This window comes from Oryctolagus cuniculus, chromosome 7, assembly GCF_964237555.1.
Source record: "Oryctolagus cuniculus chromosome 7, mOryCun1.1, whole genome shotgun sequence".
NCBI classification, from domain to species: domain Eukaryota; kingdom Metazoa; phylum Chordata; class Mammalia; order Lagomorpha; family Leporidae; genus Oryctolagus; species Oryctolagus cuniculus.
This window is the reverse complement of record NC_091438.1, coordinates 140,776,737-140,844,991: the sequence shown is the minus strand read 5'-3', so window position 1 is coordinate 140,844,991 and position 68,255 is coordinate 140,776,737. Positions and strand designations below refer to the sequence as shown.

The 68,255-nt window shown below is 55.1% G+C and overlaps 3 protein-coding genes across 6 annotated transcripts in view; 2 read left to right on the top strand and 1 right to left on the bottom strand.

The window, feature by feature from the left end:
• Positions 1-6,621, top strand: part of TINAGL1 (tubulointerstitial nephritis antigen like 1) — a 9,674-nt gene extending 3,053 nt beyond the window's left edge. For all 3 annotated transcript variants that reach the window (XM_002720641.5, XM_051832043.2, XM_070078865.1), the window contains 9 exons: positions 2,286-2,378; positions 2,580-2,694; positions 3,765-3,888; positions 3,974-4,124; positions 4,234-4,423; positions 4,536-4,581; positions 4,776-4,899; positions 5,639-5,684; positions 5,772-6,621. In XM_002720641.5, coding sequence (XP_002720687.3) covers positions 2,286-2,378; positions 2,580-2,694; positions 3,765-3,888; positions 3,974-4,124; positions 4,234-4,423; positions 4,536-4,581; positions 4,776-4,899; positions 5,639-5,684; positions 5,772-5,912 — 1,030 coding nt within the window. In that variant the 3' untranslated portion in view covers positions 5,913-6,621. The remainder of the gene's footprint in view (positions 1-2,285; positions 2,379-2,579; positions 2,695-3,764; positions 3,889-3,973; positions 4,125-4,233; positions 4,424-4,535; positions 4,582-4,775; positions 4,900-5,638; positions 5,685-5,771) is intronic.
• Positions 6,622-40,337: 33,716 nt separating this feature from the next.
• Positions 40,338-48,524, top strand: HCRTR1 (hypocretin receptor 1). Its single transcript, XM_017350268.3, has 8 exons — positions 40,338-40,528; positions 41,678-41,915; positions 42,082-42,260; positions 43,595-43,838; positions 44,154-44,269; positions 45,674-45,900; positions 46,706-46,827; positions 48,262-48,524. Exons 2-8 carry the CDS (start codon positions 41,717-41,719, stop codon positions 48,423-48,425), a joined length of 1,251 nt encoding a protein of 416 aa, XP_017205757.1. The 5' UTR covers positions 40,338-40,528; positions 41,678-41,716; the 3' UTR covers positions 48,426-48,524.
• Positions 48,525-51,333: 2,809 nt separating this feature from the next.
• Positions 51,334-68,053, bottom strand: PEF1 (penta-EF-hand domain containing 1). 2 transcript variants are annotated; one of them, XM_070078864.1, is made up of 7 exons: positions 67,884-67,924; positions 60,857-60,924; positions 60,082-60,170; positions 56,408-56,687; positions 54,379-54,534; positions 53,734-53,877; positions 51,334-52,288 (listed from the first exon to the last, which is right to left on the bottom strand). In XM_070078864.1, the coding sequence occupies exons 3-7, from the start codon at positions 60,082-60,084 to the stop codon at positions 52,059-52,061; spliced, it is 813 nt and encodes a 270-aa protein (XP_069934965.1). In that variant the 5' UTR covers positions 60,085-60,170; positions 60,857-60,924; positions 67,884-67,924; the 3' UTR covers positions 51,334-52,058. The 2 variants fall into 2 exon arrangements, with proteins under 2 accessions (XP_069934965.1, XP_008272008.2); XM_008273786.4 differs by lacking the exons at positions 60,082-60,170; positions 60,857-60,924 and having other exon boundaries at positions 67,884-68,053.
• Between the last annotated feature and the right edge of the window lie 202 nt (positions 68,054-68,255).

Below are 68,255 nucleotides of genomic sequence, written 5' to 3'. Positions count from 1 at the left end.
CCCCTCGAGACTCCTTAAAAGGCCACACTGGAGGCGGGAGCCCCTGGCCGGGCTGGAAGGAGGCAGCTTAGCGGATTGTAATTGCAGTTAGGAGCTTGTAAAAGTATCACAGGACCCCTTCGGTCACACCTAGCTGTTAAAGATCTATTGGACACCAGTACAGGCACCAAGCTTGGGGGAGGAGGAGGTGCAGGGAGAATTTAACAGACACAGCCCTTGTCCCACTGGGCACAGGACTGGAAGGGGGAAAGCAATGGATTGATCATTACAGGGGTAGGAGGGGAAGGGACCATCATGGGCTGAGGGAGACACATCCCTGAGAGCCAAGGGAGATGAGTAGAACCAAGGCCTGGGTGGGGAGGGGATGGCCAGGAAGGCCCAGCGGGAGGTGGGATCCATCCATTTCAGCAGGAGCTGGGCGAGGGGTGAGAGGTCCTGTGGGGTCAGCCTAGGGTTTTGTATTTTGTTCAGAGTGACCTGGGATGCCACTCAGGGACTTCCACTGTTCAAAGATCTCTCTGGCTTTAGAGGAGGTGGGCCATGGATTGGGTGGTCGGGCACACAGAGGTAGGGGCTTGATTAGGAAGCCATTGTCCTGGGCCAGGTGGGAGGTGAAGAGGGACTGGCACCGGGTGAGCAGTGGAGGGAGGGAGACAGATGGACAGGTGGGCAGTGGAAGGTGGGAGGCAGACGGGCAGGTGGGCAGTGGAGAGTGGGAGGAAGATGGACAGGTGGGCAGTGGAGGGTGGGAGGGAGGTGGACAGGTGGGCAGTGGAGGGTGGGAGGCAGATGGGCAGGTGGGCAGTGGAGGGAGGGAGGCAGGTGGGCAGTGGAGGGAGGGAAGCAGGTGGATGCACCGTCCCCAGGAGCTGCTGATGCCGGGGAGGGGGAGGAAGCATCACACCACTGTTCTGATTTGATTGTGGGTGGCTCTTAGGGGGAGCAGCCTGGAGGAAGGCAGCCTGGCACATTTTAAGTTTGAGGCAACTTTGCACTTCCAGGGTGTCCAAAGATCAACTGGACTTGAGTCCGAAGCTCAAGAGAAGGGGGTGGGCCTGGGGTTCCTGCAAGGAGAGCTCACAGCGGATTCCAGGACTCTGAGCGCCTCCAGTGGCCCAGACTCCTTGCTGCATGGGTCACGTCTTCTCCGCCCTGGAAAGTGGTGCTGTTACTCCCACCCCATTTGACAGACAAGGACACTGGGCAGGAGAAAATTCAAATCCCTTTCCCAAGGTGACTGTGGGCAGGACTGGAACCCAGGATTCGAATTCCAGAACCAATAGTCACCACTTCCTTGCACTGCCTCCGTCAGGGCTTGAAAGTATCAAAGGACACCTGCCCTTGAGGCACTGGAAGTCCTGGAGGGAACACGTCAGACTGGGGGATGACAGCTGGGAAAAAAATACAACGGGGATGCGGGACAGGAAGTATGGAAGACGTTGAATTTTAAGACAGGGCAGCCAGAGGCGGCCTGCCTCGGCAGGTGACGTTTGAAGGACTTGGAAGAAAGGAGAGAGCCGTGAGCATGTGGGAGGAACAGCAGCTCCGAGGCCCTGGGATAGGCGAAAGGAGTGCAAGGCTGGTGGGGTCAGTCCAAAGGACAGTCCAGCTGCAGGAGGGGTCAGCGGGGCGGCAGGAACTGTTGCTGTCACCCTGCGAGGGGAAGCCAGGGGGAACGGTGATATGACTGAAGTGCAGCAGGTGACCCTGCCAGCTGCATTAAAAATATTCCAAGGGGTGGGGAGTGACGCAGGCCAGTCAGGCCAGACGCAGGCAGAACAATAAGGAGGTGGCCTCCGTCATCCGGGGGAAAGGTGAGTGCGCCACAGCGGCTGGCGAATGAGAGGCAGGGAAGTCTTTAAGGCCAGCCGGATCTGCAAAAGAGACAGGGGTGGCCCCGAGCTTTGAGCCTGAGCTCCGGGAAAGGTGAGTTGGCATTTTTTGAGGACCAGGAGTAAGGGACATCAGGCATTCATTCTGTTTTGGGGTGTAAATTTGGCCTGTTGTTGGGCACCCAGAACTGATATTGGGTAGCAGTGAGATCCATGGCAGAGATCAGGATGACGCAGAGCCAAACTTGAGAAGGGTGAACTTGAACTTGACATTTAAAGCCACTGGTCTGGATGAGATCCTTTAGGGATCCTCCCGTGGTCACTGGTACAGAGTCCCAGGCTCATGTCGACCTCCAAGGCTCTATCCCTTCAAAGGGTCCCTATCCCACCCACTCCACTACTCACCCTTTCCTTCCCTCTTTTTTTTTTTTTTTTTTTTTTTTTTTTTGCCAGCACCTGCCAGGAGAAGGGGCGGTGGGAGTGTGACCAGGAGCCGTGCCTGGTAGACCCAGACATGATCAATGCCATCAACCAGGGCAACTACGGGTAAGAGGCCCTGGAATCACCCTAGCAAGTGCACACACGTGCATGTACACACATACATGTACACACGTGCACACACGCACGCCCTGCCACTCTGATTCTTGAGCGCACTTAGCCACTGCACAGCTCTCCCCCCGACATGCGCATGCCCCCAGAGCCCCAGCCCAGAAGGGGGTGTAAGTCCTTCCCATGCCCCTCCTTCAGGTGGCAGGCTGGGAACCACAGCGCCTTCTGGGGCATGACCTTGGAGGAGGGCATTCGCTACCGCCTGGGCACCAACCGCCCCCCTTCGTCCGTCATGAACATGAATGAGATTTATGTAAGTCCATCTTTGCCCACAACCCTGCCACATGCCCCCGAGAACACAGGTTCCCAGGGACACTAGCACCCTGCGTCCTGCTCCTCTGAGGGCCTGGACATACCACCTATCAGTAGGCTGTGTGTCCCTGGGAAAGTCACTCCCCTGTTCTGGGCTTTTGCTTCCTGCCTGTAATAGGATGTGCTGTGCTGGCAGAACTCAGATTCTGAGTTTTGTGGCTCCAACAGCGGCCCTTTCTGGCCCCTTTAGCCTGGGAAAAATGCTGTTGGTCCCAGTACAGCTGGGTCAGGGCCCAAGGGGCCGAGGGGTCACCTTGGTATTTTGGGAAGGGAGGCACAGACACTCTTCCAGCTCTGGCTGGACAGCAACAATTCAAAGAAGCAAATGCTGGCTCAGGGGGATCCCAAGGGAGGAGGGGGCTTGTCTCTTCCCAGGGATCCTCTGGGGGGAGTGGGGAAGAAACGGGAACCAGACCCAAAGAGAAAGGGTACGGAAGGGGGCTTCACTGAGCAGGCCTGGACTGGGGCGTGCGCCAGGGGACCTGCCTGTCAGCCACAGGCAGGGGGAGCAGAGTTGCCAGGAGGGGTCATCCCACAGAGGGACATCAGCCCAAGGCGAGGGGGACCAGGCCCTGCCCCTGCCCTCGCTATCCCGGGCCTCTGGCTATTTTCTACCTCCTGCTGTTTGCCTTGGCAGCCTGCCCAGTCACGGGACCCTGCCGCTCCTTCCCTCCCTGTCCTTTGCGGCCTGAAGGCCATAGCCCTGGTGGGAAGAAGGGTGTGGCAGATCAGAAGGTGCGGAAGAAAGACGCAGGGTTGAGAGCCGGGGAAGCTGGTCTGGCTACTTCCTGCTTCCTGGCCTCATGTGCTCCATCCATACAATGGGACTAGTCACCCACAACCTGATACCTGGGGCGGGCACTAAATGGGGCTTGGCTCTTCCACTCAAGTCCATGTTGGAGGGTGCTAGGGCCCTGATCCAACTGCAGAAGGCTCTGGACTCTCAGTGGCCCTCCAAGGGCAGCAGTCCCTGAGAGGCAGGGGGCACGGAGGGCAATCTTTGTCTTGCAGACGGGGCTGGGCTCTGGCGAGGTGCTGCCCACGGCCTTCGAGGCCTCTGAGAAGTGGCCCAACCTGATCCACGAGCCTCTGGACCAGGGCAACTGTGCGGGCTCCTGGGCCTTCTCCACGGCAGGTAAGGCGAAGGGCAGGAGCTGGCCTGGTGGGAGACGGACACCTGGCCTGAGCCCGCTCACGGCGCCTCTGCCTCCTCCCACCAGCCGTGGCGTCTGATCGCGTCTCAATCCATTCGCTGGGACACATGACACCTGTCCTGTCACCCCAGAACCTGCTGTCCTGTGACACGCACCACCAGCAGGGCTGCCGCGGTGGGCGTCTCGACGGTGCCTGGTGGTTCCTGCGACGCCGAGGGTACGCACTCTGGGGGTGTGGGCAGAGAAGTGGGCAGGGCGCCCTGTGGGCGGGGCCTGGGCCATGCTGCCCCGCATCATGACCCTGTGCCCTCCTGCTGCCTCCCCAGGGTTGTGTCTGACCACTGCTACCCGTTCTCGGGCCACGAGCAGGACGAGGCTGGCCCTGCCCCGCCCTGCATGATGCACAGCCGGGCTATGGGTCGGGGCAAGCGCCAGGCCACTGCCCGCTGCCCCAATAGCCATGTCCACGCCAATGACATCTACCAAGTCACTCCTGCCTACCGCCTCGGCTCCAACGTAAGTGCGCACGCTGGTGAGGGGGCAGAGGCAGGAGAGGGAGTTGGGGGTTAGCCCAAGGCTGGAGCCGCCCCCTGATGGATGCCCTCCTTCCCCAACCCCTGGCTTCCAGGAGAAAGAGATCATGAAAGAGCTTCTGGAGAACGGCCCTGTGCAAGGTAGAGGCCCCTCATCCAGCCCTGGCTCCGGAAGCAGCCAGGTGTCTGTAAAGCACCAAGCCGAGTGTCCACTGGGGCTGGGAGCAGTGAGGCTACGTCCACTCCCCTTGGCAGCACCTGGAGGGGGCACCTGGCAGGGGCACCTGTGCCTGCACTGGGGGCTGAAGGGGTCCTGCTTTGCCCTCTGCCTACAGCCCTCATGGAGGTGCACGAGGACTTCTTCCTGTACCAGGGCGGCATCTACAGCCACACGCCCGTGAGCCTTGAGAGGCCGGAGCGCTATCGCCGGCATGGGACCCACTCGGTCAAGATCACAGGGTGAGGGGCTCGTGCGCAGAGTGGGGCTGGGGGCTCTGGAGTCTGCTTGAATCCTTTGCAAAGCCAGGAATGCTCCCTACCACCCCCACCCCACCCCACCCCACCCCTGTTTAAAAAGGAAGAAACTGAGAGGTTTCTCGGAGGTCATCAAAGAATGGTTCCTTCCTGGCACGCTGGGGTGAAATGACCCCAGTGAGACACAGCTCAGCAGTCTAGAATCGCTCAGCCCCCAGCACCAGCCCTGCTGACTCCGAGTGACCACTGGGGCCTGTGATGTTGGAGTCCCTGGTTTCAGCGACATTGGTGAAACGTCCAGCCAAGGACGTGGACTCAGCAGTGGGCATCTGGGACCTCCGCGGTCCCCACACATCCGCTGAGTCCCTCCCTTCCCGTCCCCAGCACCCGCCCCTCCCCGGTCCCCAGGTGAGGGAGCACAGGCAGATGGGTGAGGTCCTACGGACCCTTCCCACGATGGGGGTCCCTGGACGACGCAGGCCCAAGCTCCCTCCTCCCCTCGCTCTCCCTTTGTCCCCTCCGTGCCTTCACCCCACGCCACTCTTGGGGCTGCACTCAGAGCTGTGGAAAGGGAGGGAGGTGCAGACAGATACAGAGACCAAGTCACAGCCAAGCTTGGGGTGCATCCAAGCTTCCAAAGGCAGAAGGGGCCCGAGTTGGGTGGCACCAGGGATGCAGCCCCTGGGAGCAGGTGGATCAGTGCCCGGCCCTGCTCTGCCCACAGGTGGGGCGAGGAGACCCTGCCTGACGGAAGGACCCTCAAGTACTGGGTGAGTCCCTCAGGGCAGTGTGCCCGAGCCCCTGTCTCCCACCCCCGCCCCCCTTTCCCCTCCTCATAGGCTCCTCCTCTTTCCCAGACGGCGGCCAACTCCTGGGGCCCCGCCTGGGGCGAGCGAGGCCACTTCCGCATCCTGCGGGGCACCAACGAGTGTGACATCGAGAGCTTCGTGCTGGGCGTCTGGGGCCGCGTGGGCATGGAGGACATGGGTCATCACTGAGGCTGTGGGCACTAGGCCAGGCCTGGCCCCAGGGTCCCAGGCAAGAGCAGCCAGTGGGGGAGCCCCCCAGGGCAGGGGACAGCCGCTCCCCGCCCCCACCCCGTGCCCGATGGAGCCAGGGGCGCAGGCGGGCGCCAGGGCTTTAATCCCCACGGGTTCCGCTGACGCAGCGCCCAGCCTGGGAGCCGCGGGCAGGCAAGGCTGGCGGAGCCCCCAGACCTCCCAGTGGGGACGGGGCAGGACCTGGCTGGGGAGCAGCTGGGCCTGCAGATCCCAGGGCCCTGGCTTCCTCACCCAAGACCACCCAAGCCAGGACACCCACCCCCAAGTCTTCAGCCCCACTACCCCACTCCACCCTGTATTCTTATTCTTCAAAGATATTTATTTTTCTTTTCACTGTTTTAAAGTAAAACCAAAGTGTTGGGGCTGGCGATGTGGCACAGTGGGTTAACACACTGCCTGCAACTCATATGAGTGCCGGTTCAAGTCCCAGCTGTTCCACTTCCGGTCCCGCTCCTTGCTTATGTGCAGGGACAGCAACAGAGGATAACCCAGGTGCTTGGGCCCCTGCCATCTACGTGGGGGACCCTGATGGAGTTCTAGACTCCTGGCTTCAGTCTGGCCCAGCCCTGGCCATTGCAGCCACTTTGGGGGTCTCTCTCTGTAACTCTGCCTTTCAAATAAATAAATAAATCTTTTTTTAAAAAAACCCAAGTGTTGGTAACTACAGTGCCTTGGAACCTCCGAGAGTGGTAGGCTGGGCCAGCAGCGGGGTGGCACAGGGTTAGACAGCAGAAAGGACTGCCCGAGGCGCTGCTGGCTGGCAGGGTGGGTGGCCGAGAAATCGCAGCCTCCACTGAGCCTGAACTGTCTGCCTGGGGCATTGACCCACTTGGAGGTGGGGCCTGAGTGGCATGGCTTTTGGCCTCTTGAGAATAGGAGCCGTGGGAACCGCCTCTCAGACGCTGAGTCAGCGCTGCCTGGAGGAGCAGCCCAGCCCACCAATCAGCAGAACGGGAGCCAGTGCCCAGCAGGCAAGGGGGCCAGCTCCACAGTCCGGAGCCTCTGTCTCTGCACATCAGCCTCTCCAAGCCACCCAGGCACGGGGCCCCCTGTGCTTCCCCTGCCCTGAATCAACCCTCCGGCTCTCCCCACCCCTCCACGCCCCCAGCTCAGCAAAATAGCATAGACTTCAGCCTGGCCGTGAAGCCATTGCAGCCGGCCCAGCCAGCCTCCTCCCCAGCGTCCTCCCGCAGTGCCCAGGCAACCCCAACATCCTCACTGCGCCTCACCTGTCCAGGACACAGTCAGGCGCAATTTCATGCTGTTCCCCTGCCCCGTGCCCTTCCATGCAATCTCCTCTATTTCAGTGTGTGGCTTAGTACCTGTGGAGGGCAGCGATGCGCCAGGATTCACCCTTCCGTCAGAACCCACGCTCCCCAACACCACCCAAACCCCACCCACCACTTGTCCCAACCCATCTGCCTACTGCCCTTTCACCCAGTGCGTCACCTCCCCCACTGTGCTGGGCAGCGCTGGGTCTGACTCATTCGAGGGTCCTGGGACCCACGCAGGCCGTGGATCGCCTGGGTGGACGCGACCCGTTCCTCCACCTCCACGTCCCTCCAAGCCCCCCGCCGGAACCCTGTCTTCCCGCCTCGGGGCCCCAGAGGGAGGGAGGGGGATGCCCGCCAGCACCGAGGCGGGGCAGCCGGGTCTGCTCCAGGGCTGCGCGGCCCCCGCACGCGCAGAACCTGAAAGGAATGCGGGCGGCGCGATAAGCGGCCGCCATTGTCTGGCTTCCTGTTTGCCAGGACGTCCCGAGCCTGCTCCTCCGGCCGGCCCACCCGTCCCCAAGGAGCCAGGGCCAGCCAGCGGCCTCGGGACGAGCGCAGCCCCGGCCCGGGACGCGCCCCGCTGGAAAAAACCCCGCGCAGGGGCCACGGGGCAGGGCCAGGCTGGAATTTTCTACAAGGACCTTGGGCGGAAGCTGCGGGGGGCGGGGCAGGGAGGGGAGCCGGGGCGCGGCCGGGCTGGGCTTCTGGGCTCCCTACGGGCCCGGGCCGTGTGGGCTCGGTCCAGCCAGTCCTGAGTCTGGTTCTCGGGCCCAGGAGCCGCGCCCTGCAGTGGGAGAGGGTGCGAATGGAGCCCTGGAGGCCCAGCAGGTGCATGGCCTCCTCCCGCAGCCATGCCGTTCTCTGCCGCTCCTAGTGGATGTGTGAGAAAGAACCAGGCGAACCCGGAGCGCCCCCAGCCAGATGACTGCCCTTGGGTGGCCATCAAGAAACGAATATTCGGCCTAGGGGCCAAAATGCCCTCCTCCCATGCGCAACGACCGGGGTTCGAGTCCAACTCCAGATCTGGCTCGGGGTTTCAGCTTCCTGCAGACTCCCACCCTGGGGGGTGGCAGGTGCTAGCCCAAGTACTTGGGTATCTGCCCTCCACGTGGGAGACCTGGAGTGAGTTCCTGGCTTTGCCTTGCCGGGCCCTAGCTGTTGTAGACATTTGGGGGGTGAACCAGAGGATAGGAGATCTCTCTCCCCCACACACAAATAAAAATTAAAAAAAATAAGAACCCCTGCACCCCAACCCCTTGTGGGATGTCCTGGGGCTCATCCATTCCTCTCTCTGGGCCAGGTTTGGGGGCTAAGACAAACCTAGGTTGGAAGCCCTCCTCGGCCGGCCCAACGCTGGCTGTGTGGGAGACGGGGCTGCCTCCCCATCTGTAACAGGGATGATGGCGTGCACCTGCCTCCTGGGGTTGGTGGGAAAATTGGAAGCGACAGGCATGCCATGCATTTAGCTCAGTGTTTGAGATTTGATAAGCGCGCAATGCATGGGAACAGCTGTGATCATTTGAAGGCCTTGGACTTCATCATGGGAAGGCTTTTCAACATGAGCTCAATGTTTACTGAGCGCTTAACCACGGGTTTGTGCTGGCACATTGCTCTGCATGCTTTATGTACATTTATCTTATTTAAGCCTAAATAAAAACCCTGTTTCCCTATTTCGCAGATGAGGGAACGTGCATAGAGAGAATGCGGTGCCTGAAGGTCATATAATTGAGACAGGATTCAAACCCCAGGGCGTCCAAATCCTTACACCCATAAACAGTGCACTTAGAATAGTGGTTAAGACTGGAAGTGGGAGCCAGCGCTGTGGCGTAGTGGGTTCAAGTCCTGGCTGTTCCACTTTTTTTTTTTTTTTAAAGATTTATTTATTTACTTGAAAGTCAGACTTACACAGACAGAGAAGGAGAGATAAGAGAGAGGGGGGGAAGTCTTGCATCCGATGGTTCACTCCCCAATTGGCCACAATGGCTGGAGCTGCACCGGTCTGAAGCCAGGAGCCAGGAGCTTCCTTCGGGTCTCCCCCGCAGGTGCAGGGGTCCAAGGACTTGGGCCATCTTCTACTGCTTTCTCAAGCCATAGCAGAGAGCTGGATCAGAAGTGGAGCAGCCGGGTCTCAAACCGGTGCCCAAATGGCGCTGCAGCACTGCAGGTGGCAGCTTTACCTGCTAAAGCGCTGGCCCCAGGCTGCTCCACTTCCAATCCAGCTCTCTGCTATGGCCTAGGAAAGCAGTGGAAGATGACTCTAGTCCTTGGGCCCTTGCACCCGCGTGGAAGACCCAGAAGCAGCTCCTGGCTCCTGGTTTTGGATCGGCCCAGTTCTGGCCATTGCGGTCATTGGGGGAGAATACCAGTGGATGGAAGACCTCTCTGTAACTCTGCTTTTCAAATAAATCTTAAAAAAAAAAAAAAAAAAAAAAAAAACCAGAAGCGATAGCCCAGTGTCCTTCCCCAAGCACTTCCTCTGTCTGGCAAACTTTTATTCATCCTTCAAAACCCAGATCAAATGATCAAATGCCACAAATCTTCTGAAAGCCTTTCTGGCATCCATCTTCTGGATCCCAGGAACCCAGCACCGAGGGAATGCCTGCTGACAACTTCTCCTCCCACAAAGGGGGGTGGGGCAGGAATATTTCTTTCTCAGCTTCATCCTTTCCTAACTACCAAATGTTCTGTTTGGCCGTCCATTCTGGTCTCCCGTGGTGCTCCGTGGGGTCCCAGGGCACCTGACTCTAATCTCCCAGGGGCTGCTAAGTTGCATCACTCCGCGGGTGCTGATGCCTCACATCTTCCTGACGTCTTGCCAAACCTCCGTCCCTGCCTGGTGCCCATTAAGGGAAAGGAATTCATGCCCACTGAGCTTGCAGTAGAACCGGCCTGGGGCCGAGTGCTGTGTCCACTTCAGCTTGTTCGCTGCTATCTGTGGCCCTGGGAGGAAGTGGAGCCCTGCGAAGCCCCTACCAAGCAGGGTGAGGCTCCAGACTGTGAGGAGGCTGGCAGGCCCCGGCACAGCTGGAACCTGGGCCAGACACCGCCAGGATCCAGGAGCCTCACGCACTTGTTCGCTCTCTGCCTTCTTTTCTAGACTCACAATGCCTCAAGGAAGAGCAGGTAGCTGAGTGTCTCAGAGCAAACTGCTTTCTCAGTTCGGCTTCAAAACACGGACACCTCCTGATAAGCCTGTCTGGTCAGCTGTCCACCTGTGAGCATGTCAGCCCTGGCCAAGAGACAGGGTCATGGCGGCTATGGCAGCCCTTGCTGAGCCACTGTTGAAGGAGGAAGGAGAGGCTCGCTGACCCTGGGAAAGGAGGAGCCCTGAACAGGCAACAGTAACGTGTCCACAGCCACCGGGGCAACCGCCGCCTTCCGTTCACAGGTGACGGGAGACCCAGGGAGACCCCCACAGCGGCGTGGTGGCCGAGCCAGACGCAGACCACGCTGCTTTCTCCTGAACTTGAAGATCAAGCCAAGCACAGGGGTGAGGGATTCCTCCCCCTGCCTCTCTCCAATGACTCACTCCTGGGCCCTGAGAAATGCATATTTTAGCTCGAATTCCACTCATTTCACGAGAATCCTGTGGCTCTGACGCGCACACCCGAGGCAGCGTCTTCCCAAAGCCAAGGCCAAGCGGGCCTCTCAGGGGAGCGCCCTGCTTCCTGCTCCGGGGGCTGCAGCGTGGTTCCCCCACGGGCCAGGATGACGTAGGTAGAACAATAAGGCAGCTTCCAGGCCCGGGGGAGAGGGCCCGGGTGAGCCCACTGGAGATCAGGGCCTGTTGTTGAAGGTAGGGAGGACAGTGGGGCTGGGGCTGGGGCTGGGCAGCAACCTTCCCAGGATGCTCTACTGGGAAGTGCTGGGAGCCCAAGCTTTCCCTAAGTCATGTCCAGGTGTCCACACAGCCCCTTGGCACAGACAGCTGGAGTGCAACTCACGGAAGCAGGGGAGCCAGGAGGATGGTGATGGCTGTGCAGCCCTCAGGTGGGCGTGCCCTGGGCCGCCAGCAGGTGTCCGGGTCTGCAGAATGGGAGCTGACTCACTGCTCGTCCTGGGGAGTCAAGGTCAAAAGCCTCATGCTTGGAGTCCCCTGATGGTCACCACCCACGCTGACCCCAGTTCCTCCATCACGGTAAGGCCGGGCATGTCCACACCCTTCCTGACGAAGGCCTCTCCAGAACAGGGCTGCGCCTCGCCCTGCCCTCTCTGCTCTCTCAGTGTTATTCAAAACAGCACTAGGTGTGGAAAAGAGTAGATGGTTGGGAGAGTGAAGGAAACAGCTCAGCATGTGCAGAGGCAGGGTTTAGTGGCTGTGGCAACCTTGGCTGCAGTGCCCCCTGGTGGACGATCCACTCCTTCTCTGCGGCAGAGAGAAGCTCAGGTGCTTAGCTTCTGAGGCCTGAGCCCCTACTGTGCCTATTACATACCTGCCCTGATGGAGTCAGACCTGCTCCAGGAGGCCTGGGTGCAGGGAAAAAGCAGGAAGGGGCAGTGCTCTGCCTTCCAAGGCCACTCATTGTTATTCCACGCCACTCCCGAAAACTCACCTTTCACCCAGCATCCAGCCTGGCCAGGAGAGGGTCCAAGTCTGGCTTCAAGGTTCTGTCACCTCTGACATCATCCTCCATTTGGGGTCCCGGTCTCCCCCCAGCCCACACACATCCGTCAGAAGTCTTCTCACTTGGAGCCAGGCAGACCCAGGTTCAAGTTCAAGTCCACCCTTGCTGGACTCCCTGAAGATCACTTTCCACTCTCAACCTAGGTTTCCCAATCTATAACATTCAAACAAGGATTCTGTTATCTCCACGGGGCAGCAGAGGGAGGAAGTCCCTAAAAGTGAGGAGGTGGGAGCAGAAACCACGCCCACTGAGTCCGACTGAGGTAATCTAGTGAATGAGAGCAGCCATGTGCAAGGTCACCCTGAAGGGCCAGGCTTACGCTGGGCCCTGCAGACACTGGCAGGCACCAGGGTGAAAGTGTGGCCCCATCTACAAGTGGGACAGCATCCATGGACAAAGCTGAGTGTCACCCGGGAAGCAGCAGCCCTGGCTGTCAGACTGTGGCCAGCAGAGCCTTGTGTTGAGATGAACACACGGGGTGACCACTGGACTTTGAGAAGCCCGTTTCCCCATGGCAGGATGGTGCTCTGGAGAGCTGGTGTGGTGGGCTCTTGTGGCCGAGGGCCATGAAGCCAGGGGCTCCGCCTCAAACACCCGTGGGACTGGCCGGGGTCAGAGCGGGCAGCAGCAGGGTCAGCGTCCGGCACATATTGGAGAGCACACGCTTGCCAAAGGGTGTTCAGGATCAGTGACTTTTGAAACCATGATGCCAGCCTGCATCGTTCAGGGTCTCAACAGGAAACAGATGGTGAACTCTAATTAGGAGAACTTGGGCAGAGTTTCTTTGCAAAAGGACTAGTGTCAGGGCAGGGTGCAGCGGGTCACAAGAGCTGGCAGCTGTGGGGCTGGCACTTACCTGGGGAGGGAGAGGCCCCCAGGACCGGGGAGTGAAGTGACTCACACTTGCCCCATCTCCCCCTGGGCTCAGGGTTAGCAAACCCCAGGGCATGCTGGGGGTGGGGGGTGCACACGCCTATGCACTTTCACATGAATGAGAAGTAAACACCGAGCTTTTATAAAGATTTCATTTACTCACGTATGTTTATGTGTGTACCTTAAAGGCAGCAGGACAGAAAAGGGGAGAGATCTTCATTTGCTGGGTCACTCGGGTGCTGAGGGACTGGCCCAGCCCTGGCTGCTGCTGCCTAGTGGGGTGTGAACCAGTGCATGGAAGATCTGTCTGTTGCTGCGCCTTTCAAATAAATAAATAAATCTTTTTAAAAAGCAGGAAAGAAATGCAGACTACTGAATTAGAACCTTCCTTTGAATACAAAGGAGACCTCTGCCAAAAGTTCACGGAAAATGTGCATTAAGGGAAAACCACATATGGATTTCAGAATGTGCTTGTACCAAAATGAACTCATCTTTACATTTTTGAATTTTTGTTTATTTAGTTGAAAGACAGAGCCAGGGCTGAGCCAGGCTGAAGCCAGGAGCTGGGAACTCGGCCCAGGTCTCCCACATGGCGGGCAGGGACGCAGGTACCTGAGCTTCACCTGCTGCCTCCCACGATGCGCATTAGCAGGAAGCTGGATTGGAAGTGGAGGAGCCAGGACTTGACGCAGGTTCTCCGATACGGAATGCGGGAGTCCCCAAGGACATCCTAAATGCTTTGCCAAAGTCCACCCCAAACCCACCTATTAATTGCATTTTCCAAGAACTTTCTGAAGTGCCCCTCATGTACTTCAGTGAAACCTAAAAGGCAAATCTGGCAGAATTGTAAGAGGAAACTCAGGAATCTATACACAAAGTGGAACATTACAGTTAATTCAATGAATGAGGTAGCAAAATACTAGTAAGGATACAGATGTTTAAATAATGTAATTAGGAGGCTTGCTCTACTGCATAAACATAGACTTTATACCCCAATGCCCATTGTATTCAAGCTCACACAGAACATTAAAATATAAAAGGCTGCATGCTTGGCAATCAAAGAAGTCTAAAGTGTTTCAAAGAATCAATACTGGGGCTGGTGTTGTGGCACAGTGGGTCCAGCCACAGCCTACAATGCCTGCTTCCCATACAGGCATTGGTTTCAGTCCAGGCTGTCCCACTTCTGATCCAGCTCCCTCTAGCGTTCCTAGGAAAGCAGCAAGAAGATGGCCCACGTGACTGGGCCCTTGTCACCTACATGGATTGACCAGATGGAATTCCTGGCACCTGGCTTCCACCAGACCTGGCCCTGGCTATTGTGGCCATTTGGGGAGTGAACCAGGGGATGGAAGATATTTCTGTCTCTCCCTCAACCCCCACCCCATGTGTGTGCGTGTGTGTAGGGGTGTGTGTGTGTCTGTCTGTCTGTCTGTCTCCTTCTCTCTCTGTAACTTTGCCTTCCAAACAAAAATAAAGCTTAAAAAAATCAATATTGTTTAGTCACATTCTCTAATCTCAATGTAATAGAATTAGAAATCAACAATAAGAAGCTGACCAAGGAAATCCAATAGATTAGGTAATTTAAAAGCTCATTTCTGAATAAATCATAGGGAAAGGAGAACATTATAAAGGAAATTACAAGATGTTTAAGATTGAGTAATAATAAGTTAAAGTGGAACTTGGAGGAAAAAATTATAGCCTTAAATGCATTTATTAAAAATAGGAACAGGCAACAAATGAATTCAGCATCCAACTGAAGATTCTAGAAACGGACAGTCAGAACGCCCAGAGGGAGCGAAGTGAGGAAACCAGCCATGGAAAGCAGAAAGTAACGACGTCGTGGGAGACAATGAGAAGCTGAGTTGATCTTTTAAAAAAGCCTGAGTAAACAAATCACTAGCACAAAAGACACAATATTGGGAACAAAACAAAGGACATGACTGGAGATGCAATCAAGGTTATAAAAAAAAATCACTAGAAAACACCATGGGGACTTCTGGTTCTGGCAAGATACCAGGCTAAGGGAATTTGAAAAGCCCAGGAAGTAAACTGGGAAGGAAGAATTAGCTTGCAAGGACACGTGGAGGGGCCCGCGCTGTGGTGGAGGGGCCGGCGCTGTTCTGACGTGGAGCGCCTATCTGGATTTCCTGTTTGCACGCACCTCCAAACAGTGAGATTTATATTTTTCATGCTCATCAGTGTTTTAACGTTTATTTCCACCATCTCGCTTCGTGTTTCCCATTTACCATGCAGATTAACAATATGCAGGGTTAAAGCAGGTTAAAGCCCTGTCCTGAAGCTCCAGCATCCTATATGGGCGCCGGGTCTAGTCCCGGCTGCTCCTCTTCTGATCCAGCTCTCTGCTATGGCCTGGGAAAGCAGTAGAAGCTGGCCCAAGTCCTTGGGCCCCTGCACCCACATGGGAGACCTGGAAGAAGCTCCTGGCTTCGGGTCGGCGCAGCTCCAGCCGTTGCGGCCATCTGGGGAGTGAACCAGTGGATGGAAGACCTCTCTCTCTCTCTCTCTGCCTCTCCTCTCTCTGTGTAACTCTGACTTTCAAATAAATAAAATAAATCTTAAAAAAAAAAAAAAGGGACACTTGGAGAGCAAAGACCTTACTCAACACAGGAAATTCAAGCAGCGCAGACTGTTAGAAGAAAACGCTAGGGTCAGATTTCCAAGGGGAGACACAGAAGCTGTGGCACCACGGTATGGAGGCAGCAGGGAGCTCTGAGTTCCAGAGGACCGAGCAGCACCAGGCGTGGCCACCTGCAGCAGGTGAGCCGGTTAAGGGTGACTCGCCCGGTCGGAAGTTGGAGTCCTCACGAAGTTCAGGCAAAAGGCATCTCACGAAAGAGCTGCGCGTGGATTTCAGTATTTTTTACACCGGCCTAAACTTACCTTTTATTTCTGCTTTTCTGTGACCTTTTTCAAATGTCCTCCTAGAAAGCATCCCACACCTGCCGAGAGGAAGCCAAAGGGAACGAAGGAAATTCTGGCGACTCTGCCGCCAGGCAGGAAATGAGGCAAAGAAGCAAAGGAACACTTGCTGGGTGCCAGCCCCCCAGATGGCTCCAGGGGTCCCTGTGTCCTGGGACCCGCGTCCTCCTGCAGGGACTGTTTATGTTGAGTAGGGTTAGGCAGAGGCAATGGGATGTGCTTCCTGGGCCCCATTGTCAGAAGGGCCCTGTGCCGGGGCCAGCATTGCGGTGCAGTGGGTTAAGCCAGCATCCCACATCGGGCTCCTCGGCTTCTGACCCAGCTCCCTGCTAACGAGCCCGGGAAAGCAGCAGAAGATGGCCCAAGTGCTTGGGATCCTGCCACCCATGTGAGGGACCTGGAGGGAGTTCCAGGCTCCTGGCCTCAGCCTGGCCCAGCCTCAGCAGGGAGTGAACCTGCAGATGGAAGATCACTGTCTCTCCCTCTCTCTGTCACTCTGTCACAGGGCTCTGTGTCACGCTCTGCTCTCATCAACTTGAAATTCTGAATTCCATTTTAATCAGGGAGTTCGCCGCACCAATCATGCAGACAGGGCTGTGCCCAAGATTAAGTTATAAATAGGGTTACCAGGCGAGACACACAAAGCCCAGCCAAATTTGAATTCTAAATGAGCAATGAATCATTTTTTAGTGTGTTTCCTGTGTAAATATTGAAACTTGGTGGGCTGCTGTTGTAGTCTAGTGGGTTAAGCTGCAGCCTACAACTCTGCCATGCCACGTGGGTGCCAGTTTGAGTCCCAGCTGCTCCACCCATGATCAAACTCCCTGCTAATCCACCTAGGAAAGCAGCAGAAGATGGCCCAAGTGTTTGGGCCCTTATCACTCACATGGGAGACTTGGATGAAGTTCCTGGCTTCGGCTTGGCTCAGCCCTAGCCATTGCAGCCATCTGGGGGGTGAATCAATGAAAGATCTCTCTCTTTCTCTCTTTTCCCCACCCCCATAACTCTGACTTTCAAATAAATAAATAAAGCTTTAAAAATTTTTAAAAATAGGGGCTGGCACTGTGATATAGTAGATAAAGCCACCGCCTGCAATGCTGGCATCCTATAAGGGTGCCAGTTCAAGTCCCAGCTGCTCCACTTCCCATCTAGCTCTCTGCTATGACCTGCGAAAGTGGTGGAAGATGGCCCAAGTGCTTGGGCCCCTGCACTTGTGTTGGAGACCTGAAAGAAGCTCCTAGCTCCTGGCTCCTGGCTTCAGATTGGCACAGCTCCAGCCATTGTGGCCATTTGAGGAATGAACGAGTGGATGGAAGACCTCTCTCTCTCTCTCTGTGCCTTTGTATTAACTCCACCTTTCAAATAGATCTTTAAAAAAATTAGAAAATAAAAGCAGATTGCTGTATAAATCAGAATGTCATTTATATCAAAATCTGAAGGCCCTTGGCTTCCATGGTGGTTGCGTGCTCTCCTCTCTCTGTCTTGGATCACTCATTACGGGGACGCCATGTGCTGAGCGGCCCTACAGAGAGGTTCATACGCTGAGGAACTTAATCCTCCTCCTCCCGGCCACGTGAGTGAACTTGATGCAGATCTGAGCGGACCCTCGTGATGGCTGCAGCCCTGGCCAGCAGCTTGGTTGAAACCCTCAAGACCTGCACCAGGACTGTGGAGCCACACGGCTCCTAGATCCTCAACCCGAGGGACTGTGTAAACAGACAAATATTTGCTGTTTTGATCTGTTTTGTGTTAGGGTAATTTGTTACCCAGTAGTAGATAACTGCAAGTTGTAAATCTCACTCTTTGGAGGTGTGTGACAACACGCAATCCAGATAGGTACTCCATATAAGAGACGCATCTAAAACAGAAATACACACACAGTGAACGCGAAGACGTGAAAAAGACACCCCAGATGTGGGGGATCCCATCCGGTGCTTGACCAACCGTGGGCTGTACGCCTCCTGCGCTCTGCTGCAGGGTCCTGGTTTTTGTCAGTTAACAGGCAGAAATGTGTTGGGCCCAAGAAGGTGTCTTTGTTTATATCTCAAAAAATACAAGTACCAGTCCCAAGGAATGAGCATGAGCTGGTTGAAGCCAGTCACGGAATCTCCTGTCTCTTGGTCAGTGATTCGGGAAAAGGTGTGTATGGGGCCCAGTTCTGCACACCGAGATGTAGCAGGGAATCTTCCGGAAAGTGTTGCCTCCTTGTCTCCTTGCTCCACCTTGATCCAGGAACTCAATGCCTGACAGTACAGTGCCCTTTTTACAATCTCCATTTTGCAAGCAAATGCATAAAGGCCCATTAGCTAATGGTTCAGCTGGAGCTGAGACACAGCATGCCTGCTCACCGACGGCAGTGCCAGGCAGTTAAAATAACGGCAGTGGTGCTCACTAGTTAAAATGATCAGTTCAAGTTCATAATTGATCATAAAGATAGGATTAAGTGTCAAAGGGATCACATAAACAAGACCAGTGTCTTCTAATAATAACTGATAGAATTAAAAAGGAGAGAACAACCCAACATGGGAAGCGGGATACACAGCAGACTCACAGAATGACAAATACCCTAAACAGCACTCTGGCCTCAGAATCAGCCCTTAAGACATTCAGATCTGGCTCAAAACCCCATGAGAGTTTCTCAGGCATGGAAAGCCAAGACACTGTGACAAAAAAAAAAAAAAAAAAAAAAAAAAAAAAAAAAAAAACCACCTAAATGAAAGATCTCTGTGAGATCTCAGCGGAAAAAATGGGCCATCAAAGAAGGAGGTACCTGTCTCTGAAGGGAGGAGAGAACTTCCACTTTGATTATGGCCTTGTCTAAATAAGGTCAGAGTTTGTGAACTCAAGAGGCTTCCATAGCCTTGGTAGCTCATGACAAGAGACTTGGGTGATTCCTGACGTCATAACTAAGAGTGTCAATTGTTAAATCAACAACGAGAGTCACTGTACATTTACCCCCTTGTAGAACCTCTGTCCTTAATGTGTTGTACTATGTGAATTAATGGTAAAGCTAGTATTCAAACAGTACTTTATACCTTGTTTGTCTTTGTGGGTGCAAACTGTTGAAATCCTTACTTAGTATATACTAAATTGATCTTCTGTATATAAAGATAATTAAAAACAAATCTTAATGAAGAATGGGATGGGAGAGGGAGTAGGAGATGGGATGGTTTGAGGGTGGGAGGGTGGTTATGGGGGTAAAACCGCTATCATCCAAAAGTTGTACTTTCGAAATTTATATTAAATAAAAGTTTAAAAAAAATAATGGCAGTGGTGGCCAACTCGGGAACTTTTGTGATTGAAAGAAAACGCACGCCAGTGTGTTCCCGTCATGGTAGCTGGCTTCGTTAGCCTACAGCTAAATGCACCCCTGACGGACGCAGCGGGATAAGAAAGCTGGAGCCACCCTACACTCATCGGGCAAAATGAGCTTTAAAGCACGGTGAGTAAGAAGAACACTCCAAGGGAAGTGTAACTTGGAACTTCTTTGCTCGCAGTTATAGGTGCCCCTTGATTTACAGTGGAGTTACGTCCGTCGTTCCACAGTAAGTGGAAAACGCGAGCGGTGCACCTGGCCCCCCAGCACCCAGCTCAGCGCCACGGGCAGTTGTTGCCCACAGAGTGTGAGCTGTGGCTCCCTGCCCAGTCTCGCGACATTCACACTGCATGTAATGAGCCCAGGAAAAGATCAAAATTCAAAACTCAAAGTACGCTTTCCCAGGCATGCGTATCCTTTCACACCATCGGAAAAGAAGGTCATAAACCCGGCCATACACACAGCCTGGGCCTGTGTGCATACTGACCAGAGCCGGCCAGCGTTTCCTGTCAAAGGACACAGAGTAAGTGCCTCAGACTGCGCGGGCGGCACAAGCTGTCTCAGCCCCGCAGCTTTGGCACCGCGGCCGTGGTGCAGAAGCAGCGCCAGATAACCCACAAACAAAAGGATGGCTGTGTTCCAACAAAACTCTGCAAAGATAAGGCCCGGGCCAAATGCAGCCCAGAGACTGTGTTCCGATGACCACTGATATGAAACGAAACTTGAGGCAGTTGCCAAGGCCACGGGCTTGATGTGTCCTCTCTGTGCGGTCACAAGCGGAGCAGGCAGACGATGAGAAACAACACCGTGACTGGACGGCACTGCAGAGACCCTGATCGACTCATCAGAGACCCGACATTCTTTCCATGCCATGGGAACATCCACGAAAACTGGTCACATACTGCCCCATGAAACAAGTCTGCCTGCAGAGTGAAGGGTCCACACTGTAGAAGCCACTTTTCCTGACCATAAAACAAGACAACTGAAACGAAAAGCTAGTCTGATGTTTGAAAGGTAAAATCATCTCTCCAAATACTTACTAGGGCAGGGCCGGTGTTGTGGCAAAGAGGGCTAAGCCGCCTGCAGTGCCAGCACCCCATATGGGAGCGCCAGCGGGAGCCCGGCTTTGCCTGCTATCCAGCTCCCTGCTAGGGTTCCTGGAAGGCAGCGGATGTGGCCCAACTACCTGGGGCACTGCCACCCGCATGGGAGACCCCAAGGAGCTCCAGACTCTGGCTTTGGATTGGCCATTTGTGTTGTGGCCATTTGAGGATGGAAGATGTGTCTTTCATTCTCTGTCACTCTGCCTTTCAAATAAATAAATAAATATCTTTTAAAAAACTTCCTGAAAAAAAAACAAACATTTTATAAGGCAAAGAAAAATAGAAACTGCCAGGAACTGGTAATGAAAGCTGCACAATGTGACACTGAACGCAGCTAACACAGGGATTGGGCGGTGAGCTGTACCCTTTTTTCTGTTTTTTAAAGATTTATTTTGTTTATTTGAAAGACACAGTTACAGACAGAGGTAGAGACAGAGACAAAGAGAGGTCTTCCATCCACTGGTTCATTCTCCAAATGGCCTCAATGGCTGGAGCTGTGCTGATCCAAAGCCAAGAGCTGGGAGTTTCTTCTGGGTCTCCCATGCAGGTGCAGGGGCCCAAGGACTTGGGCCATCTTCTGCTGCTTTCCCAGGCACTTCAGCAGGGAGCTGGATCAGAAGTGGAGCAGGCCGGCGCCGTGGCTCACTAGGCTAATCCTCCACCTTGCGGCACCGGCACACCGGGTTCTAGTCCCGGTCAGGGTGCCGGATTCTGTCCCGGTTGCCCCTCTTCCAGGCCAGCTCTCTGCTATGGCCAGGGAGTGCAGTGGAGGATGGCCCAAGTACTTGGGCCCTGCAGCCCATGGGAGACCAGGATAAGTACCTGGCTCCTGCCATCAGATCAGCGCGGTGCACCGGCAGCGGTGGCCATTGGAGGGTGAACCAATGGCAAAGGAAGACCTTTCTCTCTGTCTCTCTGTCTCACTGTCCACTCTGCCTGTCAAAAAAAAAAAAAAAAAAGAAAGAAAGAAAGAAAGAAGTGGAGCAGCAGGGACTGGAACCAGAGCCCATATGGGATGCTGGTGCTGCAGGCCAGGGCTCTAACCCACTGCACCACAGCACAGGCCCCAAAGTGTACCCTTAACTGCATGTATTAGAGAAGAATAAACACTGTATAACAGAGTTCAGTACCCAGCTTAGGAAATCCAAAAAAGACAACATAATAACACTCCCTAGTGCAGGAAATAATAGAGGAATAAATCAATAAAACGGAAACCAAAGGAACAATAGAGATGATCAGTAAAGAAATGACTAATAAAATAGATGCATTTCTCTTATTTTTAAAAAGATTTATTTGTCTACTTGAAAGTCAGAGTTACACAGAGAGAGAAGGAGAGGCAGAGAGAGAGAGAGAGGTCTTCCATCCGCTGGTCCACCCCACAGATGGCCAAAACGGCCAGAACTGCGCCGATCCAAAGCCAGGAGCCAGGAGCTTCCTCTGTGTCTCCCACGTGGGTGCAGGGGCCCAAGGACACGGGACATCTTCCACTGCTTTCCCAGGCCATAGCAGAGAGCTGGATTGGAAATGGAGCAGCTGGACTCGAACCGGCGTCCATATGGGATGCCTCACTGCAGGCGGCAGCTTTACCCTCTATGCCACAGAGCCAGCCCCAGATGCATTTCTAACAAGACTGATTAAAAAAAAAAAAAAAAAGGCGGCCCAGATAATATTAGAAATGAAAACAGGATAGATAGATTTTGATTTTTTAGATTTATTTTATTTATTTGAAAGGCTGAGTTACAAAGAGAGGAAAAGACAGAAAGAGAGGGAGAGATCTTCCATCTGCTGTTTCATGTCTCATATAGCTGCAATGACCAGGGCTGGGCCAGGCCAGAGCCAGGAGCCAGGAGCCAGGAGCTTCTTCTGGTTCTCCCAGGTGAGTGCAGATGCCCAAGCACTTGGGCCATCCTCCACTGCCTTCCCCAGACACAGCAGAGAGCTGGACTGGAAGAGGAGCAGCTGGGTCTAGAACCCAGTGCGCATATGGGATGCCGGCGCCACAGGCGGAGGATTAACCAAGTGAGCCACGGCACCGGCCCCTGTTCATTCTTTACATTTATGTATTTGTGCTTTTCATTTTTAACTTTTAAAGGTTTGTATATATATATACATATATATGCACATATATATATATATTTACTTATTTGAGAGACAGTGTGACAGAGAGGGAGGGATAGGGTTATCTTCCGCCTGCTGGTTGACCCCACAAATGGCCAGGGCTGGGCCAGGCCAAAGCCAGGGGCCTGGAACTCCATCCAGGTCTCCCACGTGGGCTGCAGGGGCTCAAGCACTTGGGTCATCTTGCGCTGCCTTCCCAGGAACATTAGCAGGGAGTGGATGGGAAGGGGACTAGATGGGACTTGAACTCACTCATGCTCTGATACAGGAGGCCGGCTGGCAGGTGGCTGCTTAACCCGCTGTGCCACAATGCAGGCCACACTGTACATTCTTAAATCAGCCTCACAGGTTTGGCAGTTTCATTAACTTTTTTCAAATCATCAATTTTTGGCTTCGTTAATCCTCCCAAAGGCATCTTGGTTTTCTACTTTATTAATTTTTGCTCTTCATTTTCCTTTTTCTACTTTCTTTGGGTTTATTCTACTGTTCTTTTTATTTTCTAAGCCTGAGCCAGATAGAGAATATTTTCAGCACCCCAGCCGAGTTTAATCGTTCCCAGTTTCCCAGGGGCAAAGCTGATTTCAGCTTCCATCACCACAGATTTCGTTTCGCTGCTTCTGAATTTCATACCGATGGAATTACAGAGTATTTCTATTTCTGGCTTTTTTCACTCAAAAGTATTTCTTGGAGGCTCTTCTATGTTGTTACTGTCCCCGTAGCTGTGTGGGTGCGTGTGTGTGTGTGTGTGTGTGTGCCTGTGTGTGTGTGCATGTGTGTGTGTGCATGTGCGCGTGTGTGTGTGGGTGCATGTGGGGGGGTGCGTGTGTGTGTGGGTGCATGTGTGGGGGGGGTGCGTGTGTGTGTGGGTGCATGTGTGTGTGTGTGGGTGCATGTGTGTGTGTGCGTGTGTGTGTGTGTGTACCTGTCACCGTGGGACTGCAACTTCCCCTGTTGCTCAGCATTTGCTTCCAGTGCATTTAAGTTCCTACAAACGGCAAGTGCTTGTGTCTTTGTTATCAACTCTAACCTTAATCGACCTGAACCAAGAGGAGGGTGTGTGTGAGCTCTGAAGTTAAGGCTGGGGGCCGGCGCTGTGGCACAGCGGGTTACGCCACGCCACCTATGACACTGGGCATCCCCTATGGGCACTGGTTCGTGTCCCAGCTGCTCCACTTCTGATCCGGCTGCTGGGAAAGCAGCGGAGGATGGCCCAAACATGTGAAAGACCCAGATGGAGGTCCAGATTCCAGGCTCCTGGTTTGTGCCTGGTATAGCCCAGGCCACTGGGTCCCTTTGGAGAGTGAACAAGTGAACGGAAGATCTCTCTTTCTGTCTCTCCCTTTGTCTCTGTCATTCTGCCTTTCAAATAAATAAAATAAACCTTTAAAAAAAAAGGAAGGCTGGCTTTCAGGCTTGATGGGTGGCCAGTGTTTGGCAATGCTCCACGCGCACTTAAGAAGTGCTGTTCACGATGCTAACTGCCACACCTTCACTGACTGTTGTCTGCTGAGTCAGTGGTAAGGAAGACAGGCATTTTGAACGCTCCCACTTGGAACAGTGTATTGTCGATTTATGATCACTGCAGAGGTGTTGGACATGTCCCTAACGTTTTCTGGTCTTCGTTTTCTCCAGCCTTGCCTTTTACAAAGCAGACGGGTTTATCTCTTTCTTTTATTCTTTCTTTCCTTTTCTCTATTTGAGAGGGAGAGAGAGGGAGAGGGGAGAGAGAGAGAAAAGGAGGTCTTCCATCCACCGGTTCACTCCCCAGTTGGCTGCAACGGCTGGAGCTGAGCTGATCCGAAGCCAGAAACCAGGGGCTTCTTCTGGGTCTCCCATGTGGGTGCATGGGCCCAAGGACTTGGGCCATCCTCCACTGCTTTCCCAGGCCATAGCAGAGAGCTGGATAGGAAGTGGAGCAGCCGGGTTTCAAACCGGGGCCCATATAGGATGCCGGCACTTCAGGCCAGAGCGTTAACCTGCTGCGCCACAGCGCTGGCCCCCTGAGTTTTATTTTTATTTTTAATTTCAGTGTATTTTCCTTCCTAGTGTTTTTACACATCTGCATGAACATTTTTGGTGTCTCTAGTTGCTTTTGTAATTTTATATTATACTCATTAAAACATTTAACATACAACTATTTTTTATTCTATACCCAATCATACAAAGATCTGAAGGCACCTGAATTTATTTTTAGTTGTGTCTACCTGGCTATCAGTCCTGGTGACTTGACCCCATAGGAATTTTGTGAGCAACATGATCCAAGCATGGAATTCTCTTTTTCCCACATGGAAAACTGATTTCCCCACTGCCATTTCTTGCAGGAAATTGGTTTAAGTGACACCTTTTTTTTTTAAACTTTTATTTAGTAAATATAATTTTTCCAAAGTACAGATTATGGATTACAATGGCTTTCCCCCCCATAACTTCCCTCCCACCCGCACCCCTCCCATCTCCCGCTCCCTCTCCTAACAAATTCACATCAAGATTCATTTTCAATTATCTTTATATTCAGAAGATCGATTTAGTATATATTAAGTAAAGATTTCATCAGTTTGCACCCACACAGAACATAAAGTGTAAAATACTGTTTGAGTACTAGTTATAGCATTAATTCACATTGGACAACACATTAAGGACAGAGATCCCACATGAGGAGTAAGTACACAATGACTCCTGTTGTTGACTTAACAATTTGACACTCTTGTTTATGGCATCAGAAATCTCCCCAGGCTCTAGTCATGAGTTGCCAAGGCTATGGAAGCCTCTTGAGTTCACTGATTTTGATCTTATTTAGACAAGGTCATAGTCAAAGTGGAAGTTCTCTCCTCCCTTCAGAGAAAGGTACCTCCTTCTTTGATGGCCCGTTCTGCCTACTGGGATCTCACTCGCAGAGATCTTTCATTCAGGTTTTTTTTTTTTTTTTAATGTCTTGGCTTTCCATGCCTAAAATACTATCATGGGCTCTTCAACCAGATCCGAATGTCTTAAGAGCTGATTCTGAGGCCAGAGTGCTGTTTAGGACATCTGCCATTCTGAGTCTGCTGTGTATCCCACTCCGCATGTTGGATCGTTCTCTCCCCTTTTTATTCTATCAGTAAGTATTTGCAGACATTAGTCTTGTTTCTGTGATCCCTTTGACTCTCAGACCTATCAGTGTGATCAATTGTGAACTGAAATTGATCACTTGGACTAGTGAGATGGCATTGGTACATGCAATCTTGATGGGATTGTATTGGAATCCCCTCGCACATTTCTAACTCCACCATTTGGGGCAAGTCCTATTGAGCATGTCCCAAATTGTACATCTCCTCCCTCTCTTATTCCCAGTGATACCTTTGACATGTGTCAAACTTCCAGTCTGCATGGCTCTGTTTCTGAACTCTAGATTCTGTTCCCATTATTTATGTGCAGGGGTATTTCAAGAATTTCACTGAACCAGAATTTTTTTTTTTTTTTTTTGCCAGGAAGAGTTAGACAGTGAGAGAGAGAGACAGAGAGAAAGGTCTTCCTTTCGTTGGTCCAAATGGTTGTTATGGCTGGCGCACTGCGCCGATCCGAAGCCAGGAGCCAGGTGCTTCCTCCTGGTCTCCCACATGGGTGCAGGGCCCAAGCACTTGGGCCATCCTCCACTGCACTCCCGGGCCACAGGAGAGAGCAGGACTGGAAGAGGAGCAACAGAGACAGAATCCAGCACCCCTAACCGGGACTAGAACCCCGGGTGCCGGAGCCACAGATGGAGGATTAGCCTAGTGAGCCACGGCGCCGGCCTGAACCAGAATTTTGACATCAAAAAAATTCTGCAGTCCGTGCATAGCTCTTTCACAACACACGTGATCTATGAACTTTTGGAAGACTCTTCATATTAGTCAGCTTCGCATCACCATGACAAAATTCCTGAAGCAACCAACCTAACAAAGAGGAAAGGTTTATTTAGCTCTGGGTATGGGAGGTCCAAGTCCAAGATCAAGTGTCCTTGTTGGCGGCCTCTGCCAGAGGGAGGTGGCTGGCAATGGCTTGGCAAATGCACAGAGTCGCATGGTGAGCCAGGAAGCAGAGGATGCTGGTGGGCCCAACTCAGGCTTTCTGAGTGACCCTCTCTGGGAGACACACCCCAGCGAGCTAAGCACCTCCCACCAGGCCCCTCTTCTAAACACCACCACCACTGCATGAAGTTCCACCCTCTTGGGACCATTGGTTTAGGACATCGGGGCTTAAACGTCGCAGTTTGGGAGGTAAATCAATCGTGACAGAGCACAGCGCTGGTCTGTCCCTCAGCCGACACCCGCCCGTCTCCGACACTTCCGTGGTGTGGGAAGTCATGATAACCCGCGGGTGAGCCTCCTGCCCTTGTCTGTCTGCTTCAAATTGCCTTGACTACTCAGGCTTGGCTGTTCATTCTTTAAAGACAAGCCGTCCTTACGCTTGCTTTAGGATGAGCGTGGCTTGGCTGCCAAAACATGAATTTTTAAAGCCCTTTGTTTTACCCTCTATTGAAATAGAAATCGCTGTCTGGCTTAATTCATGCGGACCTGCCACCCTCACCAGGGAGCCTCGCCTTCTCCTTCTCCATTCAGCCGCGACTCCCAGACAAGAGTCACGATTTTCCCCACAAACATCTCGCGCATCTCGGGTTTGTTCCGAGGGAACTCATGGCTTTTTACGCTTTGATACGCAGCATTTTCAATGTGTTGCTAGTACTCAGAGAGGAGATGGCAGGGCCGTGAAGGGTGGGACACATCTGTGATTGCGCCCTACATCTGTGACTGCACGCTACCCAGACCCGGCCCTGAGCGCCGCAGGGCCACGGCGGGGTAGGGGCGAGCTGGATGGTGTGCATGCAGCGAGTCCGTGTAGTCACCAAGGAACCCCGGGCTTGCAGACCTCCTGTGCCTGCTGTTTGCCACACAGGGGATGCTGTCTTTACTGGACAGTGAGCTTAGCTGCCTTCAACACCAGCTCTATATTCCAGAGGTAGCTGCTACATAGGAGATCTTCAAAAACCTCATGAAAAACTAAGGGGGCAGGCACTGGACCTCACAGTGAAGTCACAGATTGCAACGTGCAAGTCTTCTCTCCAAGTGTCAGGAGCCAATGCCACCTCCAGCGCCCAACTCCGCTTCCTGCTAAGTTGCAGACCCTGGGGGGTAGTGGTGATGGCCCAAGTTCCTGGTTCCTGCCACCCATGGGGGAGACCTGGATTGATTGAGTTCTTGGCTCCTGGCTTTGGTTCCTCAGCCATTTGCAAGCATAGTAGGTGGGAGCCCTCTCTCTCTCTCTCTCTCTCAAATAAGTTAGTAAAAAGTGATTTTAATGCACATTATGAAAAAAAATCATGTACGGATTCCAAAATGTTTAGTCCAAAAACTTATCTTCTTAATTCCGTTTTCCTGTAAACTTTTTGACTTTCCCTCATACGAATCTCCCAAAGGAATTAGCAAAAAGAAAAACAAAACAAAACAAGGCCCAGGGCAAAGAGGCCGTGAGTGCCTCTGTGGCAAGGGCCCCAAGGGACAGCGGAGTTCAGGGCATCGCCTCGCGACAGGAGCCCTCTCGGCTTTAACAGTTTGCCATAGAAGCCCAGATTTCCTGGATAGATGATCACATGATATACAAAAACGTAAGGAACAATTTGTTTCTCCTTTTCCAGTGGTTTGTGTCATTCACTTATTTTCATTTTTTTATTGTACACGCCAAGAAATCCAGTACAGCCTTTGAACAAATAAGGATAGTATAACTTTTCGAGTTTCTGATTTTTTTAAAAGATTTATTTATTTATTTGAAAGTCAGAGTTACGCAGAGAGAAAGAGAGGTCTGGGCTGGCGCTGTGGCACAGTGGGTTAAAGCCCTGGCCTGAAGCACCAGCATCCCACATGGGCGCCAGTTCTAGTCCCAACTGCTCCACTTCCAATCCAGCTCTCTGCTATGGCCTGGGAAAGCAGTAGAAGATGGCCCAAGTCCTTGGGCCCCTGCTGCCATGTGGGAGACTGGGAAGAAGCTCCTGGCTCCTGACTTTGTATTGGCTCAGCTCTGGCCGTTGCGTCCATCTGGGGAGTGAACCAGCAGATAGAAGACCTCTCTCTGTGTCTCTACCTCTCCGTGTAACTCTGATTTTCAATAAATAAAATAAATCTTACAAAAAAAGAAAAGAAAGAGAGGTCTTCCATCCGCTGGTTCAGTCCCCAAAAGGCCGCAATGACCGGAGCTGCACCAATCCGAAGCCAGGAGCCTCTTCTGGGTACTCACGCGGGTGCAGGGGTCCAAAGACTTGGGCCATCTTCTACTGCTTTCCCAGGCCATAGCAGAGAGCTGGACTGGAAGAGGAGCAGCTGGGACTTGAACTGGCACCTATATGGGATGCCAGCACTACAGGCGGCAGCTTTACCCGATATGCCACAGCGCCAGCCCCTCGAGTTTCTGATTTTGAAAAGAATGCTTTTAAGCTATTGCTATCAGAGTAGATTTGAGGAAGATATTTTCTAGCAGGTTGAAAAGTTCACTCCGGAGGAGTTGTGGCGCAGCAGGTTAAACTGCCGCTCCAGACACTTGCATTTCATACGGGAGTGCCTGGGATCAAGCCCCACCTCCACTTCCTGCTAAGGTGCCTGGGAGGCAGCAGATGATGCTGTCACTCAAGTGGGAGACCCGGATGGAGTTCCTGTTACAGGCATTTGGAGAATGAACCAGTGGATCTCTCTGTCTCTGTCTCTCTCTATTGTTCTAACTTTCAAGTCAATAAAGAGGAATAATAAAGCATTTTGGGAAATATAAACTGTTCAAACTATTCCTAGTTTGCTAAGAATTTTTATAAATGCTTTAATTTTGTCAAATGCTTTCTCTCTTCTGTTTTTTTTTTTTTCCTTTTAATCTGTTAGTGTGTGACTTCAAAATGACAATTTTCTAATGTTGAAATATTTCTGCATTCCTGGAAGAAATTAAACATATATGTGTGTATGATTTTTTCTTTTCTTTTTTTTTTTTTTTTTTTTTTTTTTTGAGGGAGAGAGAGAGGGATCTTCCATCTGCTGGTTCACTCCCCAAATGGTTGCAACCACTGGACTCTGCCATCCATCCAGGTCTCCCACATGGATGGCAAGGTACACCTTCTGCTGCCTTCCCAGGCATGTTAGCAGGGAGCTGGATCAGAAGCAGAGCAAACAGGACTCCAGTGCTCCAATATGGGGTTCCAGCACCACAAGCAGGGGTTAACTTGCTGTGCCACAATGCCAGCCCCTCATTCTATCTTTTTAGATGTCTTTTTGTATTTAGTAAAAGGTGAAAGATTCATATGATCTGAAGAGAAACCACAGTATATCTCTTTTTGTATTTAGTTTGATGACAATGCATTTAGGATATGTGCATTTTGTCCATAATTGAAATTGACCTAAAATCTTCCTGTTTCAAAACATCCCTGTCTAGGTTGGATGCCAAGCTAGACTTGCTACATAAATGCAGTGCGTAGTTTTCCCTCTTTTTGTGTTATTTAAGGTGATTTGAATCTGATATGGACTGTCTGTGCCCTGAATCTGTACCGGAGCTTGGGGCACCTGACTTTAATAGTTACATGCAGTTCCCCCAAACCTCCCCCTGTGACAACCACGGCTGGGCCCAAGCTCTCTGCATACAGTTCTTTGGTCTGTGGGAGGGTTCTGTCTCCTAGCAGCCTCCTCTGCTCCTGCACTCAGGCTGATCCCCCAACACAGGAGTGGACTGGACAGGCCTGGCTGTAGCTTCAAGCCCACTCCTTGAGAGACCGGGCCCAGCCATCCACTTCCCCCGGCAGCGGTGGCCACGACTGAGGTTCAGTTAGCACAGTGCTTAGCGCTCGCTCAGCTAAGACCTCTCACTTGGTACCATCAGTTATAAAAGGATATTTGGGGGTAGGCATTTGATCCAGCCATTAAGACACCAGCTGCAACACCCACATCCCACTCTGCAGTACCTGGGTTCAGTCCCCAGCTCTGGCTCCTCACTCCAGCTTCCTGCTGATGCAGATCCTGGGAGACAGTGGCAATGGCTCAAGTAATTGGATTCCTGCCGCTCATGTGGGAGACCTGGATTGAGCTCCCAGCTTCTGGCTTTGCTCCTCTAGCCTACACTGAGTGTTGGATTAATCAGCCTCTGTTGTCTTAGTAATCAGTATTTATTTTAATATAAATTAGGAAAACAGCTATATAATTACAAACTATAAAAGATTTATCTGAAACCTCAAGCTTGCCAAATTACAGATATGGTGTAGGACTAGGAGAGTCAACTTAAAAATGATACATTAAGTGAAAAATAATAAAGATAGGGTAAAAACTGAAATGTGAGGAGCTGGCATTGTGGCATACCCGGTTAGGCCGCTACCTGAGACACCAGCATCCATGTGGGCTCCAGTTTGAGTCCCGGCTGCTCCACTTCCAATCCAGCTCCCTGCCAATGTGCCTGGGAAGGCAGCAGAAGATGGCCCGAGTGCTTGGGCCCCTGCACCCACATGGAAGACCTTGATGAAGCTCCTGGCCCCGACTCCTGGCTGCAACCTGGCCAAGCCATAGCTGGTGCAGCCATCTGGGGAGTGAACCAGCAGGTGGAAGAGCTCTTTCCCTGTGTGTCCCTCCTTCTTTCTCTTTATAAGTAATCTTAAAATAAATAAATAAATAAACAAACAGAAACTGAGATATGACAAGAGAATAGCAAAAGTTTGGAAAACGCCCAAGTAAAGGCCAATTTAATGATTAAACAACCAGTGTCAGCGGCCAACTCCCTCTCCCCGCAAACACACAAGGAAGGAGAGAGATGCAAAAACAGGAGAGAACAATTTTCCCAGGAAGTGGAGTGCTCTTTCCCCTCCCGGAAGCGCTGGTGTCTGGAATGGAGCCTTCCATATCTTGGCCCAGGTGGGAGCCTGGGGCATTTGCTTGCCCATCTGCCCCCTTCCCACACACCCGAAACTGAAGCCGCTGAGTCAGCCCAAGGAGAAATTCACGATGTTTTCAGACATGCAAAGCTTCAGCAAGCTGTCCTCCCATGCACCCCTTCCACCAACGTTACTGGAAGATACATTGCAGCACTACAGAGACGTAACCCCAGCAAGAGGGAGACAACAGATCCACGCGGGGGGATTAGCCCAAGAGTTGATGACCAGAAATACCAGTGGCCCATAAAGCTGTCCGTCAAAATTAGAACAGGAAGTCAGCGGGTAGGGAGAAGAGCCTCTCCAAGAGGAGAATGGGCTGCATTCAGCAAATAATGTAATTAAGAAGCTGGAATGTTTTTAACGACCTGATTTAACAGGCATATGTTTCTCCTCTCCAGAAAAGTGATTAGAAATTCCAGGAGAATAAAACGTTGTATAAGAAAGTCATAGGTCAAATATGATGCAAATTAAAATCTAAAACGTCTGAGTATCTGAAGGAGTGTAGGAGAACACACTTGAACTTGAAACCTGGAAGATTTCCCTTCAAGGAGCATTCAAACCATAAGATGACAATTCCTTCTCTGAGGGTCCCAGGAAGCTGCTTGGTTCTGCTGAGAATAATGTTTATGTAATTGAAAACTATTTTAAAAAACATATTATTTATTTTTCAATATTTGAAATTGAGAGATAGACAAAACAGAAAGCTAGAACATTCTAAGTATGAGCCAGAACTAGATTCAAGTATAAAGGTGTAGAGAGAGGAAGGAGGGGAAGAGTGACAAAGGGTGTCTCCCCCTCCACCACGGGAGTCACGAATCTTGCACAAAATCAATGGCACAAAAAGAAGAGCTGGGACAACATTTATCCGACCCAGCTCTGGAGGGAGGCTACTTTTCTAAACTTCTCATCTCTCTCTCTCTCTCTCTTTTTAAAGAGACTTATTCATTCATTCATTTGTTTGAAATGCTGAATTACAGAAAGAGAAGGCAAAGCAGAGAGAGAGAGAGAGAGAGAGAGAGAATCTTCCATCCTCTGGTTCACTCTCCAAATGGCTGCAACTGCCAGGGCTTAGTCAGGCCAAACCCAGGAGCCTGGAACTCCATCCGGGTCTCCCACATGGGTGGCAGGGCCCCAATCACTTAAACCATCTTCTGCATCCCCAAGCACATTAGCAGGGAGCTGGATCAGAAGTGGAGCAGCCAGGACTTGAACTGGCACCCATATGGGATGCTGGCACTGCAGGCGGCAGCTTACCTCACTGCACCACAGCGCCGGCCCCTAACGTCTCACCTTTCATGACAGGAATTGTACCAGACGCTGTCAATTCGTCAATCACCACTGCTTCTGCCTCCTTCAGTCCTAGAACCTTTATATTTGAATTGGGCACCAGCTGAGATGGCTATCCGGGGGAAATTATGTTCCCCACCCTCCCTTTCAGCTACAGGTGCTCAGTTGTCCAAATCCAGGCCAACCGGATGTAGGTGGAACTGTCTGCCTTTCCACTGGTGGGAATATGGAGGTGAGCAACCTTCACTGCCCCAGACCATGAATAATAATAGCTAACATTCATGCATATGCTAACTACATGTGCATATATTAACCTACTTGGCTCACGAGGATGTATATTCCTTTCCTGTTGCTACCATAGTAAATTACTATAAGCTTAGTTGCTTAAAGATAAAGCCCACTCATTTACCCTCTTATAGCTCTGGAGGTGAGATATCGAAAATCAGTGTATCAACCAGGGTTGAATCCTCGTGGAGACGCAGGGGAAGTCAACATCCTCGCCTCTCTCTGGTTTCTGGGGGCCACGTGCATCCCTTGGCTCGTGGTCCCTTCCCCTGTCTCTGCAATCGCACACTTCCACGATCACATCTCAGTTGCTGCTCCCACGTCCTGCCCCCCCCACAAGGACACTTGGGGTTACGCTGGGTGCACCTGGGCAACCCAGGCTCCCAGCCTCATCTCAAGATCCCTGAGTTCACGGCTTCTGCGCAGTTCTTTTGGCCGTATAATGCACATTCGCAGATCCCAGGGGCTAGGACAGAGACGTCTTCGGGGTCACGTTAATCCTGACTCCAGGTTGGTACTTGGTACTATATTATGCCCATTTTAGAGATGAGGAAACCCAGGCACAAAGAAGTTAAGTAGCACGGCCAGGATCACACAGTTGGTAAGCGGAAGATTCATGATTTATGTGTGTTTCAACTTTTTATTATTATTTTCTTGAGACAGAGAAAGAGAGAGAGAGAGAGAGAGAGATCTTCCATCCACTGATTCACTACCCAAATGGCCCCAAATGGCCGCAACAGTTGGAACTGGGCCAGTCCAAGACCAGGAGCCAGGAGCTTCTTCTGGGTCTCCCACATGGGTGCAGGGGGCCAAGCACTTGAGCCATCTTCCACTGCTTTCCCAGGGCATTAGCTGCGAGCTGGACGAGAGTGGAGCAGCCAGGACTCAAACCTGTGCCTAAATGGGATACTGGAATCACAGGCAGTAGCTTAACCTGCTACACTATAGCGTCGGCCCCCAGACTTCAAATTCAGATAGCGTGGTGCTTGCATCCATGTACATGATGGTAGTCTTTTGTCTTGGCAGAATTCTGGATTCCTGATGACTGTGGAGCCGAAGTAGCAGCCCGGGTGGCCTGCAGAGAGAAACTTCCATGATTCTAAACTACTGCCTCGGGCAGGCCGGGGGAGTAGTTTCTTTGTGATAGCAGCTATATTCCACTGCAGAAGTCAATAGCTACTCTACATAATTAAAAAAATTAATTTATTTGAAAGGCAGAGTCACAGCAAGAGAGAAAGAGACAAATCTTCCATCCAATGGTTCACTCCCCAAACGGTTGCAACAGCTGAGGCTGGGCCAGGCTGAAGCCAGGAACCCTGAACTCCATCTGGGTTCCCACACTGGGCGCAGGAGCCTCCACTGCTTCCCCAGACACATCAGCAGGGAGCTGCATAGGAGGCAGAGCAGCCAGGACCTGAATGGGCGCCCGCATGGGATGCCGGCGTCATAGGCAGAGACCCAACCCACTGCACCACAGTGTCGGCCCCTGCACTACGTAACTAAAAAGCAGGGACTTTGTTTTCTTTTCTTCTGCATGGCTTGAATATTTCACAATGAAAATATATTATTTATTCATTTCAAATGTGCACCAATTGTAGGGCAATGTGTGTCAGACCCTTGCTAAAACCCTCTGGGGACTCCGCTGCCTTTGGGGTGACTTGAATCCAAGCCTCCAGCCGACCCTCAAGGCCAGCCCCTCCCCCGGCTTCTGCTTTCCCACTGCTCTTCTTCCTGAACGCACCACAAGCACTTACACCTTTCAGGGGGCCCAACCTGCCCCCTCCGAGGGGAAGACCACCCTCCAGCTCCTGTTCACAGCCCTCTGTGAGCTCCATCCCTCAGAACCAAGCCCGAGTTGCATCTGAAAATGCTTTCTATTTATCCTGGCCTTTCCCTGTCTTGTTCAAGATTTTCCTCAAATGTCTGGTGATTCAGGACATAGCCGGAAACCCCCCAGCTCCCCACCTCTCCTGCCACACACACACACACACACACACACATGCACACACACACATGCACACACGCATACACACACATACATGCACATACACATACATACACACACACACACACTCCTTCCAGAAGATTCCAGAAGGACAGGCTCCTTTCCCCAGTGTACTGCTGTAAGGAAATACCCACACAAGCACACACACCCTCTGTCCATCGCCTATTGCTAGCCTCACACGCATCATAGGAGCTACGCCTCCAGCAGCCCGCAGCCCCAGTGCAGGACCCCAAATGCAAACAATCCCCAGCGTCCAGTGTCTGGTGGTCTGACAAAGTCCCAGCTCTGCCAGGAGGACCGCTTCGATTTTGTAAAACATGAAATTCTTGCTAAGATGTGGTGTGCATGCGCGTGTCTGTCCCGCCTGGCCAGTGCCCCGACACCAGTCTCAGCGAATCCTCACTCAACTCTGCATGGCAAAGGCTCAGGGGAAATGAGGTGCAGAGGGCTCGTATTGGTTTCTTGTCATCTCAAACATAGGGTTTAAAACAACACAGGAGTGTTCTCCTCCGGTGCTGGAGATGGAAGTCCCGAAGAAGCATTATGGGCCACTGCTTGACGCGTCCACAGTCTGTGTCAGAGTCCCGGCTTGAGTCCCAGCCACTCTGCTTCAGTGCAGCTCCTTGCCAATGCACACCCTGGGAAGGCAGCAGATGAGGGCCCCTGACCCCGATGTGGGAGACCCCGACGGAGCTCCAGGCTCCTGGCTTCAGCCTGGCCAGCCCTGGCTGTTGTAGCTATTTGGGAAGTGAAGCAGTAGATGAGAGATCCATTGCTCTCCCCCCATCCCCTGTCCCCTGTACTGACTTTCAAATAAATAACTGTTTTTTTTAAAAAATGGGTAGTTTTTTTAAAGATTTATTTATTTATTTGAAAGTCAGAGTTACACAGAGAGAGAAGGAGCGGCAGAGAGAGAGAGAGGTCTTCCATCCACAGGTTTACTCCCTAGATGGCCACAACAGCTGGAGCTGTGCTGATCTGAAGCCAGGAGCCAAGAGCTTCTGCATCTCCCATGTGAATGCAGGGGCCCAAGGACTTGAACCATCCTCTACTGCTTTCCCAGGCCCTAGCAGAGAGCTGGATCAGAAGTAGAGCAGCCAGGACTTGAACCAGCGCCCATATGAGATGCTGGCACTGCAGGCTGTGGCTTTACCCACTACGTCACAGTGTCAGCCCATTTGGTTTTTTTGTCTAAATGATTCTTACAGGTAACTGGTAAAGCCACTGCCCTTATGAGCACCAGTTTATGTCCCAGCTGCTCCTCTTTTTTTTTTTTTTTTTTAATTTGACAGATAGACAGTGAGAGAGAGAGACAGAGAGAAAGGTCTTCCTTCCATTGGTTCACCCCCCAAATGGCCGCTACGGCTGGAACTGCAGTGATCCGAAGCCAGGAGCCAGGTGCTTCCTCCTGGTCTCCCATGCAGGTGCAGGGCCCAAACACTTGGGCCATCCTCCACTGCTTTCCCGGGCCACAGCAGAGAGCTGGACTGGAAGAGGGGCAACCGGGACCAGAACCTGGCACCCATTCGGGATGTTGGCGCCGCAGGCAGAGGATTAACCAAGTGAGCCACGGCGACGGCCCCCAGCTGCTCCTCTTCCAATCCAATTCCCTGCTCATGGCCTAGGAATAGCAGCGGAAGATGGCCCAAGTGTTTGAACCCCTGCATCCATGTGGGAGACCTGGATGAAGCTCCTGGCTCCTGGTTTTTGCCTGATAAGGGCTTTTGTGGTGAAATTTCATCTCCATATGAGGAACCCAGAGACCTGACCCAGCCGTGGTGCTGGAGTCTTTGGGAGGGACCTAGAACCAGGCAAGGTTGTCAGGGTGGGGCTCCTGTAACTGAATTCGGGCAGCTTTATCGGGACACACGTGTGCCATCCCGTCCCTCGACTGGGGCTCTGCCAGTGAGAAGACCGCCACCAGCTACGGGCCCTCGAACCCCCAGAACTGTCAGCCCAACAACCCCCCCTCTTTAGAGAGTTCACCTGGCTCAGTATTTTGTGAGAGTAAAGAAAAATGGGTCGATCCCCGTAACATATTCAGGGTTCCAGGCGTACGCTGTGGACCTCTCTGGGGACCATGTCAGCCTGTGAAAGGGGTGGAGGAAGGGCCCCCGGTCAGAGCACCAGTAGTAAGAGGTAGAGCGGGCAGTCCCACCCAGGGCCCTGGGGCCCCACAGCTTGTGCTCCTGACCTCCACACTGTTGCAGTGTTGCTTCCGTTTCTCTTTAGGTTCAGGGACACTGTCACTGTCAGTCCCAACGCCGTCCCACTGCCTCCCCTGGATGTACGGACTCCTAACAATTTTGAGAGCACCCAGAGGGTCTCCAGCCGCCCAGCGGGGTCTCCTCTCCGCAGCCTGCCGGCCTCCAGTGCTCGCCGAGTGCTGGTGAGGGAACAGCTGGAAGGCTGCAGTCTCCCATCCCTCCCCACCCCCCACAGCTCTGGCCCTGGCCGGAAGGTGTGCTCTAGCCCTCGTTGTCACCACGGACGCCTGACTCTGAGCCTTGGGCCCCTGCTCTCCCAGCGGATGCTGGTCCCTTCAAGAGACCTGCACCTGAATAAGGGGCCACCCCTGAGCAGAAGAAGCACAAAGGCCTGGAGGTGGAGGACCAGGGTTCTGGGGTCCCTCCCTGGGCATGAACCCTTTGCCAGGAGTTCCCAGAGGCCGGTGCTGTAGGGCCCAAGGACCCCAAAACTACAGCCGCCCCAGTGACCTCCCTGGGCTCAGCCCTCAGAGCCCCTTCTCCAGGCCCACGGGTGTCCCTGGGCCGCACCCCTCCCTTCGGTGTCTCTTTCTCATCTCCATTCTCCCCTGCCCTGTCTAGAGTTTTCCAATCTGCAGTCCCAGCCCTGAAGCAGCATTAGCAATAGAAAACCCAATTACCTGTCAATTACTGGATCCAAGCCAGACAGGGGTTACTGTAAGTCACAATGGAATCGGGAGGGGGGGCAGGGAGGTAGCACTGGGGCCAGTGCCCCATGGCCGACACGCGAAGATGGATGTGACAGGGACCTGTGGCTCAGAGGCTTGGGATTAGATCAACATGGCTGGGGCCGGCTGGTTCCAGGAAAAAGGTCGCATGGGCCCCGGCTGACAGACAGCTCAGGCAGAGCCAGGCTTCAGGCAGGCCCTGCCTGGACAGAGAAGGCGCCAGGCTGAGGGCCCAGCCTGGAGGTGGAGGACCTGAGCTCCCTGGGGCTGACCCCTGGGCACAGGCACTTGGCCAGGAGTTCCCAGAGATCAAAACAGCCGCAGCTCCTTGTTGGGCCCCTAGGAAGTCCTCTGAGCACCCAGCCAGGGGTGTCGCTCCAGCCCACCCACGCCCAATACCTGATGAGTTGTTCAGACTCAGGCCCAGAGGGCCTGGGGTCCAGGGGCTTCCCGCCGGCCAGGGCCTGAAGCAGAGGAGCCGCTCAGGACCCATGGTTCTGGGGAGTAGCCCTCTTAGGGATTCTAGGAGCTAAAGGGGAGGGGGTGCAGCTCTGTGAAACGGGATCCGGGGGGATCATCAGCCCGGATTCCCTCCCCACACAGACATGTGTGTAATAATGCCCATCTATAGTGATCTGGGGACACCTGGGGTCCTTTGCTCACTCCACCCCAGGGAGGCCCTGATTTGCAGGGTTTGGAGTTCTGTGCTGCATTCTAAGCCCGGGCTGTGCTGCGCTCAGTGGGCGCCCCCCCCCCACACACTCACTCACACACACACTCACACGTGGATCTGCACCTTCCGCGTCACTGGCTGCACCTTGTTTGCTGCAGCTATCATCTGAGTGTCCCTGCGCGATCTGCTGCCATCCCCCTCGTGCTCAGCCCCTTCCCCAGCCCCTACACAGCAAGCGGTGGCAGTCCTGGTGGGGGCGGTGATGAGGGGGGATAAGATGAGTCATCGCATGGAAGCAGACACACCAGTTCCCGCCTCACACACTCACAGAGCCCTGGACACAAAGGCATGCCACACGCACATGCCACACGCACAGGAAAACGCAGGCCAGCGCTGCGCAAAACCACCGCTGCACACTCAGACCCACGCAGACAGACAGACCAACACAACTCCCACACGCGTTCCTTAAAGACACAAACACCAAACCCAGACAAACACATCCCATCCGGGTGACTCCCAGTCTCCAACCCAGAGCCTGTCTCCTGTCCACGGGCAGAGAGAGAGAGAGAGATGTAAATGCACACACACACACACACACACAGAGTCTCACAACGACACACAACCCTCACTTGGGTACACGCACGCGCGCGCGCACACACACACACACACGCACGAGCCAGCCCTCTTCTCTCAAGTCCCCTCCTCCATCCCCTGCCTCCACCACCACTGAGGGCAGGCAGGACAGAGTTTTGCAGTCACAGGGGTCTGGGACCCATCGCCCACCACGGTCTGAGTCAGGTTTAGCTCCAACCTCCTGCTCTGCAGAAGGGAAGGTCACAGGCCCCGTCCCTGGGCCCCCTGCTCCCCTCCCATGCATTCTGTGCCTCACAGTCATCTCCAGCGCCCCTCAGGGGGCTTCCGCAGGGAGGATGGTGGCCATACCCTGGGGATCGCCTTCCAGGAAGGAAGGGGGAAGGGAGAAGGGGTCCAGCACATTGGCGAGAACCGTCCTGAGGCAGGGATGGCCAGGGTGACTGGTGGATGCCCAGGAGGTCACCCTTTAGCTACCTGTGGTCCTCCGAGGGCCCAGCCTAGACCCCTTTGCACCTGCTGTTTCCTCCACCTTGAACACAGCTCCTGCGATACCTAACTCCTCTTGCCGGACTTCCTTCTTAGGTCTCCCCAGAGGTGCTCAGGTTCCAGGAGCCTGTTCCGGGGCCCTGGCTGGGTTGTTCTGCCCCTCTGGGCCCCGCAGTCCCGGTTCCACTCATACCATAGGCTAACGGCCTGGCTGTGCACCTGCCTCCCCTCACCCCCAGTGACCCTCTGAAGGGCAGGGAGCCTCTGTGTGGCGGGGGTGGGGGGTAGGGGCTGGAGATCTCAGAAGAGCACGGTTTGAGCTCCAGCTCGGCCTCTGCACAGCCAGGGTTCTTGGCTATGAAATGCAGACAATCACAACTGCCTCACCAGGATGGTGTGAAGACTGGGTAAGATCCTTGACACTATCGGAACCTCGCTGCCTGGGACTCGGCTTAGTAAATATTTGCTGAATTAATGAGCCTTTCCGGCCCCCCCTCTTCTGTCCAGCTCCCGTCCCTGTCTCAGGAGAGGAAAAGTAGGGATGCACGAGCAGGATGTGGGGGCAGGTGGAATTAGCGCGCAGGGCTGTGTGGCGTGCGTGGCTGGCCACAGCTACCTGGTCCGGCAGAGGCGGAGCGGGTACCCTCTCACCCTCGTGACCCACCTGTGCCTCCGTCCTCGTCAGCCAGGTGAGGCAGCGGGGAGAGGTGGGGCCGGGATCCACCTCTGCACTGTGCTCTCCGAAGCCGCCCGGGGCGCGCAGGCACCCACTAGGCGCGCCCTGAATGGGGGGCTTAACTGTTGAATGAATGCGGACGGTGTGAATGGAGGTGGGAAGCAAGCGAGCGAGCAGGGGGCGGCGAGGAGGGATGAGCGCGTCCCTCCGCCCTCCGGGTCTCGGGGCCGGGAGACAAGGAGCCGAGGCCGGCTGGGGGCTCCCCTCCCCGCGGCGCTCAGCCCGGCGGAGCCCGCTCCGAGCCACAGCCAGAGCTGGAGCCGAGGCTCACGCCCAGCCCAGAGAGCCGAGGCAGCGCAGCCTTGGGAGGGGGCCCAGGGGCCCAGACTCTTCCGCGGGAAGGCAACATCTCCGGCGCAAGGGCCTGGGACCAGCGGCCGCGAACGCCTGCGTCCCGAAACCAACAGGTGCGGGGCATAAGGGACCACCCGGGCCCGGGATGGGGGGGATCCAAGGGACCCGCGGTGAGGGTTGGGGGAGCCAGGAGTCTCGGCGGGTAACCTGGGTGCTGGAGCCTGAGCCCCTCGCCGGCCCTGCCCACCTCTCGGAGGGCTCCTGCCGAACCCCTCGCTCCCCGCGCCGCAGCCCCCGCAGCCCGCGAGGTGCTGGGAGGTCCCAGGGCAAGAGCAGGTCCCGCGAAGGGAGTGGGTCCGCTGGCACTCGGCGGAGTGGAAAGGCGTCCCTTCCCCCTCCGCCAGGGGTCTCCAGGGAGCGTCATGCCTGCTACCCGCGTCAGGGGTCGTCCGGGCCCAGCTCGAGAGGGAGGGGTCTGCAGGAGGGAGGCGCCGGGAGCGAGGCCGGATTTATGAATGGGAAGTGGCCTGTGCGCCGGATCAGCGACCCCTGGCGGCCGCGGGGGGACAGCGCGGCCGCGGGAACTCAATGGGTGCCAAGCATGGGGCCTGGGCACTCCCCGCACCCCTTCTGGAGTGTGTGTGTGTGTGTGTGTGTGTGTGTAACATCCCCCCATGACCCTTTTCCCAACCAAAAATGAAGGGGTGTGAACTGATCCAAGAACACTCAAAGTCGGGATGGCTTCCCCTCCCAGCCTGGGGTGTTCAGCAGCTTCAGACAGACCTGGCTCAGTAACAGTGACCTTGAGCAGGAGGCGCGACCTCTCTGAGCTTGCATCTCTCCCTGTAAAGCAGGGCTCTTGCCTAACGGTGGCTGCTGGCCGTGAAGCCCGTCTCCCCAAGGCCCGGGGCCGGGGGTGAAGCCCTGGCTTGCCCTGGGGCTCATTACTCCTCACTGCAGCGCCGTGAGGTAGGTACTTCATGGAACAGATAGGGAAACTGAGGCGCAAAGAGGCCAGGTGAGTGACACAGGGCAGCTTGCATGGAGTTGGGCTGCACCCCGGGTCTGTCTTCGTCCACTGATTTCACAGCTGTGAGAATCTAGACAGAGCTTACAGGCAAAGGGCCTGGTGCCTTCCCTAGTGCCCCCACCCTGCCCCCTCCCTTCAGGAGGCTTGGGGCCGGAAGCCTAAAGACTGGGTGCAAACCTCGGGCCCGTGCAGGAAGTGGGCTGAGGACTGGCCTGGGCCCCTCCCTCCACAGAGCCCGGGATGTCTGTCGGTAGCAGCAACCCCTGAGTTCATGGAGCCCTCGGCCACCCCAGGGGCCCAGACGGGGGTCCCTGCTGGCAGCAGGCAGGCGTCCCCCAGGCCTCCAGACTATGAAGACGAGTTTCTCCGCTACCTGTGGCGTGATTATCTGTACCCTAAGCAGTACGAGTGGGTCCTCATCGCAGCCTATGTGGCCGTGTTCCTCGTGGCGCTGGTGGGCAACACACTGGGTAAGTCTAGGCCTCGCCCAGCGGTGCTTCAGGCTTCCCCTGGGGACTCTAGGGGGTCCTGGGCCTCACCTGCCACTCCCTGCCTCCTGCGGGCTGGGGGGACCTCGGGGGAGGGCTCATGGGTGGGGCTCTACCCACTGCCCCTCACCCTAGCCACACCCTGCAGTCTGCCTGGCCGTGTGGCGGAACCACCACATGAGGACGGTCACCAACTACTTCATCGTCAACCTGTCCCTGGCCGATGTGCTGGTGACAGCCATCTGCCTGCCGGCCAGTCTGCTGGTAGACATCACGGAATCCTGGCTCTTTGGCCATGCCCTCTGCAAGGTCATCCCCTATCTACAGGTGAGCTCAACCGGGGCACCCCTCAAGACCCCGTTACGGGGCCAGCGCCGTGGCTCACTTGGTTAATCCCCCGCCTGCAGCACCAACATTCCATATGGGTGCCGGGTTCTAGTCCCGGCTGCTCCTCTTCCAGTCCAGCTCTGCTGTGGCCCGGGAAGGCAGTGGAGGATGGCCCAAGTGCTTGGGCCCCTGCACCCGCATGGGAGACCAGGAGGAAGCACCTGGCTCCTGGCTTCAGATTGGCTGTAGCGGCCATTTGGGGGGTGAACCAACGGAAGGAAGACCTTTCTCTCTGTCTCTCTCCCCCTGTCTAACTCTGCCTGTCAAATAATTCGGCCTTGAGACAGGCCACAGTGGCTCAGGTCCCTGGCAGTGTGGTCCCCTACTGCCAGGGACAGCAGGCCACCAGATGGACTCAGGCCCACACATTCTTGCAGTGATCCCCCCCCGCTCAGTCACACTCACAGGCTCCTACAGTCACCCCCAGGGACCTGGCTCATGGTGGAGGAGAAAGACCGAAACCCCCAGGGACACTGACACGACCCTACACCCTGATCCCAAGGAGGGCAGATGTGGGGAGCCCCCAGGGGAGCGGTCCCCTCCTTCTACCCTGACCAGTCCCTCTCCCTGCAGTGGTGGGGAGCACAGTGTCCGGATGGGGTGAGAGGGCAGAAGGAGGACCTCTCGTGTCCCTTTGGGGGTGCACCTGCCTGCACCCCCAAAGCCAGGGCCCACCCCTGGAGGCAACGCCCACCCCACAGCTGGCCCAGACTCACCTCTGCTTCTCAGCGTGAGGACTCTGCAGTAGTGTATCCCGATGGCCTGGGAGGGATGGCGCCCAGGCAGGCAGAAATGCCTCCTGGATGGTCCCATTGTTTGGAGGTTCTCCACTCAACTGGTTAACTGGTGTCTGAGCATCAAGTCAGACCGGTGAGGGAATTCCGTGCCTCAGTTTTCTTGTCTGTAACATGGGGGCACTAGCTCCACCTTGGGGAGTTGTGAAGACTATGAGAGTAGTACCTGGTACCCAGAAAGTTCTAATTCTGTAGGAGCGGCACCCTGACTGCATGCCGCATCCCACACTCACATTTACCATCCATGATTTCCTTTATCCTCCCAAGAATCCTGCCAGGTGGACGGTATACTCCCATTGTGCAGGTGAGGCTCAGAGAGGGTGAGTGACTTGCCCAAATGCACACAGCCAGTAAGTGATGGAGTCAGAGCTTGCACTGCACCTGGCGGTCTGGCATCACTGGGCTGTGACGCCCCGCCTCGCTCACCCGCCACGTCGCTGGGCAGCCCCCAGGGGCTGACACTGTGTCCCCGCCGGGCAGGCCGTGTCCGTGTCAGTGGTCGTGCTGACTCTCAGCTCCATCGCCCTGGACCGCTGGTACGCCATCTGCCACCCGCTGTTGTTCAAGAGCACTGCCCGGCGCGCCCGCGGCTCCATCCTCGGCATCTGGGCGGTGTCGCTGGCTGTCATGGTGCCTCAGGCTGCTGTCATGGAGTGTAGCAGCGTGCTGCCCGAGCTGGCCAACCGCACCCGCCTCCTGTCTGTCTGTGATGAGCGCTGGGCAGGTAATGGTGGGGGCCCCTGGGCAAGCATCCCGGAAGTGGGCACCTCTGGGGCACAGGTCCCTAGGGTGGGCTCTCAATCTGGGGCATTGCCAGGCTGGGTAAGTCCAAGAGGGTGCCCCTTTTTATATACGTTTGCCAGGAGTCTCTTCAGGATGGGCACTGGCAAGCGGGACAACACCAGGGCCTCTCTGCCCTGGTGGCTGTGCGGGACCCTCTGGGCCTTCCGTGGCCCATGTCAGGACAGGGCGGCGTTGCTGACAGGGCAGGCGGGGACTCCCAGCCTTGGCCTGACCTTGTGTCCCTTGCCCCCTGCAGACGACCTGTACCCCAAGATCTACCACAGCTGCTTCTTCATTGTCACCTACCTGGCCCCACTGGGCCTCATGGCCATGGCCTATTTCCAGATCTTCCGCAAGCTCTGGGGCCGCCAGGTGAGGCCTGCTGGGTCTGGGCTGGGAGGGGGCAGACAGTGCTCTGCCTTCAGCTAGGCAGAGACGAGGCCCAGGGACAGGTCACAGACTCAAGGCCAAAAGCGCCAGCACGCACCATGGCACGGAGCAGTAGCTGACATCCTTCTAGCGGTAGGAGCTGGTGCTGGCTGGGCTGCTCACGCCCAGCCGGTCTTGTGTCCTCTGGACCACGTATCTTACCCTCTACTCAATAGGTGAGCAAACTGAGGCCCAGTATCCCTCACATCCCTCGGCTGCTAAGGAGCCAGCCAGGAACTCGCAGACGCGTGCAGGGCCGGCGCTCAGCTTCGTAGCCCCACGATGGCAGCAGCTCAGCCTTGCTTGCTTCGCCCCCACTTCTTAACAATGAAACAGCACTGCTCTGTCCGCCCGCCGAGGAGGGGCAGCCCCTCACTGAGGCCCCTGAGAGGCAGAGTCCTCTGGTTTCAGGGCCGCCTCCTCTCCCCCATGACGAACCGGCCCGCAGCAGGTGTTGTGGACGGGTTCTGTGGGAAGGAGATGCTCTGAGCCCCATGGTGCTAGTGGGAGCGAGTTCCAAGTGCACGCCTAGGAGGTGAGAGGGTGGCCAGGCCCTTGCAGGAATGCTCGCGCTGCGGGCTGTCACGTGTCACTGCACTGACCTGCACACTCGGGCCACGCAGGGGGCAGGGGCGGAGTGGTCACACCAGCCCCGGCCATGGAGGAACACCCAGCTCAGCAGGGCCCTTCCTGGCTGGCCAGCCTCGCAGTGTGCCAGCACGTGCCACCTGCTTCTCATGCGTCCCCCGTCCAGCAGGGCAGACAGCTGACAGATGGGAAACCAGGGCCATGAGCTCACACAGCTCACGGATGCCTGCACTGGTCCGAACCCAGAGTTCCCTGAGCCCTGTGTGGGGCGATTAGGGCGTCCAGCAGTGGGAGAGGCTTCGGGGGTGTCTGTGGCTATTCCAGGCACAGGCAGCAGGCCACTGACCCAGGCGGGGACCCACGCTCTGAGGCCCAGGCCATTCCACACTGCTCCCCTGCCCACCCCTTGATCAGGCCTCCTCATGGTCAGGGGTTGGCCCAACTCACCACCACCCCCACTCCTTCCCCTGAAGAAGGAGATTTAAGGACAGAGGAGCAGCCGGGAGGATGGTCAGAGCCCAGGTTGTGGCCAGGGCCTGGTCAAGGGTCCCCACCTGAGACTCAGGTGCCGCATCTGTAACTAAGGACCCGCAATCCCCTCCCGGAGGCACGTGGCCAGTGCACTCGCAATGGGCCAAAGGAAAGCGGCCGATGGCCAAGCCCAGATCACGAGTGCTGGACTCCCCACCTTCCCCCTGCCCTGGGGCACAGCCCCTCCCTGAGGAGCTAAGCCCCTGCTGCTGTGTGTGTGTCGGACAGATCCCCGGCACCACCTCGGCCCTGGTGCGCAACTGGAAGCGGCCCTCAGACCAGCTGGACGACCAGGGCCAGGGCCTGAGCTCAGAGCCCCAGCCCCGGGCCCGCGCCTTCCTGGCCGAGGTGAAACAGATGCGAGCCCGGAGGAAGACGGCCAAGATGCTGATGGTGGTGCTGCTGGTCTTCGCCCTCTGCTACCTGCCCATCAGTGTCCTCAACGTCCTCAAGAGGTGAGGCCCACGGTGGACAGGCAGGGGCGGGGAACAGAGGAAGGAGCCTGCCTGCTGCACGGCTTCTCTCCAGCGCCACCTAGGGGCGGGCCTCGGTCTCCTGGTGCATAAAACGGGAATAGCGGAGCAGCAGTCCTGCCCTCCCAGGGCCACGGAGAACATTCATGCGGGCGATCGCCCAGTTGTCGCGGCTGGGAACCCAGGGCACAAGAGTGCGCGGGACAACATTCCCGCCTTCCTGGAGGGAAGGGAAACCCACGCCGTGGTCGTGTCGGTCAGTGGTGGTTGCCGGGAAGAACAATGAGCTAGGAAGACAGCGTGACAACGCGGTTGGTGGGCTTTTTGGTTTTGTTTGTTTTTAGAAATAATGGCTTTTGTCAATGAATCAAAAGAAAAGGCCTGAGGAAGTGAGCTTGAGCGGAGGCTTGAAGGAAGAGAGGGTGCTGGAGGCAGAGGCACACGGGGACACCCAAGAAGGCCCCCAGGGGCCAGGGCTGCCGCACAGGAGGCCACCTCAACCGCAGCTGGTGCTTGGCCGCTTCCGGCTCTGTGGTCTTGCACCTGTCACTTTGCCTCTCCGAGCCTGTTTCCCTCACTGAAAATCAGGTGATGTCTCTGATCCACGTGATCCCAGCAAAGTGCCACCTGGTGGTCAGAGTGGGCAACAGGAGCTGGCACAAGTCCTGTGAGCGCGCACACACACACACACACGCACTCACTCACAGACATACAAACATAAACACATACACACACACATGCGCGCGCAGCCACCGAGTTCCTGACCGTCCCCCACCCTGGCCCCTAGGGTCTTCGGGATGTTCCGCCAAGCCAGCGACCGAGAGGCCATCTACGCCTGCTTCACCTTCTCCCACTGGCTGGTGTACGCCAACAGCGCCGCCAACCCCATCATCTACAACTTCCTCAGCGGTGAGTGGGCTGAGGTGGAGCAGCGGAGCCCAGGACCATGGTCTCCCTGTCCCCCAACCCAAGGCCCAACGGATGGCAGAGAAGACAGCTGTTCTGGGAACCCGGGTCTCAGTGACCAGCAGCCGGGGGCAGGCAGGCAGACTGTGGGAGTGGAGGGCAGGAGCTGAGCCCCTGTCTGGGAGGCAGAGCACAGGTGGAACCAACTGTCTCCCCCAGATGGTCCGCCTGCCCACCAGCAAGCAGGGTCAGGGCAGAGAGAGGGTCACGGACAGAAGCAGCCCAGGGCCAGAGCAGGGCTTCCCCTGCCCAGCCAGATTCACGCTGGCAGAGTGGCCAGAACCCTAGGGACTGTCCCTGGACCCACCAGACACTTACTCCACCTCCCCTCTGGAAGTCCAGGCCTCCATGCCCTTACCCCGACTTCTAGCCTAGGCCCCGCCCCTTCCTCTAGCTCCTGGTCCCAGGTGGCAATGGCCTGGTGCCCCTGGCTCACCTCAGCAGTGTAACTCGCCAGGCCTCTGACCTGGGCCTAGGCTTCTGCAGTCAGTCCACATGACTGTCCCAGCCGAGATGCTGGTCATCTTGGAGAAACAGTTGAAAGGTTAAAGAAGGGATCAGGGGACAATGGTCTCACTCCCAGTGAGATTCCAGTTACGCGACAAAGCCTGGTCAGCTGGCATCCGGCTCAGAGAAGGAAACAGGAGCGCTAGCCCTGTGGGGAGCAAAGGGTGGGCAGACCTCTGATGCACACGCCTTGGGGGGCCCACGTTCACTGAGCACCTGCTGTGTTCTGGGCCCCGGAGAAGCTGGCAGACTGACACACTGAGGTCGGGGCAGTTCAGGTTCCAGCAAGGCCTGTGTCCCTGGCCCACCTGGGCTGAACAAGGTGGTGCGGTGCTCCCGCCTTCCCCTTTAAGAGAAGGGTTTGGAATGAGAACAGGATTCAGCTTCCAGCTGGGTGGCCTTGGGCAAGCTTCTGTACCCCTGTAGCTCATCTGTGAAGTGAAGATAAAGGGCTCCAACCTCTCACGGCACTGGGACGCCCTGGGGGACAGGAGCTGAGCCACCCAGCACAGTGCCTGGCACAGCGTGACTGCCGCGTACGAGGGCAGAGCTGGGAAAAGCCTAGCACATGAGTGAGCTCCGAGCCCTTCCACCTACACATCAGTGAGGCCAGAGGTGACGCGAGGCCCCTGAGCCAGAGCAGTCAAGGAAACAGATGACAACTGTTCTCATGCCGTTGGGAACCTGCTCGGGGCCTCTGGTGCTGCGCTGTGGCAGAGCCAAAGTCGCCCTGGGGCTCCCAAGCCCGCTCGGCCCCCATCCCAGCGCCTCACAGGCAGCATGACTGGAGCTGTGTGGGTGTCCCTGTGCTCGAGGCCTCTTCCAGTGCATTTATCTCCTTATGGCTGTGTCTTTTGTCTCCCAACCAAGGCAAATTCCGGGAGCAGTTTAAAGCCGCCTTCTCCTGCTGCCTGCCCGGCCTGGGTCCTCGCTCCTCTGCCAGCCACAAGTCCTTGTCCCTGCAGAGCCGGTGCTCCGTGTCCAAGGTGTCCGAGCACGTGGTGCTCACCAGCGTCACCACGGTGCTGCCCTGAGCCGGGATCCGCCCTTTCCCCTCATGGACATTGCTGGATGCAGTGAGAGGCCAGGGCTCCAGTCCTGGTTTCCTGCCTGTGTGCCTCTGGGCAAGTCCCTTCCCCTCTCTGAGCCTGTGTCCCCTACACAGGGCTGACTTGAGGATGAAGCAAGCTCAACAAAGTGAAACCCCTCTGTAAACTGTAAAGTGCTGTGGACATTATTGTACTTCTCACGCTTGGCCACACCCCCAGAGTATCACTCACACACCCCCCCCCCATTCTGCCCCACCCCCTAAAAACTCCTAGCCAATTACAGCCTTCCCTGGACTCTGCCCCCTACAGCTCAGGGCTGCACTTGGCCTACTTGGGCTGAACAAGGTGGTGCGCCAGTGGGAATTACCTGTGCCCAGCCCCCTCCCAGAACAGCCCCACCCTCACCAGGTACCCAGCACAGGCACCAGAGTGGGCCTTGTTGGCTTTGTGGCGTGATAGAACTCTCCAAGTGGCCGTTTGGCAGAGGACAGCAGCCCGAAGCAAGTGTAATTAAAAGTCTGGCACTGAATGTTCCCTTTCCTTGTCATTGCACAAGATCTTGTGTGCAGGTTGGGAGTGGAGGAAGGTGGGGAAGCTGGGGGAGGGAAGACACAGCGGTGGCGCTAGAATGCTGTTATCTGCTGACCCTGCCCCAGCCCCCCAGTCCCAGATGAACTCACAGCCAAGTCTCTCATACCCTGGACCTTGAGTCCTGGCACATCTGTCTGCCCAGGGGCCCGTGGCAAGTCCGGGAGCGGGGGTGGGGGGCTAAGGCAGGCACATGCCAGGTTAATGGACTCATTTACTGTTCTCTTCACTTTCTTGGAAATCTCTGGGCTTCATTTATTTTCTGTGAGCTCAGGATAAAAAGAGAAAGCTACAGACTTGGCCAGACGTGCTCAGTCTGCCACTGAGATGATTACAGGACTGCCAGAGGCCCTGATCCTGCGGCCAAGGCAGCTCGGGAGCGCGGTCTGCAGTGCTGCTCTGCTGGGAGGGGCGGGGACGGCTGGCAGGGCCCAGGCAGCAGAGCGCGCCACCAGCTCTGCCGTACTCCTGGAGCTAGGACGCCTTCTGACTTCACCTGTCAGGAGGCCTCCAGCGTCGCTCCCCCACGTACCTGCTTTACCCACTGCAGGTGAAGATGGGGTCTGTCACTCGCTGTCCACGTGACTCCTGACCCCGCTCTCTGAGGACAGTGAGCTGTTGCCAGGAGGGACAGGCTGTCCATGCTCCTGGTGGCCTCGGGCTCCAAAGCTGTCTGCAACCCTCCCAGGCAGGCCCGGAGGTGTGGTGTGTGGAATGAGGCATGAGGGCTGGCCCCAGGCCCAGCACCAACCATGCCCTCAGGGGAAAACCAAGGTCCCTGGGATCCTGAGCCCAGCTGAGGAACAAGCAAAGGACAATGGTTGGCCTCCTTCTCAGATGGACACTGGTGCACCCTGGCCCCATGGGAACAGGCGACAACAGCTTCCTCTAACGGCTACAGCTCTGCTCCGCTGTAAGCTGAGCGCAGCACCTCCGTGGGCCTCAGGTGTCTGATGAACTGGAGAAAATGCAGGGGAGTGACGCTCAGCGAGGAGCTGCTGTGCCGAAGAGCCCAGGGGCAGACGTGGAGGCCAGCCCCATGCCTGACAGACACATGGATGGCATGCAGAAACGGTGAGGGGAGTCCCCGCAGCTCGGGAGCGAACCTGAGCCAAAGGCAGTGTTTTCAAGGCGGCAGGATTTACAACTGTCAGGAGATCCCTGTCAGTGAGGGAGGAAATGGGCACCTGGAAAGGGCCCGAGTGTGGCTTCTTGATAGATATTTCTTATTTTCATGTGAAAGGCAGAGAGACAGAAGATAGGGAACTTCCATCCACTGGTTCACTCCCCAAAGGCCTCCAACAGCTGGGGCTCAGCCAGGCTGATGCCAGGAGCTCAGAACTCAGTCTGGGTTTCCTAGGCGGGTGGCAGGGACCATATACTTGAGCCATCACCTGCTGCCTCCTAGGGTGTGTGTTAGTGGGAAGCTGGAATCGAAGTGGAGCCAGGACTTGAATCCAGGCACTCTGATATGGGACGTGGGCATCCCGTGAGGCATCTTAACCACTGTGCCAAACGCCCACCCCAGCACTGAGTTCTGTCACTGGAGGTTGCCTAACAGAGTGCGGACTCACAGGGGCCCTGCAGGGGCTTCCAGCTCTGGATGGGGATGGCCCTGGGAGCTGCATTCCATCTGACTGGATTCTCGCATGTCAGCAGCCCAGAGCGAAGGGGGCTGCATGGCCAAGCCCGACTTGCTTGCTGGGCCTCACTGACCTGCGGAACAGTCTCAGCCACTTCCCCAGCCACGCACTGCAGGGAGAGCCCTGCTTAGGACGCAGAGCTCTTATCTTCATCTCAAAGAGCCAAGGGATAATCACACCATCACCCGCGATAAGGCCCCCCTGGCAAAGCTTTTGACTGACATTTTATCAGCTCGCCATAGACACTCAGTGGAGACTGGGTATCATGCTGATCTAGGGATCTGACAGGCAGGTACAGATGTCTGTGCTTAATAAAAATGGGGGAAAAGTTATGACTTCATAAGCGGAGTTTGTCTGAAAGATAAAACTAAGGCCGGAGATAAAAAAGCCATGTTGTGCCAAGTTTGGGGTGGCTGTTTCCAGCCCAAAAACTGTAACTTGACAGTCAATTTGAGTTAATCTCCAAGCCATCCTGAGCTGAACCTGGCTGCCCCACAGTGCAGCTTCACGCTGGCCAGTGAGAACAGCCCATGGAGGCCATGCCCGCCCCGCCCCCGCCGTGTTCTGCAAGGCTTGTATCTTACGTATTCATGGAATGAAAGAACAAATCAGTGAATGAATGGGCAAGTGTAGCTGGGAAGTCATGGCGGACAATGTGGAACTTGAGTTTCATCCTTTTATTGAAGCTTACAGTTTCACTGGACTTTTGGCCCCAAATGAAAAAACTAGAAATTAAAAAAAAGCATTGGCAGTGAGAGGTGACAACTGTCCCCTGGGGACGAAAGCTGAGCAGAGCCTGGCAGGGAATGAGGGGTCCAAGATGCCCAGAGAGCAGACTGCGAGCTCCCTGAGCCTTGACTGCCCCAGGCAGAGAGAGGTAACTCACAAGGACTTGTGGGTATGGGACAAGGCAAGCCACTGGTCCCCTGGGCAAATCTCTCCCGTGCCTGATCAACTCCACTTTGGCCAAACTGGGCTCATCCAATAGGACAGTCTGGGGGAAGGAACACAGGTGCTAATGCTAAGACGGTGAGCCTCAGGGCGTAGATGGGAAAGCCGGAGGCAGAGGCCAGCAGGCCACACGAACTCCACGGTAATGACTGGAGCACCTGCTCCTGGTGCCAGGCTGTGCCACTAACTGCTCAGGGTTGTCAGGACTTCCAACCTCATTCTCTCCTACGTCAGGTCCCCCATCTGTGTGGCCTCAAACTAAGTCCCCACTATTTGGTGGCTGTGACACAAGACTCCTACCCCTCTGAGGGCTGTGTCAAGCAAAGGAGAATCTTTTTCTAGGAGAGGCAGGAAAAGAAGAGAGGCCCACATGCTTCTCCCACTCTAGGGAGCTGGGAGAGGCCCCTGGCGCACTCCACACCACAGGTGGGCTGGGTCATAGCATCCGAGAGGCTGTCATGGTAACGAAGTCCTCAAAGCTGAGCCGAATGTTGCCCTGTACGGCGGTGTCCTTCTCCCGGAAGGCCTCAGTCAGCACCTGCAGCTGAGTGCACACCTGGATGAAGCGGTCGAGCTGCATGGCAGGACTGGCAGAACGCGGGCAGTAGCGGGAGACCAGAAGCTGGGTGAACTGGGGGCTCAGGTTGTAGCCCATCTGGGACAGAGCTGGAGAAGAAGGGCACACAGAACACACAGAAACCTGCTGTGAGCCCCTGCCCAGAGCAGCCGCAGCTCAGAGAACACGGAGGGGACCGACACAGGAGCGTGAAGAGGACAGGAGAGTCCCGAGGGTCTGCACAAGGGGAGCACAACCGGGGCTCTACCTGCAAGGCCCCTCCCCCTTTCTCCAAGTCTCTGTGATCTGGCTCACAAGTCCAGACAAGGTTCTCTCCACTGTCATCTGACTCATCCGCATTACAAAAGGAGGCCTGAGCCCCAAGGACCACCCCAGCTACGGCTGACATCAAGGCGGCTGGCCCAGCCCAGAGGGCCCGAGGGCCGAGGGCCAGCTCGGAGTCAGTCCCTGGGCAAGCTGCTTAGCCGCAATATCCTTTCTTATTCTAAAGTGTGGATGACGCTGAGTCTGCAGCTTCTGGTGAGGATTAGAGGAGGCGATCATTAAAACAAGTAGCACAGAGCCTGGCACTCAGTGACTGCTATCCTAATAAAGTCTCCCCATCTGCCCAGAAGAGGCTGCTGGGTGCTCCCCACCCTCCACTGGGGCGCTGCCTTCCCTCCCCTCCACCCAGGTTCAAATCTCAGTTCTCCATTTGCTCTGGGGGCCCTTTGGCGAGGTTCCTACTCTAGGCCTTGGTCTTCCCAGGTGTAGAACAGAGGTCTAAGGGACCTTCACCACAGGGCATGAACAGTAAGCATCAGCCATAGCTAACACATGGGCATGAATGACACAAACCTGCGCAAAGGCTACTACAGTGCTTGTCCGAGACACAGCAAGCATTCCACAGACAGCAGTGGTTGTTAGTTTCACCCTTACCAATATCCTTTACAGCAACTGACAAAATCCCACCCCACCCCGACCAGGCACAGATGCCGAGCGCTCACCTCCACCCAGAGAGCCCGGACAAGAGACTGGACTCTCTGGCGGCTCTGCCCCCCTCCCAAGCGGCAAAGCTCCCTGCTGGTTTCTTACAACTCCATTAGCCACCTGTCCTCTCACCCACTGGCCTGAACCCTACCGTCAGACTGGAACCAGATGGGAGCTGTGGCCTCAGGTCATCTTACCCACCTGGTGTCTGGCAGAGGTGACAACAGAACCTGTTTCTGTACAGGGCTCCTTCCATTCTGCAGTCTGTATGCCACACACTAGAGGGGAAGGAGCCGCCCCAGCCACACACACTGGTCTGGTGCCCCGGCTGTCGAGTTCCCATCCCGAGGCTCCCTGCGGTTGGGGCTCTCACCTCATGCTGCCAGGAGACTTAGTCAGGGAGTCCAGGGCTAACTCTGGACCCAGGCGTTTCCCTGCCCTGGCCTGGGCTCAGTGCCACAGCTGGGTCACAGCAAGGGTGGGAGCAGTGGGCCTGCACTGGTGGGCCTCTGGGAGTGACAGGGACAGCCCTTGTTCTGCCCGCCGTGCCCCGCGTGGTCCTCACCTTGCTGCAGCTCCGTGTAGCTGATGGAGCCCGAGTGGTCCCGGTCATACTGCTGGAAGAGGTTCTTCCACTGCTGGATGAACTTCCACAGGGCTGAGAACCCGTAGACGTCGATGCGGCCTGACTTGGTCTTGTCAAACATGTCTGAAGGAGGGGAAGGCAGGAAGGCTGCAAGACTTGGGGCCAAGGCTTCTAGGAGCCACGGCCACAGCCCTTGTCCCAGGCTGGTGCGTGACACTCCACAGAACCACAGGCCAGAGGCCCAGTGCCTGCACCCAAGACATCTGTATCGAGTGTGTTGCATCAGCTTCCTCCCCTGGACGCCCCCAGCCCCACCCCACCCAGAACTGCACTTCCTTCACAGGCTTGGCAGTTGAGTCCATGGTGAACCTTCCCTGCCGTTTCCTACCAGAGGAAGGAGTCCCATTCTACAGAACAGAACACTGAGCCACCTCTAACACAGCAGGGTCAACCTGAGAAAGATCCAAGAGTCTCGATCTAAAGGATCTCACCTTGAACTCAGCTTCCTCCTGGAAATCCTCCTTGACCAAAACGCTGTGTCCTACATGTCTACCTCCCCACCTACTGTCAACCCCCAGGTGGCTTTGGCCCAGTGCACGCCCACAGGGTAGGTCTGGGACTCACTTATCATCATGAGGCATGTCTCATCATTGAATGAAGACCAGTTGGAGTTGACCAGAGCCTGCTTTAGCTCCTTGATGGAAATGTAACCACTGTGATCAGAGTCCACCGACTGGAACCAGGAGTAGGCCTCAGGATCTACACCGGGAGGGGCGCCACCTAGAGGAAGGGACATACACCAAGGGAATCCCCACACGAAAGGGCCTCCCTGGCAACAGGTTTTTCTTACCCACAAAGCCTCACAAATCTACCTGTCCCACCTCTCATCAAGTTGACAGCCTCCCACGTAGACTCTCTTGTACCTGCAGCTGATGTCTATACCAGGGCTCCCTCGGACTTCCGTGCGGTCACTTCTCTATGCAAGTTTGTGTTTCTAAGGGACAGGGCCTAGCCCAGCCCCTCCAGCACATCAAGGGTTCTCTGGAGGAGGGCTAAGGGACAGGGGAAGGGTGGTGGGTGACAATAAAGAAGCAGAGAAGTCTATCCGAGGAAAAGGCCCAAGTTACGCAGTAGTGGTAAACCACAGAGCTTACTGGCCACACCGGAAGCTCCTTCACACAAGAAACCATCAGAGATGGCCAGGGACAGCCGAGCAGAGTCGGTCAGCGCCAAAGGTGAGGGAAAAGACTGGCCTGCCTGAGGCCTGGTCTGACCTGCCAGGATGGGAAATCCAGGCAGGGCCCCGCCACCCTCCAGAAACAGCAGTGTGGTGGGGGCGGGGGAACAAGGGCCACAGCCCCAGGCAGGAGACTCTCTGTACCATGGGCGGTCTGTGTGGTGTGTGGAGAAGAGCTCAGGCTTTGGAACTGAAGCAGACCTGGATTCAAATCCTGCCTCTGACCTTTACCAGCTTGTGTGATACTAGGCAAAATGCAGAATTTTCTGGTTCGCAGGGCTTGGAACCGCCCTCAGGGGCTCACCCTGGGTGCTCAGATGCTGTGCCTTCCCAGCACGGCCACCCTCTGGAGGCCCTTCAGGCTCCCCAGGACTTGGGCTCCTAGGAACAATCACCTGAAAAACAGCTGACTGCAATGAGCTGGGGACTGGGGACAGACCCTCACTCTCCCTGACCCGACTCTGTCTGAGATGCCCAGAAATCTCCACTGTGGCAGAAGCTTCCACCTGAGACTCGCCCCTGCCGTCCTGTCCAGGAGCTCACCTGCGACAGCGCTGCCCGTCCTCCCCCGCGTCTCGCCATTGTTCTCTCGCCCACTCGCCTCAGCATGGTGCAGTGGTAGGGCCCCTGGCATGCCCACCACCACATTAAGTGCCAAGTTCTTCTCTGCCGAGAACACCCCACAGCGAGTCCTCTCGTGGAACGGTATTGATTAAGCACTTCCCACAGGCCAGGGCTCTCATTTAATCCTTGTCATCAACCCTGTGAGGTGACGGCACTGCCCCATCACAGGTGTGGACACTGAGGCTTATGGTCTTTTGGTCGGGTCTGTTCTCAAAAGCCGAGATTTCCATGACAACACCATCCTGGCACTCGGGCTCCCCCACCCTGGAGGCGGCCCCCATGCTGGTTACATCACTGCCTCCGACTACCTGCTAGCCTCCCCTTCACCCCAGAGCACTCACGTCCTTCCTGTCACCTGGCAGTTTCAGAGCTCCCCTGACAGCAGCACCCACTCCCATGCTACTGATGTCAGGCTTGACCAGGGGATGAGCTGCGGCCAAAAGCCCATGAGAGAACAAGACACAGGGGCAGAGCAGAACCTTCAGCGGGCTGCATGCGTCGGGCCTTCCCACCAGCTTCCTGCTCTTCTTCTCGGCCCCAAGGACAGCATATGCCAAACAGGGCTGCTCCTTCAGACGTGAAGAACCTCGGCAGCCGACCGCAGCTGCTGACATGTGAGCAGGAGTACATGCTCAAGAGCGAGCAACAGAAGGCACTGCCCCGCAGAGCCAACCCACAGACTCCTCGTTCTGAGAGCAGGCTAAGGTGCCAGCGAGCGGGGTACCTGTACACTCACAGGAAGGACAGAGTGGGCTGTGGACCACTCGACCAGGTCAGAGGCACCCTACTTACCCTGTCCATAAGGCCCGGGCTGCTGGGCACCATAGGCACTTGGAGGTGGTGGTCCATAGGGACTTCCTGGGGCTGCACCACCATACGGCCCTCCTGGAGTTCCAGGGGGGATGCCCCCATAGGGCCCTCCCCCAGCTGGTGGTCCATAAGGTCCTCCAGGGGCAGGACCCCCATAACCACCTCCGGGGGGGAGCCCACTGCCATACTGTCCTCCTGTGGGTCCAGGGTAGTAGCTACCAGGAGGGGCTCCGGGCGCTTGTCCTGCGGCTCCTGGGCAGCCCTGCAGAAAGAACAAGGTATTGGTCAGAATGAGGAGGCCAGACACTAACCACACGACAGAGTTTGACAGCTGTAAGACACTTCCGCTGCCATTCTTTCAACTGAGCCCACTGCTCGGAGAGGCATCAGCCTTCTAGAGGAGCTACGAGTCACCCAAGGTCACAGCACCAGTGACCTGCAGAGTCAGGACTGGATCCTGCCCTCCCAACCCTCCTTTCCTGCACGTCCAGGGCTTCCTAAGGGCTGGGATGTCTGGTTTACCACTTTATCCCCAGTTCTCAGCACAAGACAGATGCCTGTTGAGTGTTTATTGTATGAAGAACAAATGAATCAAATAGAATTCCAAATGTCCACTCTGTATATCCTCATTTCTGTCTGCAGAATTTACAGCAGTTTCCACAACACACCCCAGGCCCTCATCAGTCACAATGATGTTTCCATGGCATGGATTCATCCCCAGCACATCTTTCTTATCCCACTCTACCTCACAGTGCAAAAACACTTCCTGAGGGGTTGGCACTGTGGTGTAGCGGGTAAAGCCTCTGCCTATGACACCAGCATCCCATATGGGTGCCAGTTTGTGTCCCGCTGCTCCACTTCCAATCCAGCTCCTTGCAAATGGCCTGGGAAAAGCAGAAGATGGCCTAAGTATTTGGGCCTCTGCCACCCAGATGAAGCCCTGGCTTCAGGCTGACCCAGCCCTGGCCCTTGCAGCCATCTGGGCGAGTGAACCTGAAGATGGACGATCTCTCCATTTCTGTAATTCTGACTTTCAAATAAATAAATAAGTATTTTTTAAAAAAGAGGCAGAGAGAAAGACAGAGAGATCTTCCATCCTCCGGTTTACTCTCCAACTGGCCACAGTAGCCAGAGCTGCGCCGATTCGAAGCCAGGAGCCAGGAGCTTCCTCCAGGTCTCCCACTTGGGTGCAGGGGCCAAGCACTTGGGCCATCTTCTACTGCTTTCCCAGGTCATAGCAGAGAGCTGGATTGGAAGTGGAGCAATTGGAACTCAAACCCACGCTCTTATGGGATGCCGGCACTGCAGGCAGTGGCTTAAAAATGCCATCTTAAAAACACAAAACAGGAGGCCGACGCCGTGGCTCACTTGGTTAATCCTCCGCCTGCAGCGCCGGCATCCCATATGGGCATTGGGTTCTAGTCCCGGTTGCTCCTCTCCTCTTCCAGTCCAGCTCTCTGCTGTGGCTGGGGAAGGCAGTGGAGGATGGCCCAAGTGCTTGGGCCCTGCACCTGCATGGAGACCAGGAGGAAGCACCTGGCTCCTGGCTTCGGATCAGTGCAGTGCCGGCCGTTGCGGCCATTTGGGGGATGAACCAATGGAAGGAAGACCTTTCTCTCTGTTTCTCTCTCTCACTGTCTATCTCTATCTGTCAAAAAATTACATTAAATTTAAAAAAAGGAAAAAAAAAAAAACACAAAATACTTCCCTAGCTTCACTGACAATGAGGCAGGCAGGGCAACCCAACTCCTAAGGCAGTGGTTAAATGGTACAATGGTTAAAAATATCAGTTCAAGGGGCGGGCACTGTGCCACAGCAGGTTAAGCCACTGCCAACAATGCTGGCATCCCACATGAGATCCCAGTTCAAGTTCTCTAGCTGTCCCACTTTTGATCCAGCTCCTTGTTAATGTGGTTGGGAAAGCAGTGGAAGACGGCCCAGGTACTTGGGCCCCTGCCACCCCTGTAAGGATCCTGGCTTCAGCCTGGCCCAGTCCCTGCTGTTGCAGCCTTTTGGGGAGTAAACTAACAGATGGAAGATCTCCCCCCACCCCTCCTTTCAAATGAATAAATAAATCTTGAAAAAAAAAAAAAGGGCCACTTCAAGTCCAGCCTCTGCCAACCCTTTTTGTCAGTATCTTCCGCTGCAAAAGGGGATTAACAGTGCTTGTCTCAGGCTGGTATGTGAACGGAATGGAAGCAGTTGTGGGAAGCACTGTGACACAGGGCCAGGCACAGAGCAAGCACTCAATATTCATCAACTATCAGTAAGAGCCCCTTCCAAGGGGAAGACTCAAGTCCACAAAGGTCACAAACTGCACAGAGGGGCTAGACCCAGCTCCTAGGTCTCGGGGCTCCAAGTTCAGGGTACTTGTGCACTGCAGGATACATGGAGACTTCCCTCCCTTGTCCATATTCCCAGCCACTCACTGAGGATCCCCAAGGCTCAATGTCACTGCTGCCATGTCCCTCAAAAGGCCAGAACCGGGCCAGGCAGGGCACAGCCCAAACCATCTGCAGATCAGCTGAGCTCCAGGCAGCAGGGACAGCTGGTGCAGCCTGAGGTCGATGCCCTCTAGACACATTCAGATCAACCTGGAGGCACCCAGTGGCCTAGCACAGCCTGGGCCTTCTCCTTTTAGATACTTTCCAAGACAGTTTGCTTCAGGGCTAAGGCCAAATTCACACTGCATAGAAAGGGGGTGAGGGAGGGCATGGGGGGGTGAGGGAGGGCATGGAGGGCCTCCTGCTCCTGGAAGCCACCATAGCTAGCAGCAAAACCACTCTGCAGACGACCAAGGCACAGGCAGTCTTGAGTCAAAGCTGCTTTCCCCAGCTGAGTTCACAACCGTGGGCCAGTGGCTTAATCTCTCTGAGCCGGCTTCCTCACAAATAAGATATAATAATCCCTTCTTCACTGGACTGTTCCACAGATTACAAGAAATTAACACAGCAAAATTCTGCGCCTTTACATTTTAACTAAGGAATCCCATGATAAAGTAAAATAAATAAGACTAATAGATGAAAGCTGGTCCAGCTGAAGCAAACTGGGGATACCAGGGCCCTGACCAGGGTTCCCCCTTCCCTGCTAGGTTCTGAAGGGGCTCTGAGGAACCCGATAGTGACTCCAAAGACAAAAAACGCCGGCGCCACGGCTCACTGGGCTAATCCTCCGCCTGCAGTGCCGGCACCCTGGGTTCTAGTCCCGGTTGGGGCGCCGGATTCTGTCTCGTTTGCTCCTCTTCCAGTCCAGCTCTCTGCTGTGGCCCGGGAGTGCAGTGGAGGATGGCCCAAGTGCTTGGGCCCTGCACCCCATGGGAGACCAGGAGGAAGCACCTGGCTCCTGGCTTCGGATCAGTGCAGCGCACCGGCCGTAGCGGCCATTTGGGGGGTGAACCAACGGAAAGAAGACCTTTCTCTCTGTCTCTCTCACTAACTCTGCCTGTCAAAAAAAAAATAAAGAAAAAAAAGGCCACAAGAAACGTGTATCTCACAACAGTGCCTGCATAAAGCAAATGATCCCTAAGTCACAGCCGCCATTGTTAATACCAAGGCCCTGGGCCAGGCAAGCTGGGGCCGCTGAAGGATAGTGAAGTGTCCTGAAGGAGCTCATAGTACACAGCAGGGCCTCGGCCAGCATGGGGAAGAGGCACTTACCATGGAAACCCAGGCCACTTATGGGACCACAGAGGCGAGGGGAGAATCAGGGAGGGCTTCCACAGGAAAGTGGCACTGGAGTAGGGACACTGAAAGAACAAGATTCCCAAAGGGGTTGGAAAGGTGTGACGGGGAGGTACCCAAAGGCCAGCCATCTAACCTAACCCTCTCATTTCACACAGGGACCCAGAGCAGGGTAGAGACTTGCCTAAGTCACACTGAGAGCAGAGGCTGGACTGAACTACTCTCTCACACCACACCTGCACCCAGTGGCACCCACGGCCTCCCACTACAGAGCTCTTTCCTTAAGCAACAGGGCTCAGGATTCCAGGATTGAAAGAGCGTGGAGGAATCTGCAGAGACTGGACATACCCAAAGGTCAGGCTGGAACTAAGCTAGGAGGCAGCCACTTCATTATAAGCCCTGGGAGCAGCCATAAACAGTACCAGGCCAGGGGCACCCAAGGCACGGCCCTTCCACAGGGGAAGCACCCCAGGGGCTGCCAGGCAGGCCTCCTGCCCTCCTGATATCACATTCCACGGGCCTGCTGGTTCCGGCACAGTCTGGCATCAACTAAACCCCTTCCTGTCTGCCCTGCACTAAAGCCCTCACACAGGTCAGTGTTGTGACAGTGAGTTAAGCCACTACCCGCAACACCAACATCCCATGTCAGCACCAGTCCAAGTCTCAGCTGCTCCACTTCTGATCCAGATCCCTCTCATACACCTGGGAAAGCAGTGGAAGACAACCCAAATGCTTGGGTCGCTGCACTCACATGGGAGACTTGGATGGAGTTCCAGGTTCCTGGCTTCAGCCTGGCCCAGACTCAACCATTACAGCCACCTGGGGAGTGAACCAGTGGATAAAGATCTCTCCCCGTCTCTGTAACCCTGCCTTTCAAATATATAAATAAGTCATAAAAAAAAAAAAAAGCCCTCAGACATAGTTTAAAGCACTTCCACCTACACAGACATTACCGGCACAATTTTGCCTACAATCCCCTTACTGAAAAAGGGAAGATGGGGCTGGCACTGTGGCACAGCAGGTTAACGCCCTGGCCTGAAGCGCCAGCATCCCACATGGGCGCTGGTTTGAGACCCAGCTGCTCCACTTTTGATCCAGCTCTCTGCTATGGCCTGGGGGAGCGGTAGAAGATGGCCCAAGTCCTTGGGCCCCTGCACCCATGTGGGAGACCTGGAAGAAGCTCCTGGCTTTGGATCAGCACAGCTCTGGCCGTTGAGGCCAACTAGGGAGTGAACCATGGATGGAAGACCTCTCTCTCTGTCTCGCCTCTCTGTGTAACTCCGCCTTTCAAATAAATAAATAAATCTTTTTTTTTTTTTTTTTTTTTTTTTACAGGCAGAGTGGATAGTGAGAGAAACAGACAGAGAGAAAGGTCTTCCTTTTGCCGTTGGGTCACCCTCCAATGGCTGCCACTGCAGGCACACTGCAGCCGGCGCACCACGCTGATCTGAAGGCAGGAGCCAGGTGTTTCTCCTGGTCTCCCTTGCGGGTGCAGGGCCCAAGCACTTGGGCCATCCTCCACTGCACTCCCTGGCCACAGCAGAGAGCTGGCCTGGAAGAGGGGCAACCAGGGAAGAATCCAGCGCCCCAACCGGGACTAGAACCCAGTGTGCCGGCGCCGCTAGGTGGAAGATTAGCCTATTGAGCCGCAGCACCGGCATAAATCTTAAAAAATAAAAGGGAAGATGTTAGTAGGCCTATTTCTCAGATAAAGAAACTGAGGTGCAGGGCTGTTAAAGGTCGTCATTCAGCAAAGATTTACAGAGTAACAACACTGTGCTAGCTCCATGGGCACAAAACTAAGAGGGGCCCTGCTCCAGGAGCTCACAGATAACTACGACACAGACAGTAGCATCAGGAAATCTACTTACACCCTATGAAGGAGGCGGGACAGAGGAATGTGGTTTGTTTGTTGCATGTATAAACGAGCAATCAAATGAATAATGCATGAAGTGAGTCAAGGAACGATTCCTGAAGAGGCAGCAGTGGCACTGGGAGTTGGTCCCTGAAGGGTGCCCGGGCGCTCCCCACAAGGCAGGCAGGGAAGGCCACTCCAGACGGCAGGGAGAAGGAAGACAAAGGCAGATTTATGAGCACGCACAGCGTGTCAGGGAACAAGCTCAAGGGCAGAGGCGAGAACACCGAGTGAACCCACACGGGCAGGGCTTCACACGGCCCTGACCACGCCGTGTCCTGCTGCGTTCCAGTCCCCTGTGAGAACAGCTTCTGCCATGGCTCCCTGCCACCCAACAGTGCCTCCCCAGGGGCAGACAAGACCCCATTCATCACAGCCCCCAGGGCCCAGCACAAGGCCTGGCACCCACAAGCCTCCATAAATATTTGAACAAATGCACACAACTCTGAAGAGTTTGGGCTCCACGCCGGGAAACGGAGCACCACAGAGTTTCAGAGAGGGGAACGTGATCAGGGCCTTGTGGAGAGAATTAGCCAGCAGCAGTGGAGGATGAGCTCGTGGGAGAGGCAGCAGCCCAGGCGCTGGGCAGGCAGGGCACAAACCAGACAGCAGGCTCCGGGCTGGATTCTGAAGCTATTTCAGAGATAGACTAGACATGACTTGGCAACTAATTAGATTAGGAAAGAGACGGAGGGGGCGTGAAGAGAGGTGAGTGTTTAGAATGACTCAGGTTTCCAGCTTGCACAAGTGAAGGAGGGACAGCCACCAACCGAGGCGGAATCTGGGCTGGGGAGGAAGTCGGGGGAAGACAGTGAGAGGATTCCCAGGGTCACTGCACTGTTAGCGAAGGTCTGAACCAGAAATGAAAACCAGGGCCCCTGGCCCGCATCCTCTCACACTACTCCACGCTGCCAACCCTCCTGAGAGACTTTCCAAGAGTATTTCATACTGATTAACGCAAGACCGGGAAAGGGAGGAAAAAGACAGGAGGAGTTCAGTAACCATGGTTTCCAAAGCATCACAGAAAAACTATCTCCCGGCCTTTAACCAGTTCCAAATAAGCTGCATCTGGTGTACTGGGGAGGGGGAGCAGCTCACAGCGGCTGAGGCTCTGCCACTGCTCCTAGTTCACTCAGATCTGACCCTGTCCTGTGAGGAAATGCTATGACACCCCTCCTACAGAAGCCAAAACTGAGGTGCAGAGTTTACGAAGGTGCTGAGCCCACAGTCAGAATGGGAGAGCTGGGATTCAAGCCAGGGTCTGCAGGACCCTACTGCACGACCCTCTTGTTTGTTCACTCAGTAAATGAGTGCCCGGCGTGTGCGGGTGCCAGGGACTGTGGTGAACGCTTCCATCCAACACAACGTGTTTCCAGAGCAGTGGCAAGGGGAGGGTGAAAGGCTGCAGTGGGTGACGGTTCCATGTCCAGATGTGTCCAGAACCCAGGGAGTCTCATGAGAATCTTTTTCCACCCCAGCACCTAGCGAGTTTGAGACCCCAAAGACCTTTCAGTCCAACCTCCCAGCTGCACTCCTGTAAGTGGTGGGGAGCTCACTGCCTCTCAGTGTGCACTACTTCCTTTCAGCACTGAGGGCTGTCTTCCCCCAAGACCCTGGGGAAGCTCAGAGGTACCTGGCTGGTCCACACTGACTCCTAACGAGGAATGGAGATTACAAAGCAAAGACAAGCCCGTGCCCCCAGAATTATCACGTAAGGGCCTGCTGGAAGAGGCAGGGGTCCAAGCTAAGGGGTTAAACAATCACAAACACCCAAGGAATGGTCTGGACATGCACCAGCAGAGCCTAAAATATTTAAGACAGAAACACACAACCATCCAGCAAGGAGCCAAGAGTCCAAGACTTCAACCACCACTACTGTGCATGCACTCGCGCGCCGTCTCTTCAGAGCGGCAGCCCTTCCTCCTGGCCCTTTCTCCCAAACCTTTTATCCCTCTCTGCGCCACCTCAGGGAACAGCACTGCCTTCGCCGTTCCCCAAACCCACAGCCTTCACACGCCCCCGGCAGTCCTCCTTCCTCCCCACCATCACTCAGTAGGGCACCGTGACTCCGCCTCCCCCAGAGCATTGCTCTCCTTAGCTTGGATTCCTTTCAGAGTTCTGAACTGCTCTCCTGGCCTCAGTCTGCTGCTCCCATCCATTCTCTCACAAACGGGACAAAGCCTCTCACCGGCTCCCACATTCTCCGCAGGGTGAAGCCACACTCCCCCAAAAAGCATACAAGGTCCTGTGGGAGCTGGCGATGGTTTATCTTTCTGGTCTCATTTCTTATCTCTTTTCTTTCTCACCACAATTAGACTGATCATCTCCCCAAAGTTCCTCCAGAACACTGGGCCCTCCCCTGCTCCCTGGTCTTTGTCCACTAGTTCCTCTACTGGGTTACTATTCCCTTCTTCACCCAGCTGACTCCTACTAGTAATACAGTTTTTGTCTTCACTGCTACCTTTTTCTTTTTTTTTAAGACTTATTTATTTATTTGAGAGGCAGAGCTATAGAGAGAGGGAGAGATAGAGAGTTCTTCCATCCACTGGTTCACTTCTCAAACGGCCACAACAGCTGGGGTTTGGCCAATTCAAAGCCAGGAGCTTCTTCTGGGTCTCCCACATGAGTGCAGGGGCTCAAGCACCAGGGCCATCTTCCACTGCTTTCTCAGGTTACTAGCAGAGAGCTGGATCAGAAGTGGAGCAGCCAGGACTCGAACTGGCATCCACATGGGACGCCAGCACCACAGGCAGAGGCTCATCCTACTACGCCACAGTGCTGGCCCCAACTGCCACCTCTTTTAAGAATTCTCCTTAGGGCCTGCATCGTACAGCAGGTTACACCACCACTTGCAATGCCAGCACCCCATATCGAAGCGCCGGTTCAAGTCCCAGCTGCACTACTTCTGATCCAGCTTTCTGCTAATGCACCTGGGAAAGCAGTGGAAGATGGCCCAAGCACTTGGGCCCCTGCTACCCATGTGGGAGACTCAGATGGAATTCTGAGCTCCTGGCTTCAGTGTGGTCCAGACCTAGCTGTTCCAGCCTTTTGAGGAGTCAATCAGTGAATGGAGGGTATCTCTCTCCATGCCTCCTTCTTAAATAATCTTTTTTTTTTTTTAAAGAAGTCTTCCAGAACCCCTAGACTGAGTTAGGTAAGCCTCCCATTCTGTCCTAGAACCTTACACTTCCCATTTACCACTGATCACTCCGATTCTACGTAGGATTTACATGTCTGCATTACTCTCCCACTTGGAGGATTTCTACACATTGTTCTTTGCACACCTATCCAGCAGTTCACTACGGGCAGAGCCCAGGGAGTGTGGCATAACAGCAACTGCGGCACCAAGAGCTACCACTATGCATTGGCATTTGCTGTGTACCAACAACGTGGCAAGCTCCCTTACATAGGTGTCATTACATTTCATCCTCATTTCAGCCCTTTTAACAGGTTTCCAGCTTGCACAAGATGCAGGCGGGACAGCCACCAACTGAGGCGGAATCTGGGCTGTGGGGAAGTCGGGGGAAGACAGTGAGAGGACTCCCAGGGTCACTGCATTGTTAGCGAAGGTCTGATCAGGTATTAGCACAGCTCCTGTTCCTCTTTATAGCTGAAGACACTGCGGCTCAGAGTCTAGCTTGTCTAAGGCACATGGTAATTAAGAGTCCAGCCCGGGAGCCGCCGCCTGCAGAGCTGGCATCCCATGTGGACGCCGGTTCGAGTCCTGGCTGCTCCACTTCCAATCCAGCTCTCTGACCTGGGAAAGCAGTGGAGGATGGCTCAAGTCCTTGGACCCCTGCACCCACCTGGGAGACTTGGAGGAAGCTCCTGGCTCCTGGCTTCAGATCGGCTCAGCTCTGGCTGTTGTAGCCATTTGGGGAGTGAACCAGCGGATGGAAGACACCTCTCCTCTCTCTCTCTCTCTCTGCTTTCTGTAACCTTGCCTTTCAAATAAATAAATCTTTAAAAAAAGAAAAAAAAAAGAGTCTAGCCCAGCTCTGCCTAACCTGTCGTTGCTCCTTAGCTGCATACAAAACCACCCCTAAAGCTTATTAAAATGCAGTTTCCTGGGCCATTTTTGGGCCTAGAACATGTCAGAGATGGGACCCAAAAGTGTATTTTTAACAAGCTCTCTGGTGATTCCGATGCTTAGGACCAGCCACTGAGAAACAACACACTGTGGCCATGATTTCCCAGTCTGTGTTACTCGGGAATCCTAACGTCACCACAAAAATGACCAGTTTTTTTAAAAGGCAGTTAAGCCGCGGCTTGGGACACCTGTGTCCCATGTGGAAGGGCCTAGTTGGATCCTGGCTGCTCTGCTCCCCAGCCAGCTTCCTGCTGAGGTGCACCCTGGGAGGGTGCAGATGATGGCTCAAGTACCTGGGTCCCTGTCACCCACATGGGAGAGACCCAGATCAAATTCTGGGCTCCTGGCTTTGGCCCCACACAGCCTTGGTTGTCATACACATTTGAGGGGTGAGCCAGCAGATGGAAAATGTCTCTCTCTCTGCTTTTGCAATAAAACAACTTTAAAAAATTCTGAAGTTCTCCATGAACAAACTTACTTGACCCTAGGATCCTCCTCTAATGGCAATTATCTACTGGACCCCACAACTCAGCAATGGAACGAGTTTGGGAAACACTATTCCATTCTACTTCCTCCTGCCCCCAGCCCTCACTGGTCCCTCTCCTCCCTACCTGTGCCAATCCAGCAATGAATGGGGTTCTAAGCTCCAGCCCTGGCCTCACTGGCTGGGTGTGACCTCTGTCAAGCCACCTGACTTCTTCCCTCAGCTGGGGGGGGGGGGAGTAACCCGAGTAACCCCTGCTTGCCTCCGGGGCGTCCACCCCTGGAAAACGGGGCTCCAGACGCTGTGTCAACAGCACAAGGCTGCTCTCCCGGGAAGGACTGGCACCGCATCTTTAGGCACGTGACCAAACTACACTCCGTCTGGTGCTCTGTAATATCCCATCTGGTCACCGTCTGATGTTTCCTGATGTGCAACCGTGGACAATGCAGGGCCCTCTCTGGGTTTCAGCCTCCTCTGTAAAACGAGGGGGCCATTTTGGGGGCCCTCCTAGCACTGAGCTTTTAGGAGTCTGGTGCCCCCCGCTTCACAAGCCTCGCCTGGGTCTAACAGCTCCATGACTCGGCGTCTGAGCCGGCGCTGTTCTAGAGAGGGCACTTCGCTTGGAGAGACAAAACACCTTGCTCAAGGGCTCAAGACTACTGATGGAGCCTGGGGCAGACCCTCCTCTGACTCCAAACTGCACTTAATCACCTCCTATTCTGTCACCCACATAGAGCTCTGGCCACGGCCAGCCCGGCCCGGCGGACCTCAGCTCTGCTACCTAAACCGCCCGCCGCCGTCGGGGCTTCACTCTCCCTGCGGAAAATGGACGTGTTACACAGCAGTCAAACCAGCTCAACCACAGAACCCCGATTAGTCTCCAGCACTGCGTGTGGGCTGGGTCCGGACACCTGCTGCTTCCCCACCCCACGCCCCAGATGATGCCAGAGGAAACAGAGCTCCGCTGAAGAGCCCGCCCGGGTTCCCCGCGAGGGCCTCGGGGCCTGAGGGAGCGCGCAGAGCCCAGGCGGGGTCCAAGGCCTCCAAATTCTCGCAGGCGCGACGTCAGAGGGGGCGCGACAAGACAGCCCACTCGCGCTGTCCCGTATGACGTGAGCCGGGTGCGACCGACCGTGCCTTTCCCCTTCCCTCTCGCGCGAAGCTTCGCTGAAGCGAACTTTCAGCGTGGAAAGCACGCGGTGAAAGCCGGGGGAAGAAGAGCTGAGGAGACCCCCAGTTTGGGCCTGGCACGGCCCCTATCTGCACTCACCAACCCCTCACACACTCACCTGCCCGTACGGATAGCTCGCCATGGCGACTCTGACGTCACACGTCAACGAGGGGCGGGGCTTCATGCTCTCAAACCCGCCCTTTGCGTAAACCGGGGGGCGGACCCGCTTTTCAGTGGACGCCCGTGACTGTCAATCCTAAATATGTTGGCCGACGGAAGTGACGCTACAGGGTGGGGGCCTTCTTCCCGCCTGACCAGAGGAGCTTAGCTCTGGGCGGAGGTTTCCGGAAGTTTTGGCAGCTGTCTTGGCATGTGTGTTCCTCTCTTTCCTGACCTGGAGTAGGCTCCAGGGCTGGTGAGGCCCGAGTATTTAGTGAGAAAATCCGGGTTCTGTGTAGCTGCGGTGGCCATATTATAACCTGGAAAAGGG

Bases quoted from the DNA above. Each gene is read 5' to 3' on its own strand.
- PEF1 (XM_008273786.4), bottom strand. From the start codon at position 67,949: ATGAAGCCCCGCCCCTCGTTGACGTGTGACGTCAGAGTCGCCATGGCG. The intron at 54,535-56,407 runs GTAAGTAGGGTG...CCCTTCCTCTAG, and splicing joins GCCCGGGCCTTATGGACAGG to GTGGCGCCCCTCCCGGTGTA. The intron at 53,878-54,378 runs GTGAGTCCCAGA...CCCCTCCTTCAG, and splicing joins GACATGCCTCATGATGATAA to ACATGTTTGACAAGACCAAG.
- HCRTR1 (XM_017350268.3), top strand. From the start codon at position 41,717: ATGGAGCCCTCGGCCACCCCAGGGGCCCAGACGGGGGTCCCTGCTGGC. The intron at 44,270-45,673 runs GTGAGGCCTGCT...TGTGTCGGACAG, and splicing joins GCAAGCTCTGGGGCCGCCAG to ATCCCCGGCACCACCTCGGC. The intron at 45,901-46,705 runs GTGAGGCCCACG...CCTGGCCCCTAG, and splicing joins GTCCTCAACGTCCTCAAGAG to GGTCTTCGGGATGTTCCGCC.